Raw genomic sequence first — 72,089 nt, 5'->3', positions numbered from 1 at the left:
GTAAATTTCATTGAATTGAGTTTACTTGCTAAATATTTGTGTTTGCAAATTTTGTTAAATTTGAGAGCACATTATATATATGACAATAACTTTTTTTCATGATCTTACTCAACATTGCAACAGGGTTTTAATAAGAAAAGAAAAGCAAAAAACATGAAGAAGATGGATCACACAAAGAAGAGAAAAACCGAGAGTACCTGCAACACAGTCATAAATGGGGTAACTATTGTCACCAGTTCCCAACCCCTCTGCAGTGTTTTACCGACTTCAGACGTATCAAAAAATAACATTCCCACAAGCTGCAGCAAAACCAGAGAAGAAAAGATAACTGAAGTAGAACACTATTCCCACAAGAAGGAGGAGAAAGGTGCATTGAGTTCATATGCAGCTTTTGAACAAAGTAATTTCTTTAATAAAAAATATACTGAAGATATTTTCCCAGTGACACCACCAGAATTAGAAGAAACCGTCCGAGATGAAAAAATAAGAAGACTTAAACAAGTGCTAAGAGAGAAAGAAGCAGCTCTTGAAGAAATGCGTAAGAAGATGCACCAAAAATAATAAAAATGTTATGTACTGAAAGACTTTAATATGAAATAACTGTGTTTTTTAAATAGAATTTTGTATTAGTATGTTATTCCACCCTTATCTACCAGGAATGCTTTTCAAATGGAAGGTTCAAAAGTGGAGATAGTACTGAACCCTGTATACAAGCACTGTAATACTGTTGACAGTCACTCTGATAACAGTTACATAAGTGAATAATGGTCAAGTAGCAGATATAGAGTGGATACCCTGGACAAAGGGAGGATTTATGTCTTGAGCCAGGGGAGTGTAAGATTTCCTCACACTACTCAAAATGACAGAATTTTTTAAAAAGTTATAAATTATTTCTTTCTGGAATGTTCTGCTTTAATATTTCTGGATAGCAGTTGATGGTGGATAGCTAAAATCACAGAAAGCAAAACTGCAGATAAACAGCGGGACTATTGTTTTTTTTTTTTGATTGATTTTCTAATTTATTTTTTTTTTAATTTTTTATTGTTGGTTGTTCAAAACATTACATAGTTCTTGATAAATCATATTTCACACTTTGATTCAAGTGGGTTATGAACTCCCATTTTTACCCCATATACAGATTGCAGAATCACATCAGTTACACATCCAATATTGTTAAATTATAGATGTATTCTGAAAATGAAACCTGTTCATATTCTTTGACAATGAAACCTGTTTTTTTATCAGTTGGTTATAGAATTTAAGAAATACAGAAGAGGGTGATTCATGTATGACTTGTGAATAATATACATGAGTTGTCTGAACCATTTTCTTAGATACCTTTTTCTGGAAGGAAAAAAATTATATTTTTCTATTATTTTAACTGAAAACTTCCCAAGTTTGAATATTTGTATATAAGGTTTTTGTTATTGTTGTATCTTTAGCTAAATTGCTCAGGTGTTACTCCAACAATAGATAATTAGTGTGTACTATTAAAATTTTACAGTCCAAGAGAGGAAATTAGCAGTAAACCTAAATTTACCTTTGACTTTAAAAGTACTCTTGGTCTCTTTACCCGTAAAATAACGATAACTTCTACCTACCATTGTTGATTTTTAAAATTTCATTAAAAATGTAGTATAGCAGCATCATTTAAGTATTTAACCATTTTTCAAGAGGGAAGGACACCTGTTTTGTAATTTGTCAGTTATTTTATATAATCCAAAATAATATTTGGAATTCAGGCTATTTGATATATTGTTGGCTTAAAGTGATGTGTCTTTAGACAGCAGCACCCCCTTCTCCCTTTATTCCTCCTTTCCCCCCTTTGGTAATATGTACATATGTTATATAGATGGTGTAAAAAGTATCAATACTTTTTACACTGTGAAATGTAGTTTTTCTTAATAGAGGAATACATTTTTCTTTCTTTTTTTTTAATTTTGGAGAGTTTGAACGTAGTGTGGGGATAGAGATTAAGAAGAGAGAAGAATTAGAAAATGATTAGCAAATATGGGGGGATAAGATTTTTAAAAATGTGTCGTGGCAACAACAGAGAAAATAGTAAATCAAAAAATACTGAATAGGATTGAAATAAGTACATCAACTAGACTCTGCTGCCTTTTTATTTTTACAAATAGCTTTATTGAGATATATTTCACATAGCATTAAATTCTCCCTTTTTAAAGTGGTTTTTATTCTATTCAGAGGTGTGCAACCATCAATACACTCTGAACACAACAGGAACAAGTCCTATACCATAGCCATCACCCCATTCATTATCCCTTCCTGTCTAAGTACCACTGTTTCTGTAAAACTGTCTGTTGCAAACATTTCATCTGCATGGAGTCATACAATATATTTTAGTTTAGTTTAGTTTTGTTTTTACTTGGCCTAATATTTTCAAGTTTCATCCATGTGGTAGGATGCAACAGCACTTCATTAATTTTTGCTGAATATATTTTCTTGTATGAATATATAGTCATCCCTCAATATCTGTGACAGATTGGTTCCAGAACCCTTCCCAGGGATATCAGAATCTTTGAATAATTAAGTTCTTTTATAATATGGCATAGCATTTGCTAATAGGCTACTTATCTCCACCTGTATATTTTAAATGATTTCTATATTACTTGTAATGCCTAGTACAATGTAAATTCTATGTAGATAGTTGTCCTTATTGTTTAGGAAATATTGAAAAAAATAAAGTCTGTATGTGTTCAGTACAGACAAAAAAAAAAATCCAAATTTTTGATGCATGGTTTGTTGTGGAACCTGCAGACAAAGAGGGCCAATTGTATCACACTTTGTTTTTCCATTCATCTGTTATGGATATTTGGATTATTTCCACTTTGGGCTACTAAAAATGTTGCTATGAATGTTTGTGTGCAAATTTTTGTATGAACATATTTTCAGTTACCTTGAGTATGTACCTAGGCATGTAATTGCTGGGTTATACAGTAACTCTGTGTTTAACATTATGTGGAACTGCTAAACAGTTCCATTCAGTTTTGCTCCCTCTACTTAAATAGATCTTGTCAAGGTCCTCAGTGATTTCCATGTTATTTAATCTTAAGGTCACCTGTCAGTCTTCTTAATAATTTCATAAATCATTAATAACTTTGATAAATATTTAAAACATTTATTACAGAGTAATGCATGTTCGTTGTGGAAAAAATTAGAAAATATAGCAAGCTAAAAATCAAATCTTCACAGTCCCATCATTGAGCATTCATCACTAAAGTTATACATTCACCTTAATGTATATGCTTTCCAATCTTCTCTGTGCTCCTATATGCATGTATGTTTTTTACCAAAATAAGGTTTTTATTTTTTTATCCTGCTTTTAAAGTTAACAGTTTTCAGCCTTTCAATAAACTTTCATTTCTTACAATATTCACACCACATTCACCTATTTGACCGCAGGATATCATTTTCAACTGTTTTTTTCCAAAGCAGAATCAAAGTTAGGACTATGTGTTTTATTTAGCCGTTGTATCAATTTCTTTTTATGATATTGATTTGTTGCAAAGAACAGCGAAGTGTCCTGTTTCCTTTTACCTTGATATACATTGATTTCACTTCCAGTAGATCACACTTCTGTGTCAGTGTGTGGCTCATTTTCAGTCTCCTTTCTGGTTCCTTCTCCCCAATTTCTTGATATTTAAGTGCTCTAGGTTTCATTCCTTTGGTTTGCTTCTCTGCTTTTGCTCACTTTCTCATCCAGTTCGTGGCTTTAAACACTAAATATTAACAACCAACAGATTTTCTTTCCTTTGAAATCTCTGTCTTGGATCCAGACTTTTATAGCCAAATGCTTATTTAAATCTCTATTAGATATCTAAATAAACACCTCAGACTTTTGGCCAAAATAGGACTTGTGTTCTTTCCCCAAACCAACTTCACCCACAATTTTTTCCATTTTAGCTGATAACAATATCCTACCTGTTTCTAAAGCCAAAAAAACTTGTCATTCTTTACTTCTTTCTCTCACCCTGCCTTTACTTCAAATTGGTTTGGTTTTGCTTTCAGAATACTTCAAATCTGACCACTTTTCATCTTCCATGCGCTAGGCCCTGGAGTGGATTATTAGTAGCCTCTTAAGCCCTCTCCCTCTTTTCTGCCCCTACAGCCTTGTCTCAGTACAACAACCAGTGATCCTTTTGAAACAAGTCATTCTTTATTACATGTCAGTGACTCCTATCACATGGAGTAAAAGTGATGAGGGCTAGAGATCCAACAGGAGCAAATTGAATTAAAGTACAGCTCTTTGAACATCCTTTGTACACAATTGCAGTCTCATGTCCTGCTTTTGTCTAGGTAGAGAAGTTAACTTTTCCTTAAAAATTATGAACTGAGATTTGAAAGGAAACAGGATTTAAATTATTGAAGGGATAAGAAGTAGATACGGAAGAACTTTCCCATCAAAGGGAGACAGTGAACCCAAAGGTAGGAGAGAGTATGGTCTATGTGAAGAGTAAAAGAATACCAGTGTAGCTGAAAGCTGAGTGAAATGTTGTTGTGAAAACTGGAAGGACAAATTTAATTCCCAAAGAGTAGCTTGAGCCAATTGATCTTTGGTCCTTTGAAGACAATTTGGTTTTACTACCCAGATAATTATAGTATTTTCTCTTTATAATTTAAGTACTTTGTTACATTATTTTTCTGCTCAGCTATTTATAGAACACTTAGCTTCCTACAGTTCCAAACTTTCATTGAATTCCTTCCTCAACACTGAATCTTTTCATAGGCCTTTCTTCAGTTCAGAAGTTTCAAGATAGAAGTTTCTATCTTGTTGCTTCAGATGCACTTATTATGGACTCTTTGGGAAAAGGCATTGTCCATATCTCAAGTGCCATCTCAATTTTTTCTAATTCTTAATTATCAAAAACAATATCAACTCATTCTATTTTTATGACATTCTGTTTTTAATTTCCTCCATTGCTAACTTCCTGTACTGTATTTAGTTTCATTGTATTCTTATTTGTGTACATTTATGGGGCTTATTTTTCCTTCTGATTTGTCTAAGCCAAAGGCTCCCAGGCTTTCTTGATTTAAGGCACTTTTAGTGTCTCAGACGTTTATTTATGGTACCAGTAGGTCAAAACAACTCATTAAGTGTTTGTTTTGGATTTTTTTTTCTATTATTGCATAACACATTAACAACTTGGCAGCTTAAAACAACATTATTTCTCAGTTCTATAGGTCAGAAGTCCAAGTGGGCTTGGTTGGGTTCTCTGTACAAAGTCTCACAAAACCAAAATTAAGGTGTCAACCAGGAAAGCTTTTTATCTGGAGGCTCTGGAAAAGAATACTTTCAGTCTCATTCTGATTTTTGACAGAATATAGTTCCCTGTGGTTATGGGACTGAAGTTCTAATTGTTTTTCAAGTACTGGTGGGGGAACACTTAATTAAACTCTTATCCTGTTACTTCCTGAACCTTCAAAGTCAGCAATGGTACATCCAATCTTCTCACGCTTCAAATCTTTCTGATTAATGCCACCACCCATATAAAATGATGATTTTTAAAGGGTTTGTGTCATCACATCAGGCCCACCCCAATGATCTCTGTGCTATACAATTTAACATAAAAATGATTCATGTTCTAGGCCTCAACCACAAAGGAATCATGGATGAGAATTATCTTAGAATTCTGTCTTCTGCATGTCATAACATCATAGTAGCCATTTGAAGAAATAACATAGAAATTGAAGAAAAAATACTTAATCTTTAAAAACAAAACCTTAGTATTGAAATGGTATGACAATTGGGCACTGCACAACTTAGACTTCAGATGCTACTTCTGCCCTTAATTCTTATTACATATTAATTGTAATAACAGTGCTTGCTTTTTGTCACAGCAGTTTCCAAAAACATCAGTCTCAATTTGAAATATAGCACGATATGCTGAAGTTTTGAACTACTTAAACTAACAGCTAATACAAAGTCAAATAGCTATTACCACCCTCAAAAAATTAAGATAATGTACTGCATGTGTTAGTCATTTTTCTGTCACTATAATAAATTTATTAAAATTTAATAAGTTTTAATAAATTTATTAATTTATTAAAATTAATAAATTTATTAAAATTTTGGAGTTAATAAATTTATTAAAATTTTGGAGATTTGGCTTATGATTTTAGAGATTTCAACCCATGTTAGGTTGGCACTATTGCTCTTGGGCCTGTGGCAAGGCAGCATGTCAGGGTGGGGAGTGCATAGTGGAGCTGATCTCACTTCATGGCTTGGGTCCTTTTCGAGGTGATCTGAAGACTTCCTGATAGGGTCCTCCACCTCCAATTGCCACCACATTCCAATATTGCCACATTGGAGACCCAAGTGTCTCCTTATGGACCTATGAGGGACCCTTAAGATCCAAGTTATAGCATTACATCTCTATAAGTTTGTCTTGGTGACTAGTTTGTGAGCTACTAATTAATGTAGTCCTTTAAAGAACTGTTGTAGTTCCTGGTATTCTTGCACCAGGGATCAACCAATTGAGGGACAGGTTTTCTTTTTTAGGCACTTACCTCCTGGGTTCCAAAAAAGGACTGTTGTAGCTATTTTGCCATTCGGAGGGGAGTCAACACAAATATGAAACCAATAGCATGGGAGAGGGCAAGGCCAGTAGAATCATAAAGAACATAAAGCTAGAATCCTGATTGAATCGACTGAAGTGATAATGATTCCCACATCTGCCACTGATTTTTTAATTATTCAGGATCGATATTGTACTAAGAATACAATGGTAAATAAAGCATGGATTAAGGAAGAAAGGGATCATAGGCAAATAATTATGGAGAATGAGAGTGGTGTAAAGAAAATAAAATCAGGATAAAGGACAGGAGAGTGACAGGTAATTATTTTAGATAAGTAGAGAAACCTCTGAAGGGATGACACTTGAGACCTAATCATGGGTGATTTGTACAGGGTTGTCAGGGAAGAACATTGCAAGTAGAAGGAACAGGAAACTATGGTTCTGTTGGAGGAAGGAGTTTGCCTTCTAATAGTAAGCAAAGGGAAATGTAGTGAGATAAATTTTGAAAGGCAGGTGATTACAGGGATTTATAGAAGCATTTGGATTTTATTATAATAGTGAGAAGGAGCCATTGGAGGATTTTAAGCAGGAGGGTTACATAAGCTGATTTATGTATTTAAAGTAAAACAGAATGAAAATAAAACAATAATTTGAATATTTAATAATTCACTTTTTTCCCAGACACTTTTTTTTTTTTGGTATTTTGCCTATAGTAATTCACTAATCTTATAGATAAGGAAGAGAAGACAACTGGTCCAAGGTCATTGTCTGCTGTAAGGTAAATGGATAAGTAGGCTAAAAATAAGTCAGTGGGCCATTTCAGTGGTTGAGGTAAAAGCAACCCACTTTGAGAGTGGTAAAAAATTTATATTTTTAATTTAATGGCTACTGGATTTATGACCATATTGAATGTGGGTAAAGGGACAAAAGAATTAAGCATGACTAACAGATATGTTTACTTGAGGAATTGGATGGGTAGTAATACCATTAACAGAGAAGACTGAAGAGGAGCTGATTTATAGGAAATAGTGAACTCAACTTTGGACAGTTGGTATTAAAGAAGATAAAAGAAGATAACAAAATTGTGGGCTCCTTTTTGAGTATTTTTAAAGTTTGGAAAAGAATAATCTTAAATTTTTTTTTAAAGACTGGAAAGTGATAACTTCCATTTGAGTTGATTTATAGATTCTTGGAATAGTGTCTTACATATAATAAGCATACTATCAGTGTTTGTTAAATAAATGCAATTTATTTAATAGGCACCATTTTATTTCATCTTCATACCTGTTTTATTTTTCTGCTCATTTATTAAGACTTTGCAACTCATGAAAGTAATCAAGCACCAATGTTTCTTCTGATATTGTATTCCATGATACTGAAATGTGGCTTGACTCCTTTTTCATGATTTTCCATAATCCATATTTCTGATCTCAAATGTTAACACTCTCAATCTGAAATTCACCCTAACTAGAATTTTTTCTTTCTCTTTTTCCTTTTTTGGGAAGGTGAGGCATACTGGGGATTGAGCCTGGGGGTACTCTACTACTGAGCAATAGCCCTAGCCCTTTAAAAAAAAAATTTTTTTTGAGACAGTCTCACTAAGTTGCTGAGGCTGGCCTTGAAGTTGTGATCTCCTGCTTTGGCCTTCTGAGTCACGGGAATATTTATTGAATAGATGTATGCCATCATACCAAGCCCTAACGTTGCTTTTGTCAAGAATCTTCAATATCTATCATATTGCTAAATCTAGTAGTCAATTTGTCCTAGTCAATAACATTTGACGCCTTTGATCATTCTGTCCTTAATGAAATGTATTCTTCACTTTGCTTCCAGGACACATTATTCTGTTTTCCTAATACCCCATTGACTCTTCTCAATCTCTTTAGCTGTTTCCTCCCCTTCTCAGATTTTCTCAATGTTGAAATTACTTAGAGCTCAATCCTTTTATGCCTTTGTTTTATATCTATACTCATGTGATGGTCTCATCTAGTTCTTGAGGATCAAAATATCTACTCCTCTCTGGACCCTAAACTTCTGGGTTTTTTTCTTTCTTTTTTTTAATTTGTTTTAATTAGTTACACATGACGGTACAATGACCTTGACATATCATACATTTGAATCAGATGGGATATAAGTTCTCATTTTTCTGAGTGTACAGGTTGCAGAATCACATTGGTTATACAGTCACATATATACATACAGCAATAATAATGTCTGTTTTATTCTGCTGACCTTTCTTTGCCCCCTTCCCCTCCCTTCCCCTCCCATCACTTCTCTCTACCCAATCTAATGTGACACAATTCCTTTTTTTTCCCCACTCTATAGGTTCTTTTTTATTTTTTTAGCTTAGTTCCTCGCTTTTTTTTATTGGTTATTCAAAACATTACAAAGCCCTTGACATATCATATTTTATCCATTTGATTCAAGGGGGTTATGAACTCCCATTTTTACCCCGTATACAGATTGCAGAATCACATCGGTTACATTTACTTTCCTTTTTCCATTTTTCTTGGTGTATTTATACATTCCAGTTGGCCTTGGTGCTACATATTCCTACACGCACAGGACATAATTTGACCACTTTACATTTTGTCTTTTTCTCTCCTCTTTTCCTGGTCCTTCCTCTTTTCTACTGGTCTCTCCTCTATTTTCATGAGATGCCCCACTTTCCCCTTTTTCTCTTTAGTTTCCACATATTGGTTACTATTTTAATGGTGCCATATGAGCAGAATTTGAATGGGGTCCATTTTATCAATGTTTTTAGTTTATAGTTAGTATGCTTTGGCTTGCTTCCTTCCTTCTTTTCTTTCTTTCCTTTTTTTTTTATCTTATACACGAGAGTGTATCTAAGGATGCTCTATCGGTGAGCTACATCCCCTTTATATTTTGAGACATGGTCTTGCTAAGTTGCTGAGGCTGGCCTTGAACCTGCCATCCTCATGTTGCAGCCTCCTGAGTCACTAGAATTATATGCATGTGCCACCGTGTCCACTCAACTTCTGCTTTCTTTTTTTTCTCTTTTTTAAAAATTATTAGTTGTTCAAAACATTACAAAGTTCTTGACATATCATATTTTATACTTTTGATTCAAGCGGATTATGAACTCCCATTTTTACCCTATATACATATTGCAGATTCACATCGGTTACACATCCACTTTTTTACCTACTGCCATACTAGTGTATGTTGTATTCTGTTGCCTTTCCTATTCTCTACTATCCCCCCTCCCCTCCTCTTCCCTCCCCTCTCCTCCCCTCCCTTCCCATCTTCTCTCCCTACCCCATCTACTGTAATTCATTTCTCTCTCTTGTTTTTCCCCCCTTTCCCCTTACTTCCTCTTATATGTAATTTGTATAACAATGAGGGTCTCCTTCCTTTACTATGCAATTTCCCTTCTCTCTCTGTTTCCCTCCCCTCTCTCTGTTTCCCTCCCTGTTTAGTGGTGATCTTCTTCTCATGCTCTTCCTCTCTATTCCGTTCTTAGTTGCTCTCCTTATATCAAAGAAGACATTTGGCATTTATTTTTAAGGGATTGGCTAGCTTCACTTAGCATAATCTGCTCTAGTGCCATCCATTTCCCTGCAAATTCCATGATTTTGTCATTTTTTAGTGCAGAGTAATACTCCATTGTGTTTAAATGCCACATTTTTTTTTATCCATTCATCTATTGAAGGGCATCTAGGTTGGTTCCACAGTCTAGCTATTGTGAATTGTGCTGCTATGAACATTGTTGTAGCAGTGTCCCTATAGTACGCTCTTTTAAGGTCTTTAAGGAATAGTCCAAGAAGGGCAATAGCTGGGTCAAATGGTGGTTCCATTCCCAGCTTTCCAAGGAATCTCCATACTGCTTTCCAAATTGGCCGCACCAATTTGCAGTCCCACCAGCAATGTACAAGTGTACCCTTTTCCCCACATCCTCTCCAGCACTTGTTGTTGTTTGACTTCATAATGGCTGCCAATCTTACTGGAGTGAGATGGTATCTTTGGGTGGTTTTGATTTGCATTTCTCTGACTGCTAGAGATGGTGAGCATTTTTTCATGTACTTGTTGATTGATTGTATGTCCTCCTCTGAGAAGTGTCTGTTCAGGTCCTTGGCCCATTTGTTGATTGGGTTATTTGTTTTCTTGTTGTTTAATTTTTTGAGTTCTTTGTATACTCTGGATATTAGGGCTCTATCTGAAGTGTGAGGAGTAAAAATTTGTTCCCAGGATGTAGGCTCCCTATTTACCTCTCTTATTGTTTCTCTTGCTGAGAAAAAACTTTTTAGTTTAAGTAAGTCCCATTGGTTGATTCTTGTTATTAACTCTATACTCATGTGATGGTCTCATCTAGTTCTTGAGGATCAAAATATCTACTCCTCTCTGCACCCTAAACTTCTGTATTTAGTTGCCTCCATGATATTTACACGTGGGAGTCTAATGGACATTTTGAAATAATCTCAAACACAAACCAAATTTTGATTATCATTCATACTACAGTTTTTATTCTGTTTAATTATACATGACAGTAGAGTACATTTTGACCCATTTTTACAAACATGGAGTACATCTTATTTTAATCAAGATCCCCATGTTTTGGTTGTACATGATATAGACCATTCTGGAAAGCAGAAAGCATGGATTGGAACCACTATTTGACCAAATTTTTCCAGTCTTTGGTATATACCAAAAGGCCTTAAAAACAGCCTACCCAAAATTTGCCTCAATAAAGGTCTTCCCTATTTATATTAGTGGCAAATCCAGTCTTCCATTTTAAAATAGAAATATTGGAGTTCACCTAGATTTTTCTCTTTGTTTTATGCCCTACAAACAGTCTTTTAGAAATTCTCTTGATTATTATATTATACCTGGAAGCTCACTAACTCGACTGTGATTATCTTTCTCATCTGGGTTTCTGAAATAACTACCTTTCAACTTCCGCCAGTGTTGTCCTACAACTTGGCATCAGCACAATAGCCAAATGATTTTATTAAAATGTAAATTAGGAAGAAGAAAGGGCAAAACCCAATAAAAAATGGAGAAAACGTATGAGCAGAAAATTCACCATAAAAGTGAGCAGGTCATACAATTATAATCTCAGTGACCTGGGAGGCTGGGGCAGGAGGATTGCAAGTTCAAAGGCAGCCTAAGCAACAGAAAGAGATCCTTAGCAACTGTTTCAATAGTCTGTCTCAAAAAAAGTAAAAAGGACTGGGGATATATAGCTAAGAGGTAAGGCATCCATGAAATTTAATCCCCAGTACCAAAAATGGAAATATGAGGAAGGGAAAGGAACAAGAAGAAGGAGAAGAAGATGGGGGCTTATAAGAGAAAACAGGAATCAACCTGAAAGAGCTCCTAATGACCCAGGTTGAAATAATTTGCACAAAAAAAGTAAATATAGTATTTGACTTTAACTCTTAGAATTAAATATACTACGGATATATACCAATATGAAAATCAAGTACATAAATGGTGGGGGGCAGGGGAAGACTTTTAACTTGTGGTAATCTTGGACTAAACATTTGTGTTCCCCTCCACCTCCCCCATTCAGATGTTGAAACTTTAATCCCTAGTGTGGGTATCCATTCATTCACATCTACTTTAATTTCTCTCAATAAAATGTTGTGGACTTCTCTATATTATTCTCTTTCTAGAAGCAATTTATTTTTGATTTGTTTGATTTAAAAATATTTTGACACCTTATTTCAGTTTTACTTTTTGTACTTTTTCTTTTTAGAAAGAAAATAAAAGAAAAACATAAAGACACATAGACAACATGAAAAAACAAGAGAAGAAAGTGTCTCAAACAAACCAGGATATTATAATAGCAGAAACCATAGACAGTAATGTTAATGAAATGTCTGAGGAGGAGTTCAGAAGGTTCATACTTAAAATGATCTGTGAATTAAAGAATGACCTAAATAAGCATATACAGGCAAAAATTGATCACTCCAACAAAGAGATAAGAGAGCAAATACAGGTAGCAAAAGATTACTTCAAGAAAGAGAGACTCTGAAAAAAAGACCAGTCAGAAATCCTTGAAATGTAGGATATAATAAACCAAATAAAAAACTCAATAGAAAGCATAACTAACAGACTAGATCACTTGAAAGAAAAAACATCAGATAATGAAGACAAAGTATACAATCTGGAAAATAAAGTTGATCACACAGTGAAGAAAGTAAGAAACCATGAACAGAACACCCAAAAATTATGGGACAGCATCAAAAGACTAAATCTAAGAGTTATTGGGATGAAGGAAGGTACAGAGTTTCAAACCAAAGAATGCACAATCTCTTCAATGAGATAATATAAAAATAAAATTACCAAGCATGAAGAACAAATTGTAAAACCAAATACAAGAGGCTTACGGAACACCAAATGTACAGTTACAACATATCTACACCAAGGCACATTGTAATGAAAATGCCTAGCATACAGAATAAGGATAGAATCTTAAAAGCCACAAGAGAGAGGAATCGGATCACATATAGAAGAGACCAATCCATATCTCAGTAGATTTTTCAACCCAGACCCTCAAATGGATGCCAACCAAGAATCTTATATCCAGCAAAACTAAGATTTAGATTTGATGATTAAATAAAAACATTCTATGATAAACAAAAGTTAAAGAATTTTCAACTAGAAAACCTGCACTACAAAATATCCTCAACAAAATATTCCACAAAGAGGAAATGAAAAACAATGATGAAAATCAGCAGAGGGAGGTATTACACCAAAGGAAAATCTAATCAGAGGAGAAATCAAGTCATGTTAACTACCAAAAATAAACAAAAATGGCTGGGAATACAAATCATGCCTCAATAATAACCCTGAAAGTTAATGGCCTAATGGCCTAAACTCGCCAATCACAAGACATAGACTAGCAGATTGGATAAAAAAAAAAAAAAAGACCCAACAATATTCTGCCTCCAATATCTCATAGGAAAAGACATCCACAGACTGAAGGTGAAGGGTTGAGAAAAAGCATACCACTCACATGGACTGCAGGAGCAAGCAGGGGTTTCCGTCCTCATATCAAATAAAGTAGACTTCAAACTAAAGTCAATCAAAAAGGATAAAGAAGGACAATACATATTGCTCATGGGAACCATACACCAACAACACTTAACAATTATAAATATATATGCCCCAAACAGTGGAATGTCTATGTTCATCAAACAAACCCTTCTCAAGTTCAAGAGTCAAATAGACCACAACACTGTAATTTTGGATGACGTTAACACACCTCTTTCTCCACTGGATAGATCTTCCAAACAAAAGATGAACAAATAAACTGTAGAACTCAATAACACAATAAATAACTTAGACTTAACTGACACATAGAGAATATTTCATCCTCCAACAAGCAAATACACTTTATTCTCAGCAGCACATAAGTCCTTCTCAAAAAAGGACCATATATTATTCCACAAAGTGACTTTTAGCAAATGTAAAAAAGTAGAGATACTACCCTGCATTCTATCAGATCATAATGGAATAAAATTAGAAATCAATGATAAAATAAGAAATAAAAGCTACTCCAACACCTGGAGACTAAATATGCTACTGAATGAACAATGCATTGCAAAAGACATCAAGGAAGAGATTTAAAAAAATTAGAGGTGAATGAGAACACAGATACAACCTATCAAAATCTCTGGGACACTATGAAAGCAGTTCTAAGAGGAAAGTTCATTACATGGAGTTCATTCCTTAAAAGAAGAAAAAGTCAACAAATAAATGACTTAACATAACATCTCAAAGCCCTAGAAAAAGAAGAACAAATCAACATCAAAAGCAGTAGAAGAGAGAAAAGAATTAAAATGAGAGCTAAAATCAATAAAATTGAAACAAAAGAAACAATTGAAAAAATTGACAGAACAAAAAGTTGGTTCTTTGAAAAAATAAATAAAATTGACCAACCATTAGCCATGCTAAGAAAGAGAAGGAGACAGAAAACTCAAATTACTAACATACATGATGAGACAGGAAAATCACGACAGACACTACAGAAATACAGAAGATAGTTAGAAATTATTTTGAAAACTTGCACTCCAATAAAATAGAAAGTTTGTCAAAGGCATTGACAAACTTCTAGAGTCATATAATTGGCCCAAATTGAATCAGGATCATATACACAATTTAAACAGATCAATTTCAATTGAAGAAATAGAAGATGACATTAGAAGTCTACCAACCAAGAAAAGCCCAGGACCAAATGTATATACAGCTGAGTTCTATAAGACCTTTAAAGAAGAAGTAACACCAGTGCTCTTCAATTTATTTCAGGAAATAAAAAATGAGGATGCACATCCAAACTCATTCTATGAGGTCAATATCACCCTGATTCCAAAACCAGGCAAAGGCACATCAAAAAAAAAAAAAAAAAGGAAACTTCAGACCAATATCTCTAATGAACATAGATGCAAAAATTCTCAATAAAATTCTGGAAAATCAAATAAAAAACATATCAAAAGGATGATGCACCATGATAAAGTGGGGTTCATCCCAGGGATGCAAGGTTGGTTCAACATGTGGAAATTAATAAATGTAATCTATCACATCAATAGACTTAAAGATGAGAATCATATGATCATCTCAATAGATGCAGTAAAAGCATTTGACAAAATACACAAAAATTAGGGATAACAGGAAAATACCTCAACATTATAAAGGCTATCTGCTAAGCTCCAGGCCAGCATCATTCTAAATGGAGGAAAATTGCATCAAGGAAGAGATTGTCACCAAAACAGCATTCCCTCTTAAAACTGAAACAAGACAGAAATGCCCTCCTTCACCACTTCTATTTAACATAGTTATTGAAACACTGGCTAGAGCAATTAGATGAAAGAAATTAAAGGGATACACATGGGAAAAGAAGAACTCAAATTGGCACTATCTGCTGATAATATGATTCTATACCTAGAAGACCCTAAAAGTTCCACCAGAAAACTTCTAGAAATAGTAAATAAATTCAACAAAATACCAAGGTATAAAATCAAATGGATTTCTATATATCCATGAGAAATCCTCAGAAAGGGAAATGCAGAAAACTACCCCATTTACAGTAGTCTCAGAAAAAAATAAAATACTTGGGAATCAACTTAATAAAAGAGGTGAAAGTTTTATATAATGAAAATTATAGAATCCTAAAGAAAGAAATCAAAGAAGACCTTAGAAGATGAAAAGATCTACCTTGCTCTAGAATAGGCAGAGTTAATATTATCAAAATAACCACACTACCAAAAGCGCTAAACAGACTTAATGTAATTCCAATCAAAATCCAAATGACATGCCTCATAGAAACAGAAAAAGCTATCATGAAATTCAACTGGAAAAATAAGAGACCCAGAATAGCTAAAGCAATCCTTAGTAGGAAGAGTGAAGCAGGTGGGCATCACTATACCAGACCTTAAACTATACTACAGAGCAATAGTAACAAAAACAGCATGGCATTGTCACCAAAACAGACTGATAGACCAATGGTACAGTACAAAGGACACAGAGACTAACCCACAAAACTACATTTATCTTACATTAGACAAAGGCACAAAAAACATGCATTGGAGAAAAGACAGCCTCTTAACAAATTGTGCTGGGATAACCTGAAATCCATATGCAACAAAATTAAACTAAAACCATATCTCTCACCATGCACAAAACTCAACTTAAAATGGATCAAGGACCTAGGAATAAAAGTAGAAATCCTGTGTCTAATAGAAGAAAAAGTAGGCCCTAATCTCCATCATGTGGGATTAGGCCCCAACTTTCTTAATAAGACTCCTGTGGTGCAAGAATTAAAATCAAGAATCAATAAATAGGGATAGACTCAAACTAAAATGTTTATTTTCAGAAAACAACAACAATCTGAGATTAATAGAGAGCAAATCTTTACTCCTCACATATCACATAGAGCACTAATCTCTAGGGTATATAAAGAATTCAAATATCTAAGCACCAAAAAAACCCCAAATAACCCAATAAATAAATATGCCATGGACTTGAACAGACACTTCTCAGAAGAGGATAAACAATTAATCAACAAATATATGAAAAAATGTTCATCATCACTAGCAATTACAGAAATGCAAATCAAATCTACTCTTAAGATTTCATCTCATAACAATAAGTGTTGGCGAGGATGTGGGGGGAAATGTACACTCATACATTGCTGGTGGGGCTGCAAATTGGTGCAGCCAATATGGAAAGCAGTATGCAGATTTCTTGGAAAATTGGGAATGGAACCACCATTTGACCCAGCTATCCCTCTCCTCAGTCCATACTCAAAGGACTTAAAAACAGCTTTCCTTACACAGCCCCATCAATGTTTATAGCAGCACAATTCACAATAGCTAAACTCCATAGTTTAGGAACCAACCTAGATGCCCTTCAATAGATGAATGGGTTAAAAAAATGTGGCATATATGGACAATGGAATATTACCATCAATAAAAGAGAATAAAATCATGGCATTTGCAGGTAAATGGATGAAGTTAGAAAAGATAATGCTAAGTGAATTTAGCCAATCCCAAAAAATCAAATGTCGAATGTTTTCTCTGATATAAGGAGTCTGATTCATAGTGGGTAGGGAGGGGGAGTGTGGGAGGAATAAATGAACTCTAAATAGGGCAGAGGTGTGGGAGGGAAAGAGAGGGGGCAGGGAGTTAGAAATTATGGTGGAATGTGATAGGCATCATTATCCAAAGTATATGTATAAAGACACAAATTGATGTGAATATACTTTGTATACAACCAGATATGAAAAATGGTGCTCTATATGTGTAATAAGAATTGTAATGCATTCTGCTGTCATATATAATTTTAAAAGTAAATAAATAAATTAATTTTTTAAAAAGAATGAAATGGAAAATCAACTATGAGATGCCTAGAGGACCCCAAATGTACAAAATTACAGCAGACCCACACCAAGGCACATTATAATGAGAATAACTAACATATAAAATATTAACAGAATTTTAAAGGCCGTGAAAGAAAAAAAATCAAATTACATACAAACCAATATGGATCTTAGCTGATTTCTCAATCCAGACTCTCAATGCCAGGAAGTCCTGGAATAATGTTTATTAAGCTCTGAAAGAAAAAGTATGCCAACAGAGAATTTTATAGCACCAAAGCTAAGCTTCATATTTGAAGATGAAATAAAAACCTTCCATGATAAACAAAAATTAAAAGAATTCACAGCTAGAAATTCTGCAATACAGAGCATTCTCACAAAATATTCCATAAGGAGCAAATTTTTTTGCAAAGGGAGGAATTAAATTAAGGAAAAGTCAATCAAAGGAGAAACTCGATCAAGTTAAAAACCAAAATGACCAGGGAAACAAATCATGTTTCATTAATAACCCTGACAGTCACACATCAATCAAGAAACAGAATGGCAAGTTAGGTTTTAAAAATAAAAAGACCCAACAATACACTGTCTTTAAGAGACTCATCTCATAGGAAAAGACATCCACAGACTGAAGGTGAAATGATGGGAAAAAATGTATCACTCACATGGACTTTGTAGACAAGCAGGGGTTTCCATTCTCATATCAGATAAAGCAGACTTCAAGCCAACGTTAGTCAGAAGGAATAAAGGAGGACATTTCATACTGCTTAAGTAAATCAAACATAAATAATATATAACTACCATAAAAATTTATGCCCCAAACAATGGAGCATCTACATATATCAAATAAACACTTCTCAATTTCAAGAGTCAAATAGAATACTACACAGTAGTTCTGGGTGATTTTAACACACACCTCTCTCACCAATGGATAGATCTTCCAAATGAAAACTAACAAAAACACTATAGAACTAAATAATAAAATCAATAATTTAGACTTAATGAACATATATAGAATATTTCATCCATCAACAACAAATGTACTTTCTTCCCAGCAGCACAGAGATCCTTCTTTAAAAATATATATGTTATGCCAGAAAGCAACTCTCAGCAAATACAAAAAATAGAAATACTACCTTGCATTTTATCAGATCATAACAGAATAAAACTAGAAATCAATGATAAATAAAAAATAGAAGCTATTTCAACACCGAGACTAAATATCATGCTATTGAATGATGAATGGATGGCAGAAGAAATCAGGAAAGAAATAAAAAAAATTACCTAGAGGTAAATGAGAACACTGATACAACATATCAAAATTTCTGGGTCACTATAAAGGCAGTGCTAAGAAGAAAGTTCATTGCATTGAGCTCATTCATAAAAAGAATAAAAAATCAAAAAACTAAATGACCTAACATTATATCTTGAAGCCTTAGAAAAAGAAGAATAAATATACACCAAAAGTAGAAGACAGAAAATAATTAAAGTCAGAGCTGAAATTAATGAAATTGAAACAAAAGAAACAATTCAAAAAATTGACAAAAGTTGGTTCTTTGAAAAATAAATAAAATTGATAAGCCCTTAGCTACACAAATGAAGAGAGAGAAAGCCCAAATTACTAAAATTCATGGTGAAAAAATAAATATCATGATGAACACTAATGAAATACAGAAGATAATTAGAAATTGTTTTGAAAATTTATACTCCAATAAAATAGAAAATCTTGAAGACATTGACAATTTTCTAGAGACATATGATCTACCCAAAGTGAATCAAGAAGACATTCACAGTTTAAACAGATCAATGTCAAGTAATGAAATAGAAGATACCATCTAAAGCCTAACATCCAAGAAAGTCCAGGACCAGATGAATTCTCAGCCAAGTTCTACAAGACCTTCAAAGAAGAATTAACATCACTACTCCTCAAATTATTCCATGAAAAGGAGGGAACCATTCCAACTCATTCTATGAGGTTAGTATCACCCTGATACCAAAACCAGACAAAGACACATCAAGGAAAGAAAACTTCAGAACAATATCTCTGATTAACATAGACACAAAAACTCTCAATAAGATGCTGACAAATCGCATACAAACACATATTAAAAAGATAAATAGTGCACCATGATCAAGTGGGGTTCATCCCAGCAATGCAAGTTTGTTTCAACATATGGAAATCAAGAAATATAATTCATCCATCAATAGACTTAAAGATAAGAATCACGTGATCATTTCAATAGATGGATAAAAAAAAAAACATTTGACAAAATAACAGCACCCTTTCATGTTCAAACACTAGAAGAACTGGGGATAGTAGGAAAATACCTCAACATTTTAAAAGCTATCTATGCTAAGCCCAAGGCCAACACCATTCTAAATGGGAAAAAATTGAAAGCATTCCCTTTAAAAATTGGAACAAGACAGGGAAGCCCTCTTTCCCAGATAGGAATGCCTTCGATTCAGCATAATTCTTGAAACTCTAGCCAGAGAAATTAGATAGATGAAAGAAATTATAGGGACACAAATAGGAAAAGAATAACTCAAACTAACACTATTTGCTAATGACATAATTCTATATTTAGAGGATCCAAAAAATTCCACCAGACACTCCTCAAGCTAATAAATAAATAATAAATAAATTGAATAAATAAAAATAAATTTAAAAATTGAATAAATAAATTCAATCAAGTAGCAGGATATAATCAACACCCATAAATCAAATACATTTTTATATACCAATGATAAATCCATTGAAAGAGAAATGGGGAAAACTACCTCATTTGCAATAGCCTCAAAAAAGTTAAAAAGCTTGGCGACCAATCTAACAAAAGAAGTGAAAGACCTCTACAATGGAAACTAAAGAACACTAAAGAAAAAAAATTAAAGAACACCTTAGAAGATGGAAAAAATCTCCCATGTTCTTATATAGGCAGAATTAATATTGTCCAAATGGCCATACTACCAAAACTGTTATACAGCTATAATGCAATTCCTATTAAAATGCCAATGACATTCTTCATAAAACTAGAAAAAGCAGTCATGAAATTCATTTGGAAAAATAAGAGATCCAGAATATCCAAAGCAATCCTTAGCAAGAAAAGCGAAGCAGGAAGCATTATTATACCAGACCTTAAACAATACTACAGGGCAACAGTAAGAAAAACAGCATGGTGTTGGCACCAAAATAGACTTGTAGAACAATGGTGCAGAATAGTAGACACAGAGACACACCTACATAAATACAGTTATCTCATACTAGACCAAGGTGCCAAAAACAGACAACAGAGAAAAGATGCCTATTCAACAAATGGTGCTGGGAAAACTGGAAATTCATATTAAGCAAAATGAGATCAAACCTCACTCTCACCCCACACAAAAATCAACTCTAAGTGGATCAAAGACTTAAGCACTAGAATAGAAACCCTGTTCCTAATAGAAGAAAAAGTGGGCCCAAACCTCCACCATGTCAGCTTAGGAACTGACTTACTTAACAAGACTCCTAAAGTGTAAGAATTAAAATAAATCAATAAATGGGATGGAGTCAAACTAAAAATCTTCTTCTCTTCAAAGGAAACAATCAGTAATGTGAAGAGATAGCCTACAGAATGGGAGAAAATCTTTACCACATGCACCTCAGATAGAGCACTAATCTGCAGAATATACAAAGAACTCAAAACTAACACCAAAAAACAAATAATCCAATAAATAAGTGGTCTAAGGAATTGAACAGACACTTCACAGAAGAAATACAATCAATCAATAAATATATGAAAAAATGTTCATAATCTCTTGTAATTAGACAAATGCAAATCAAAACTACTCTAAGGGCTGGGGATGTGGCTCAAGCGGTAGCGCGCTCGACTGGCATGCGTGCAGCCCGGGTTCGATCCTCAGCACCACATACAAACGAAGATGTTGTGTCTGCCAATAACTAAACAATAAATATTTTAAAAAATCTCTCTCTCTCACACTCTCTCTCTCTCACTCTCTCTTAAAAAAAAATTTAAAAAAAAAACTACTCTAAGATTTTATCTCACTCCAGTCAGAATGGCAATTATCATGAATACAAGCAACAATAAGTTTTTGCAAGGATGTGGGGGAAAAGGTACATTCACACATTGCTGGTCAGACTGCAAATTTGTGCAACCACTATGGAAAGTAATACTCTTATTCCTCAGAAAACTTGGAATGAAACCACCATTTGACCCAGTTATCCCACTGTTTGGTTTATACCCAAAGGACTTAAAAAAGAACACTTAAGATGCACCTACATCAATGTATTTAGCAGCTTATTTCACAGTAGCTAAACTATGGAACCAGTCTGGATGCCCTACAATAGATGAATGGATAAAAAAACTGTGATTATATATATATATATATATATATATATATATATATATATATATATATATATATATATATATCTCACACGCACACAATGGAATATTACTCAGCCATAATGAAATTATGGCATTTTCAGGTAAATGGGATGGAGCTGTAGAACATCATGTTAAGTGAAATAAGCTAAACCCCAAAAAACAAAGGCTGACTGTTTTCTTTGATCAGTGGATGCTGATACATAATGGGGGCAAGGGGGTAGGGAAGAATGAAAGAACTTTGGGTTGGGCAGAGGGGAGTGAAGGGGGGTAGTGGTAGTGAGGATGAGGAGGATGGTGGAATGAAATGGACATTATTACTCTATGTATACACTACCAGTGTGACTCTAGACCATGTTCAGCAAAAGGAAGTAGAAGTTGTGCTCCATTTATGTACAATGTGTCAATATGCATTCTACCATCATGTGTAACTACTTAGACTGAATTTAAAAATAAATGAATAAATAAATAATTTCTGCCAGATAAAATAATAAATAATCATTTTTAAATATAAATCTTTTTTAAAAAAGATCACCCTGCTCAATAAACTTGGTAATAAAGTGAAAACTACACAGAAAAGAATTGATGAATTTGAGGAAAGATCAATAGAGTTCACCTAATTTGAAACATGGAGGATAAAATAGACTGATAAAAAAATGAACAGAACCTCAGAGACCTGTGAGACACAATACCAAAGACCCACTATTTCTATTATCAGAGTTATAGAAAGAGGAGAAAAAAGAATGGAAGTGAAAGAGCATACAGATAAAAAATGGCTGAAAACGTCGTGAATTTGTCAGATATAATCTACAGACTTTAGAAACTAAGTGAATCCCTAGTAACATAAACCTCCCCAAAACAAATACATCTCATAATTAAACTTATGAAAACCAGAGACAAAGACTGAAAAACACACTAAGAGTAACAAAAATTTACTCATAAGGGAATATCATTTCAAATGATACCTGAAACCACAAAGGCCCGAGGAGGCAGGGAAAAATCTTTCAAGAATGAAAGTAAACAACTATCAAATTCAAATTCCATATGTAATAAAACTACCCTAGTATGACTGTCAAAAAATTAACAAGAGAGGATATGATCACCCATACCAGGAATGAAACTATCACTTGAGATCACAAAGCCATTACAAGGATACTAAGGAAATAACTTTCTTTGCTGATGTACTTAATAAGTCATTTCCTAACCTAAATATATGAATACATTCTGATCTATATTGTTTCCTCAAAACTTCTTTTTCATATTTTTATTGGTGTGTTATATAATGTGTCAATATGCATTGATGGTGGAATTTCTTGTAACATCTTTATAAATGCACATAATATAACAATATCATTTGGCCACTATCATTCCCCAGAGCTTCCCCCTTTCTCTCCTCCCCTTCCACCCCTAAGTCCCACTATTTCTAATTTTCATGAGATTCACCCTCAACCTTTCTTTTTCCTTTTCCCTCTCTAGTTCTCATATATGAAAGAAAATATATGACCCTTGAATTTCCGAGTTTAGCTTTCTTTTTTAAACATAATGTTATCAAATTTCATCCATTTTCTGGCAAATGACAATTTCATTCTTCTTTATGACTCTATTGTGTGTGTGTGTGTGTGTGTGTGTGTGTTACATTTTAAAAATTTCATTTATTCATTGACAGACACCTAGGACACCTAGGCTGCTTTCACAGTTTGGCTGTTGTGAATTTGCTGCTATAAACATGGGTAGGTGTGTGTCACTACAGTACAAGAACTAATTTTTTTTTCAGATATATTCAGAGGAGTGGTAGAGTTGGGTCATTACAGTCCTAGTTTTTTTTTTTCAGGAATCTCTGTACCAATTTCCACAGTGTTTGTACTAATTTATAATTTCACCAACAGCGAAAAGTGTTCCTTTTCCCCCACATCCTCTCCAACATATATCAGTGTTTGTATTCTTGATGACTGTCGTTCTGACTTGTGTGAGATGACATCTCAGAGTCATTTTGATAAGCATTTCCCTAATTGCTAATAATGTTGGACATTTTTATATGTTTCTTGACCATTGATATTTATACTTTTGAGAAATATCTGTTAGTTCATTTGCCCACTTATTGATTGAGTTATTTGGAGTTTTAGTTTTAAGTCTTTGAGTTCTTTATGTATTCTGGATATTAATCCTGTGTCAGAAGAATAGCTAGAAAGATTATTTCCTTTGCATTTTGCAAAATACAGAAGCATTTTAATTTAAATAGTCCCATTTATTCACTCTTGGCATTATTTTCTATTGGTAAAGTCACTACCTGCACGTATTTGTTGGAGTGTTGATCCTATAATTTCTTTTAGGAGTTTTGCAGTTTGTAGTCTAATTCCTTGGTCTTTGTTAAATTTTGAGTAGATTTTTGAACAGATAAGGTACTAGTAAGGTAATAGATAAGGTACTAGTCTTATTCTTCTACATATGGATGACCAGTTTTCCCAGCACCATTTGTTAAAAAGGTTGTCTTTTCTTCAGTGTATATTTTTGGCTCATTTGTCAAGTATCAGATGATTGTATCTGCATGCATTTGATTCTGTAGCTTCCATTATGTACTAGTGGTCTATGTTTTTGTCAGTGCCGTGCAGTTTTATTACTATAGCTGTGTACTATAATTGAAAGTCAGATATTGGGATGCATTCAGCATCACTCTTCACACTCAAGATTGCTTTGGCTCTTCTGGGGCTTTTATTCTTGCAAATAAATTTTAGGATGGTGTTTTTCCTAGTTCTGTAAAGTATGCCATTGATATTTTGATGAAAATTATATTGAAGTGTATAGAGCTTTCTATCCATGAACGGAGGAGATCTTTCCATTTTGGTGGGGGGGTCTTCTTCAATTTTTGTTCAATAATTTTCATAATGCACCACTTTGGTTAGATTTAGTTCCAAGGGTTATTTTTTAGGTTACTATGAATGGGATTGGTTTCTGATTTTGTTCACAGCAGATTCATTATTGGTGTATAATGAATACACCATTAGAAATAGTGTATAATGAATAATTGGTGTATACTATAGATTTTAGTATGTTGATTTTGTAATCTACTACTTTGTTGAATTTGCTCATTAGCTCTAGCAATCTTCCGGTGGAGCTTTTTGAATCTTTTAAGTGTGGGATCATATCATGTGCAAACATTAATAACTGGATTCCTTCTTTTCCTGTGTTTATCCTTTTTACTTCCTTCCCTTGCCTGATTTCTCTGGCTAGAATTAGTTCTAGTTTCTCTGGCTAGTAATAGAAATTCTATACTGTATTTATTAGGAGTAGGATGAGTAGACAATTTTGTGTTTTTCCAGATTAAAAAAAAATACTTTCAGTTTTTTCTCTTCACTATGATTTTAGTTTTGGATTCATCATATTGAGATGTTGAGGTAGGTCACTTCTATTCCTAATTTCTTCAGTGTTTTATCACGAATATGTGCTGAATTTCACCAAAGGCCTTCTCTGCATCTATTGAGATGACTGTGATTTTGTTCTTAATTCTATTTATGTGGTGAATTACATTTATTGATTTGCATAGGTTTAAACATCATTGCATTCCTGGCATAAAACCAACTTGGTCATAATGTAATTATGAAAAAATATTGTTAAATATGATTTTCTAATATTTTGTTAAGGAATTAGGCAACTAGTTTATCAGGGACTTTGGTCTATAGTTTTCTTTCCTTGATTTTGATATAAGTGTGATACTGGCATCATATAGTGAATTTGGAAGTATTCTATCTCTTTCTATTTTATGAAATAATTTGAGAAACATTAACATTAATTTTTCTTTAAAAATTTAGTATAATTCAGCTGAGAATCCATCTGGTCCTGAGATTTTCTTTGTTGGAAGACATTTTATTACTCCTTTTATCTCATTGCTTGATATTGATCTACTTAGATTTTCTATGTCCTCTTTGTTTAGTTTTGGCAGATCATATGCATCTAGGAATATATACATTTAATCCAGGTTTTTTTATTTGAAGTATAAGTTGTTTCTATTGGGGTGTAAGTTTTCAAAATAGTCCCTAATGATCTACTGTATATCTGTAATGTCTGTGGTGATTTCTCCTTTTACATCACTAATTTTATTAATTTAGATTCTCTCTTTTTCTTTTGGTTAGTTAAACTAAGAACTTATCAATCCTGTTTATCATTTTGAAATAAGAACTCTTTATTTTATTGATCATTTGTATTGTTTTTTATCCTCAATTCCATTGATTTTGACTCTGATCTTAATTGCTTCCTTTCTTCTAGTGGTTATGGAATTGGTTTCTTCTTATTTTTCAAGAGCCTTGAGATGCATCATTAGATTGTTGATTTGGGATCTTTCTGATATTATTATGTGGGCACTTGTAGGTATAAACTTTTCTCTTAGAAACACCTTCACAATATTTTTTCATAGGTTCTGGTATATTATAGTACAATCCTTATTTGGGTCTTATAATTTTAAAAAATTTCCCCTTATTTCTTATATTACCTCATCATTCAAAATTGTACTATTCTATCTCCATGTGTTTATAAATTTCTGTAGGGTTTTTTTGGGGGGTGGGGGTGTTAATTTCTGATTTCATTTCATTATGATCTGATAAGAAGCAAGGAATTATATAAATTTTTTAATTTGCTAAAGGTTTCTTTGTGGCATAAAATATGAGCTACCTTGGGGAATTTCCTTAAGGAGCTGAGAACAAAGTGTATTCTGTTACTGTTGTGTGAAATATTCCATAGATGTCTATTTATTCTACTTGATTTACAATATTTTTCAGGTCCAAATAGTCTTTATTGAGTTTATGTGTGGATGACCTATCTATTGGTGAGAGAGGTATGCTGAAATCACCCAGCATTACTGTACTCAGGTCTATTTGAGTCTTTAATTTGAGTCATGTCTGTTTTATGTAGTTAGGTGTACCAATATTGGGGACATTAATATTTACTGTTGTTATATCTTTTTGTTGAATTGTTATTCTTACAGAGCAAGAAGTTACCTTCTTTGTCTCTTTTGACTAATTTTTGACTTGATGGATGCTTTATCGATACAAGACTACTTCTGCTTGTTTGGGAGCTCCATTTACATTTAATTTATTTATTTTTTAAATACATGACAATAGTGGAATGCATTACACTCATTATTACCCATATAAAGCACAATTTTTCATAACTCTGTATATAAATGTTCATTTTTTTACTTTCAGCCTGTAGGTATCTTTGCCTATGATGTGAATCTCTTGCCAACAAGATAGAGTTCACTCTTATTTTTTAATCCATTCTTTCAGTCTAAATCTTTTAATTGGAAATTGAGGTCATTTACATCCAGTCTTATTATAGAAAGGTGTTTATTAATTTTTGCCATTTTGATATATTGACAATATTTAATTTGGTTCTTTTCTTCATTTGCTTATGTACTCTTCAAATACAATTTTTTCATTTGTAAGCTCCAGGGGTTTTTTTTCTTCTGTGTAAAGTATTTCTTTTTGCATTTTCTCTAAGTGAATTCTTACTAGTTATGAATTCTTTTAGTGTCTTCTCATCTTGGAATTTCAGAGAATGGCAAATAGAGCACACGTGTTATAATTCCTAGAGTAGTCACCACAAGAATTGAAAGAACAGCTAAAAACTTTAGGCTAGGACAGGATGAAACAGAAGGAGTAGAGATAAAACAATATTTAGATTGCTAAAGAAAAATCAAGGGGGGAGGAAAAATAGAGTGAACCTGTGATAAATGTAAAGAACAAAAAAAAAGGCTAGAAAGAACTCCATTAGGAGTTCATAAGTGGACTATATGAGCTAGTCAAAAGAAAAAAATATTATACTAGATCAAATGTTCCAAGTCAGAAGTGACAGATGACTTTTGCTTAGAACTCATTGGCATGAACTAGTCCCATGAGCCCATCCAACCACAAAAAGGTCATGAAATCTACCATGTGTCTAGTAGATGAAAAACACTAGATACATTTTGCAAACATCTCTAATGACTACTGGATAAAATACTATGAATAAATTATGCCAATGTAAATATTTACATAAAATAAATAAATTCTAAAAAGTATACCTGTAAGCAAAAATAACCAAAATTGGAACAATTGAATTGTTGGATAAATTGAATCAATGGATCAGCAAGCTTTCTTTATTAAGCAGTGGTGGAATGGCACATTTTCAGGGTAGAAAATGGCAACTGGTTACAAGAGGGGTCTGTTTTTTATAGTTTTTTATGAAATTAATCATAGCAGAATGTTTAGTGTGACTTAATGATTAGAGAGTTAGAATGAGTTGGTTGGGCAGTCAGGAAACTAGCTGTGCAGGTTCAAAGTCTAAATCAGGAAAATAGTTGCAAAAGCTCAAAATCCATTGTTACTGGGATAAAAGTCCAGAGCCCAGGGCGCATTTTTTGGCCTTCTTTCTCTCTGGGGGTTATTATTCTATATCCTTCCATACATAACAAAAATTAACTCAAGAAAAAATTGAAAACCTAGATATACACATACTCTTACACGTTTATAATTTGTCATGATAAGTGATTCAATGTCCAAAAATTGATTCTTGAACACATGGAGCAAAGACTTCATTGTTAAGTTCAGCCAAGTGTTCAAGTAAGAAATTATCCCAATATTTCACAAACTATCCAGAAAACAAAGAAAGAACATACTTTAACCCAATTTTGAGTTAAGTATAACTATGATACCAACACTAAACAAAGACAACCTTATTAAAAAATAACAACTTAATTTTACTCAGATGCGTAACTACAAAAATCCTAGAAAAGAAAATGGCAAAAAAAATCCAAAAACATATAAAAATGAAAATATATTTTGATCAAAATATATTTTGATGAAAATTTATCTTAATATTGTACATTAATTACCATTAAAAAACCTAAACCTATTAAGGAATAAAAGAAAAAGACTATAATCTTATCTCCATGGTCTCAGAAAGGAAATTCAACATTTGTACATGCTTTTTTCAAAAGTCTCAAGAAAACAGAAAAAAAGAAAAACTTTTCTATTCTGAATTCTTAATTTTAATTAATGTCTTTCACTTAAATAATTTTGATTTATTTCTTTTTCATGGTTTCCAACTATCTGATAAAATCTATGACTTCTTATGTATATTCTCCATTTTTCCTTTATTATAATCAACATAGTATAAAGTTCTTATATGATATACACAATATTGTGATAACCTCTATCTACTTCTATTGGCTATTGGTTTCCTTTGATTTTAGGTAATTTGTTCTTGTGTCTGGCACATCTATAAGTTTTTCTTTGAATGCCACTTTTTTGAAAATAATTCTCCATATGATGTCATTTTTTCCACAGTGGGCTCACATTTTCCTCTAATAGACATTGAAATAAGGATGATATCTATTTAATCATGGTATCAAGATGAGTGCCCTTTGGTAAGGTTTATTTCTTTTTTTATAGGCTTATTTCTCCATTACAATATCATAATCTTCAGGAGTTCACACAAATGAGAGTTATGTGCATTCCAACAAATCCTGAATTGAAATTATTTTCTTTCTAGTGTTACATGTCTGTAGGATATTCTGCTCTGCATTTCCAAGGCTCCCCTCCCACCATCTCTCTCATTTCAAAATTTCATGGAACTCTGCCTTGTACAGTTTTAGAATTTAATATGGTAAAGAAAAAGTTGAATGTAAGACTCAAGTTTTCAATTTGCTCCTTCTTGCTGAGACTCAGTCCCTCAAGGCTTTATTTTTTCCCTCCTACCTCCATACTGCTCTATTTCTCTGCCTTTTGAAAGTGGCTCTCTGAGGGGATGCTTGGCGCTAGTTTGTATCCAAACTGACAAATGCCTAAAGCACAAGACAGCTATGGATTATTAGGTTATCTCCCCACAGTATCCTTGTTCCCAGAATCTTGTGCCTTATGGTGCTCTTATCAGCTCTTTGAAGCCTCTTTAAAGATTCCTTGTTTGTTTTTGTGTTTTTAAAATCCATGTTTATCAGCTATTTTTGGCAAGATTCAAAATCAGTTAAAAGTATCTTCATCATTGTTTAAAAGTAGAAGCCACAAAAGAAACTTTAAAACTAATCAAGTTCAAAGATCCAGGAATTAGATCCAAAATTGTATTACTTCTATAAGAAAACATATTCAACACTCCAGCATATAGGCACAGACAATGACTTTCTCAATAGGACCCCCAAAATTCAGGAAATAATACTAAGAGTTAATAAGTGTGGTGGCATCAAATTGAAGAGCTTCTGCAAGGCAAAGCAATTAGGAATGTGAAGAAAGAACCTAAAAAATGAAAAAAAATCTTAGCTATTCTTTTGACAGAGGATTAATATCTAGAATATATAAAGAACTCAAAAATCTTTTTAAAATTTTTTTTATTAATTAATTAATTTACTTAAATTAGGTATGTATGACAGCAGAATGCATTTTGATTAATTGTGCACAATTGCAGCACAACTTTTCATTTCTCTGGTTGTACATGATGTAGTGCTGCAACATATGTGCAGTCATACATGAACCTAGGGTAATGATGTCCATCTCATTCCACCATCTTTCCTGCCCCCCTCCCCCCTCTCCACTCCTCCCTCCCCTTTGCCCTATCAAAGTTTCTCCATTTTCCCCAGGCCCCCCATTATGGATCAGCATCCACTTACCAGAGAGAACATTCAGACTTTGTTTTTCTGGGATTGGCTTATTTCTCTTAGCATGATATTCTCCAGCTCCATCCATTTACTTGCAAATGCCATAATTTTATTCTCTTTTAATGCTGAGTAATAATCCATTGTGTGTATATTCCACAGTTTCTTTATCCATTCATCTATTGAAGGGCATCTAGGTTGCTTTCACAGTTTATCTATTATGAATTAAGCTGCTATAAAAATTCATGTGGCTGTGTTACTATAGTATGCTGATTTTAAGCCCTTTGGGTATAGACCACTAGGAATGTATGAACGTGCCTTTTCCCCACATCCTTGCCAACATTTATTGTTGTCTGTATTCTTTTTTATTAATTAATTTTTTTATTTATATATGACAACGGAATGCATTACAATTCTTATTACACAATTAGAGCACAATTTTTCATATCTCTAGTTTTATACAAAGTATTTTCACACCAATTTGTGTCTTTATACATGTACTTTGGATAATAATGTCCCTCATATTCCACCATCATTTCTGACCCCATGCCCCTCTTCCTTCCCCTCCCACCAATCTGCTCTATCTAGAGTTGGTCTATTCCTCCCATGCTCCCCCTCCCTACTCCACTATGAATCTATAAATTTTATGTATTATGGACTTGAAAAAAGTTCTACATATTTAATCTTCAGCTTTATGAGTTGAAGATAACTATATATTTGTTTTATTTTGTTTTCTCCAGTGCTTAGAATTGAACCCAGAGATTCTTTGTATAATAGGCAAACACTTTGCCACTAAGCTACAACCCCCTGCCCAACTAAATACCCATGAAAAAAATATGTATATGTGTATCATACACATACACCATATACAAATACAATCTACTGCCTTCAAAAATTTCTTTCTATCCTGTTTAAGAACCTTTATCCTCCTCCGCTGATGCATCTGATGATTGCTATTATTTTGTTGTTGTTGTTGAAAGGCTAAAACCTAGGGCTTAAACTTCTCTCCCTTTCTTTCTCTTTCCTCTTCTTTCTCTTAGTTCTAGGATTGATGAGCAATAAACAATTTTTCCCTTTTTGCAAACACTCTTTCATGTATTGGTAATGCTTAATACTTCATTGAAATCAGCCCAATTTTAATTTGTAGTTAATTTGTGCTTTTTTTCTTGTTTCTAACTTGAACAAACTGATGATTAGTAAAGACGAATTGGCAATCAAATGTGATGTATTAAGATCTATAAATGAGATAAGATCTGTGAATTTTCTATGACTATTACATAGGTATATACAAGACATATTTTGTCAAAATTTAAATGGGAAAATGTATGTAATGGTATTAGTATGGCATCTTATACTTGGAAGACCTCGATAATAATTTAACTTTGTGAGGTTAGAAAAAAATGTTTCTTCTTCTGTGGAGTGTCTGTTCAGTTCCTTAGCTTATACATTGCTGGTGGGACTGCAAATTGGTGCAACCACTATGGAAAGCAATATGGAGATTCCTCTGAAAATTGGAAATAGAACTACCATTTGACCCAGCTATCTCACTACTTGGTTTATACCCAAAGGACTTAAAATCAGCATACTATAGTGACGCAGCCACAATAATGCTTATAGCAGCTCAATTAACAGTAGCTAGACTATGATAGCAACCTAGGTGTCCCTAAATAGATGAATGGATAAAGAAAATGTGGTATATATACTCAATGGAATATTACTCAGCTTTAAAGAAGAGTAAAATTATGGCATTTGCCAAGAAATGGTTGGAGTTGGAAAATACCATGCTAAGCAAAATAAACCAATCCCACAAAACCAAAGGTCAAATTTTTTCTCTAATATGCAGATGCTAATTCACATTAAGGCAGGGGGCACTAGGGAAGAATAGCATTATCTTAGATTAGGTAGAGGGAAGTGATGGGAGTGGGGGGAGGGGATATGGGGATAGGAAAGACAGTAGATTGGAACAGACATTATTACTGTATGTATATATGTGACTACATGACCAATATGATTCTGCAATATTTACACTCAGAAAAATGAGAAATTATATCCCATCTATGTAGGAAATATCAGAGTGCATAAATGCATTCTACTTTCATGTATAACTAATTAAAACAAAAAATAAAAATGTTTCTTATAGGAAGGAAAGGATAGGAAGTATCCAGACAAAGGTGTGTGTGGTAAATAGGAAAAGTTAATTAGCATAGATAAAGCTTAGAGAAATTAAATAAACATTGATATAACTAAAGCATAAAATGTACAAGTGAGAATAACAGGAGGTGAGGCCCAAGAGCTAAGAATGGAATAGATCATGTAGGGCCTGATAGTTAGAACTTTATCCTAAGAACAAAAGTCATTGAAGAGTTTCAAGCATAAATATGTCCTGGTTATGTTTTTTTTTTAATTTTTGTGGTTGTAGATGGACATAATGCCTTTATTTTATTTGTTAATTTTTATGTGGTGCTGAGGATTGAAGCCAGCACCTCACACATGCTAGGCAAGCACTTTGCCACTGAGCTACAGTCCCAACCCTGTCCTGGTTAGGTTTTATACACATTTGGGGGCTGCTATACGGAGAACAGTTCAGACAGAGCCAATGGTGAATACTAGGAGAGCAGATAATAGACTTTTGAAGGAATGTGGGCAAGAAATAAGATGAGATGAATAGATGAATTTGATAATGCTTGACTCAATCCTTATACAATCTTTATAACTTTGTGACTGAATGTATGTTGGGAGTAAAGCACAGACTAGAGTTAAAGAGAAGGCCCAGGTTATGGCTAGGAACCTGGTGTTATCACTCACTGATATGGGTAACAAAGAAGATATAATGGTAAATTTCATTTAAATGTTTGGAAGATATAATGGTGAGTTGTGTTTTGTACACGTGAATTACTTTTGGTAATTATGACACTCAAGAGAATGTCTCTTCTGCTTCTTCTATGCCTCAGGGAAAAAAAATGCAAAAGATTGTTGGTTTGTCTACAGACTACCACTGAGATGGGACATGCTACATAAACCTTCAAGAGCAGAAACTGATTTCTTTTTCATACTCTTCTTTGAGTTCTCTACATTTTTCTTTGTATTAGATATATTCTAATTTTCTGATTTACAAACCATAGTTGTCAAAAAGAATTCAGTCTACCTTTTTTTTTTCTAACCCAATGAACACAGTATGGTTGTCAACTTCTTAGATGGGCAAAATGGTATCAATCCCTGGTATTCACACTCTTCTGTAATCTGCCCCCCCACCCCGCCTTGAGTGTGGGCTGAACTTTTTGACTCACTTCTAAGGAATAGAATACAACAGAACTGATGTGCTGGCACTTCTGAGTTAGGTGATACAAGGACCGTGCCTTCTGTTTTAGATGCTCTACCTCATGCTCTCTCCTGGACGTCTCACTGTAGAGAAAAGTAACTGCCATGTCATAAGGTAACCCCATGGAAAGCAGGCATGGTAGCGATCTGAGGCCTGCCAGTAGCCACATGAGAGCTTGGCAGTGGATTCCCTTCTAATTGACCCTGGAGATAACTGCAGCCAAATGTTTGTTTTTCTTGGCCACTAAATTTTGGACTAACTTATTATGCAGCAATAATAGCTAATAATCTTGTCTTGCTGACAGGGCTATTGAGTTGAGTCATGGAAAAAGAGTGAAGTATAGGAATGAGAAACTTGAGGTTGAGACCATAAGGTATTTTATTTATTGAAGAGTTAAAATAATACATTAACAAAACTCATCGGATAGAAAAATAACACTGGAACGTTTCTGAAAGTGATTATCAGCTAACCTACCAGAGATACTAGTACTGCTGAGTTTCTCCATGGCTGTGTGACTCAAAGGCTAAGAGACTGGCTGAAGTAAAAATAGGAATCACTGTACTTTTTTTTTTTCTGGAAAGGCTTACAATAAATCAACAAGGCACTTTTGAATAAGAAAATGAAATGAAACTTTGCCTTTGAAGAGAGTACTTTGTCTTTCTTATAGCCAAGGCCCCTGGTCAAAAGAAAACAGTTACATTGTGACAGACAATAATCTAGTGAGCCTGACTCCAGAACTCTCTTCAGTCTGTCTCTCGTGTGACTTTGTAGAGCGGACAGCATAACTTAGAGGCCGGGGAGGGATTTGACATTGAGGAACATGCAAACATTCAAATCCTGAAACTGCCCTTTGATCTTGAGCCACCAGGACCACAGATCCTCTTGGCCCCTCATGTCTAAAAATCACCTGGGTATGTATCACCACCTTGAGGGACAGGGCTGTTGCCATCAGTAGGTGCAGGGTTGTCTGGCTGTCTGAGATGTGAAGCTCCTGGTCTGTACCCTCTTCTCTGGTTGTTTAAGACAGGGACCCCAACAGGGAAGAGATGAGAGGAGGACAAAGATGCCGGTCCAGAAGGTGATCATTCAGGGCTTCATGCTATAAGTGGTTTTGTATTTTCAGAGATGAAACAAGTCTCTTCAGCATAGCTCAGTGGCAGGTCACAGCCCTAAGGCCTGGCTGGTTTTGTCAATCTGGCAGTTCAGGGTTAATGCAAAGGACATCCCCAGTACCTGAGAAGAGAGTTGGGAAAGTGTGAGACCTTCGTAAGAGAAGCCATTTCCACCACAACACCCGGGATTGACTCCACAGGAAAAGAGTGTATCGATGACAGCCACCCCTCTTCCCTCAACCCTTCTCGATTCCCTCTCGGGAGCTCTTTCTTTTAGCTTAAGAATACAAGTGGGCAGAGGAACGGGGACAATGATGACGAGGCACTAGATTATAAAGTATTGGGACATCTTCATACGCTGCTACTGGCAGAGTCACATTCTGCTTAACTGAACATCATGCAGTGAGTCATCTCTACCCATGCCCTGTGACTTTTTGGTTTCCGGGCAGAGAAAGGTCATTTTTCTCTGAGCTTCTTTATTATGTCTTAAATAATCTGTCATGTACCCAATAGTTCGATAGAAACATGTGAAAAGTATCACACAAAACCAAAAATGACCCCCCCCAATTCACCCTTCATTGGTCAAACTAAGCCTAGAGAGAAAGAGGAAAATGATTATGATTTTCATCAAGTGTCTTAGCATATAAGGCCAATTTATCAGGTGGATTCTTTTATTGATCAGTCTTTTCCACACCAGCTGAGTTAGGGAGCAAAATAGTGTTCTGCTTGGCAGTTTTCAATGACTATGAATCATTCATATCTCGAAGGGACCCGCTGAAAGATAGATGTTTTATGGCATACATTCTGTATGCCTTAAATCAAATCGATAATAACGTCATTTGCTACTTGACTAGGGAAATTTATATTCTAATTAAAATAGATAGCATTTATTGTACATATACTGTGTACCCAGTACTGTTCTAAAACTTTATGTGACTTAACTCATTTAATCCTCATAGTTATTCCGGAATTAAGTTCTTACCTGAATCACACATACACAGATGGTGATGATTCCGATATACAAGAAATTGGAGTGGAACCACAGTTGTGCTTTTGTATAGCAACCCTAGAAAAAAAATTACAGGTACAGATAATACTATTTTATGATTCAAATTTATCAGGAGGATTATTTGGGAAAATAGTTTGTGTTTTGCCTTATGACATCAAAGAGAATTAGGTACTATATTTTTATTTTCTTTGCATGGATAAAGAAACATGCAAAACGTAAAGAGTATTAAAATACATATTTTTCTGTTGGCATTATCATTACAGTGGCACCTAATGTCGAAGTCCTAGGTTCTTACCCACTGAGTTAAACTAGCTTCCAAGAGGAGAGTCAGAAGTAAATGTCTTCATGTTCTTTGAACACTCAGTGCTGATTTAAGATCAACAAATGGGGATATAGACTATGTAATCCTAAAATTAGTTTGCATTTTAATTTCTGCTTCAACAACCAATAAATCTATCATGGCCCTACCAAGCTCCAGAGTGTTGGTTGGTAAGTACTCTACTTTTTCCTCCACAGACCTAAAAAGTTTTGTAGATCTCCAAACAACCTCAGGAGTGGGTAATGTGGAGTGAGGACAGGATCTTAGGAAATTGGTGTAGTTAGAGAATGACTTTGGCTTCTTCTTTGAGCGTATTCTGGAGGTTCAAATTAAGAGGAGGTTTTTAGCAATTCCATGGACTCTTTCTCTCTACTCATCATTCCTTCACTTTTCATTCATTTCACTAAGGGGCCAGGTCCTGCCATCTCCAAGGAAGGAATAGAGAAACAGGTGAAGGGACTAGTTCTTCTACCTCAATCCTATACATTTTACTTTCAACCTTATGGAGATATACCTCTTGCTCGAGAAATATCTCAACAACCCTCTGCTACTTTCACACAAACTCTCACTATTTATACAGTTCAGTGTAGCAAGATTTTTCACAGTGTCTCTAGTTAATAAGCTTAATCCCCCCCCCTTTTTTTTCCTCTTGTTACCTGGCATTGTCATCTGCTCTATCCTTTGTTCTAAGTTCCTTAATTTCCTGGTGGAAGTTCTAGTTAATTTATAACTGCAGTCCCCAAGGTAATTAAACATTTAAACAAAGAAGCCAATAACAGGAAAGTTGCTAGCAAAATTACCTGAATTTGTTGACCTTGGGGGCAAGATGCTGGTGGGCCATGGATCCAATCATTCGTGCCATTTACACCACAGCAATGAAGCTAAAAACCAAATCCCCCAAAAGGTATGGTTAGAAAGCCAATAGGAGGAAGACTGGACATTAGAGGAAATGGTGGGCCATTCAGATCTGGCTCAATAGCAAAAAGTCCAGAATTTGTCTACGACTCCTTGGAACAAAATACTTTCAAACCTGTTATATCATTTTAGTCACATAAGACCTCCATGAAATAGAAAGGGTATGTTTAATTTATTTGCATTCTAGAGATCAAGAATTACCTGCCCAGGAGACTCTATAATGGCGCGATCAGACTGATCACATCTTGACCCACTGGCCAGTCTTTACATCACAGAAAGCAGGACAATTGGACATTAGGCACCTGCTTACATCAGGCAGAGGAAAGTACCGGCTGTGATAGTCTTTCCATGACCTAGTACCTCATCCAGCTTCGAGAAAATCACAGGTCTTATGGGAAACAAAGACTCCCTGCCACCAAACTACCTTGAGGAAACAAGCTAGAAAATGAGGAACCCTACAGAACAAATAATTTAATTTCTTTTCATAGCACACAATGTGAACAAGAAAGGATACTATTTTCAAAGAAAATTAGACAATATCATCCACCTGTAACATATGGATCTGGTTTAGATCTCAATTTGAATAAATCAATTAGAATTTTTTTGAGAAAATTCGGATAATCTGATTATAGACTATTTATTAATTATATTTAATGAGTGAAATGATATGAGATCTAGTACTTGTTTAAAAGTGTTCTGGCAGAGAAGTATAGGAGATTAGTTGAGAAGACACTGAAAAAAAAATGTCATGGTAATGACATGGATCCAGAGATGCGTTTTGCTGATATTGTCTTTACCTTTGTATAATCTCTGAAAATTATATGCTAAAAAAGTTTCAAAACTAAATTGAAAAAAAAGCAAAGAATTGGGGATCTAGAGAGGTTACATGAAAATACAAAGGCCACCCAGTTCTGGTCTCTATGCTCTAATTCCTGTGTCATATCTTCTAGACTACATAGAGCCAGCATGTGGTCATAGTAGTGTTGTTTGAGGCACAGACTATGCCTGCATAAGCCTTCCTAAATTTTCCTGTCCCTCAACATACCAAGGAAGGAATATAGAGTTAATTTATGTTTGTGGATGGACTGGGAATATGTGGAATGGTATCCTGAGAAGTTAGGTAACCAGCCTAATTTGGGTGCATAGGGAATTCAACATAGATTTCTTGTGTTTATACTATTGCTGTTTTCAGCAAAATATTGAAAAAAATACCTAAATTAATTCAATACAGTATATTTGCATATTCTCCCCCATTCTCTTAGGGCTTAAACAATGATCCTGAGTTTGGACAGTAAAAGATGAAAGAGATGGTAGATGACTTAGTACCAATCAGACCTATTCCTGATAGCCAGGCATTATTCCTCAGGGATAAGGATCTTAGATTCTGAAACTTCCAGGAAAGGAAAGCTAGGACCAAGGCTGAAAAAATGAAGTCTGGGTTGATCTGAGGAGGATTCCTTCTGTACTCACAAATGATTGAATGGAGTCCCACGCCGCCCTGGTGCTGTTGTCTGAATAGTAACGTTGGATGCTTTCAGTCAGGCCGTCAGCCACATAGTTATGCAGCTGGGAACAGCACGTTCCAGAAAAGGAGACATTGTGAAAAACAGGTGAATTCAAGGAATAAGAAGTTTCTAGTATGGATAGTGGATCCACTTGTTCCTCCCTCCCAAGTGGTCTCCTCAGGACTAGAGAAGTGATCGGAGAGAATGTATATATAGGAAAAAATACTAATGGTGAGAAGGCATTAAAGAAAAAAGAATACATTGGACTTTTGTCCTTCTAGCACAAGGTTTTATGAAGGAGGAAAAGCGGTGATTAAAGCAAGGACTACACTGAGACAGATTTTCTCTGCTGTAAAATACACAGAGGAAAGAAAGTCAGAGGGAGAAAAAACCCATTTTGTTCTTTCCAGTAATCATTCATGGAACTTCTCAAAATACAATCGCCTTCATATTTTTCTATCCCAAATTACGATTAATCTCTTTCCTCCAACCTTCCATTTCATTTCCATCTCCATTGTAGGACTGACTGTGTGCCAACTTCTTCTCCATGGGACACCCCCCACTTTCAACAGTGAGACAACAAGTCACATTCTTTATAACTTACCTTTTGCTCATACAGGAAGAGCAGAATGGCCAAGGTCACTTCAGCAAGGAGGATAATCAGCAGAAGAACAAAGAACTGGGACAAAGCAGGCACATGCTTACAACACTGATCCCAGTTTTTGATCCACCCTTTGCCACCCTAGAAGCATCCAGGCAGGTCTCTGCACACCTGCAGGATATTCCTCTTCTCCAACACCTCAGATCTCCAAGCCTTCTATTGCTTTCTGAGGAATATATGTTCTTTTCCTACAACTGCACTCTAGAGGGTCAGGTCAACTGTCTTCTGTCTTTATTCTCTCCTATACCTTGTGCCTACTAGAATACTATGCACATAGTACATATTCAACATCTTCTCTTGAATAAAGGAAGCAATTTAAGTATTAGTCTATTTCACACTAGAGAATTGTGGAGTTCTTTTTTTTTTTCATAATGCTTGAAGGCAAAACTTAAGCCTGAAAGGGCTCCTCAGTATGGTTACCAGATGGGGGGGGGAGGGGGCAACTGTAAAGCTTCACATTCTCTTAGGGCTTAAACATCTCTCACATTAGACCTCATGGCTGTAGCCAAGATCCTCACCTAACCTGGGCCACTCTCTCTATAGTGTATGTTGTGCAGATAAGAGTTAAAGAAGCATCTTCTGCTATTTGAGGAGGGCCACCATTCTCAGATCATTTTTCCATCAGTTAATGACTGTAAGTCAGGTCCTGAAGTACATTCCAACATGAGAATTTAAGCAGATGGATGACACTTGATTTCAACCAGATATGAAGCTAAATTTAAATGATATGAAGGGGAATTAGAATGAAAAGGGTCATTATTAACAATGTAAAATGGATGCCAAGGAAGATAGTAATAATGCCCTTGGGATCCCAGTCAGAAACAAAATACTATGGGTCTGAACAGACCTGGCTGACCTGAGGTGCTAACCCCATAATTCCCCTGTATCGATAGGTGATCTATCAAGAAACATATTATTTGGGACCTGAGGCATCATCCCCCCAGACTTAGGGCACCACATCTGCTATAAGGACTCACCGACATAAGCAGGCACTTATTCTCCTTGATGGAGCCCATGCAGCCCAAGAAGGCAACCACCATGATAATGGTACCCACGATGATGAGCACATTGCCCAGCGTGAGGAAGGGGAGTTTATGGAAGAGCACTCCAAGGTTGTTGTGGACCAAGAGGTAGATCCCAAAGCCCAAAATGCAGCAGCCACAGAACTGAAAGGAAAAATCCCACATTCTAAGGCAAAATGTAGTTTTTGAGTATTTCCTCATTCATATTCTCACACTCTTGAGATCAGAATCACATGTTTGCTTTTGTCCAATCAAGACTCTCAGGAACAATCTCTTTACCTAGCTTCCTCATGCTCTTAGAAAACAGGAAATCCCCGCTTCCTCATAATGAAATTCCACTCATATGTCTTTCTACTCCATTTCAGATAGCAAAGAAAGGTCACCCCTATGAGTCACACATTGCCTTCATGGTGTACATGCTCGGATTCATGCTTACGATATCTTAGTCCTTGTCTCCTCAATTGCTCATACATCATCTTCCCTTTGGAAACTGACCATGAAGAGCATGCGCCCTGCTTGAGGAAGTTCATCTTGCCAGGTATAAAGCTAGAGAAGTCCAACTTATAAGAACCTTCTCATAGCCAACCCATTCTGTATCTGAAATTCAGTTGCTGAATTTGGTACAGTGAAATCTGCCCCCAAAAGATGACTTCTCTTTCAATCACCTATTCTTTCAAGGGATTTAAAAAAAAAAAAAAAAGTACTGAATACTTAAATTGCAGTCTGTTTCTCACCTATAGATGGCAGCTGTGAGCAGCAAGAGTTTAAAGCCTCTAGAGACAAATGATACCTCCATTAATAACTGCATTTTTTTTTTTCCAGTACTGTAGGTTTATAGAAGGAAGAGATGGACAAATAAAAGGAAAAACAAAAAGGTATGAGATAGGTGTGGATATTTGGTGGCAGGATGGGAAGAAGAGAGCAAATTATTTCTCCTTTGCTCCTAGGCTTTGTGTGCTGGGCGTGACCCAGGTACACTGAGGTTGAAGACTCCTTAGTACAGGAGAGAGAGGGACAGTTTAACTGGGGGTGTGGAGGTGTGTTAACTCAGCCATGCTCAAAAGAAACACACTTACCCAAAAGAGCAAGTTGAAGAAAAACAAGACATATTTCAACAATTTCAAAGTACTCATGCCCATGCTGGGAAAATCTTGGCCTAAAAAGTAGAAGGAAAAAAGGATGTGAGTAAGTGACCTGGTTTTGCAAGGGGGAACTGTGGACTCAAAAACACAAATGTTCAAGGTTCAAGGGTCACCAGCATCATCTTGGGTTTGAGCTATGACTGTTCTCTGGAAAGTTCCCTCATAGTCTTTGCTCTCTTAGTTTCTGAACCGGGTGCCAATTGGCTCATCTTCAATGTTCCAATCCAGCAAGGAATTCTTAATACTGAATTCAGCACTGTAGGAGGAAACAATGGAGCCATTCTTTGAAGAGGATGAGTCACACTGATACAGACCAGATCAGTGTTTTCAATCCATGGGCAGCATTAATGACTAGTGCCTGGGCACTTGCTTAAAAAGGCAGCTCCTGGGGTAGGGATTAATTGACTGGTCAGTAAGCCACCAAGAATGCCAGAGGCTTGATCATTTGGTTTCATAAATGCCCTGAGATTCATATGCATTTCAAGTTTGGTCTGCAAACCTCTCCATATGAAATGGGAGGCAACATACCTATGCCTCATTCATTGTTTTATTGCAGAAACATTTACAGTGTTTTCTGTTCTTAGATGTTGTGGGAGATGTGACTAAACAGTAGACGTCAGTTCCTCTAGAAGATGTCAATCTTACAGCAGAGATGAAACAATCCAATAAGTATGCAATGGAGAAGTGAAAAGAGAGAGCAGTGTGAACCTGATTTTAAAAAAGAATAGAATATCATTTTCTCAGTGAGGACATTAATGCCCAGACACTGGTTCTTGATTCTAGAATCAGATAGAAATTTTTGAATTTTCTCTCAGAGATAACAAGATCTTAAAAAGTGACACATGTTTTAAAACTGTGCAGAAAACTTACATAAAGCAAAATGTCAATTTATTGGGGTTTTTTCCTTATTAAAACTGCCTTTTCCAGTGTATGAGTTTCCTGTACCATCCACAGTGCTGTCTCTGCATTGCCAAGGTAACCAAGAATCACATGGGCATCATAAATAAGCCATAAAGAAGATATTTCTATTGCATAGAAGTAGAGTAAATGTCTCTACTGAAAACACCAAATATCCATCTCTATCTCATATCTTTTAATTTTTCCTTTCTTGCTTTGAACCTCAGGATTATTCCCAAATTTATATCATTACCTTAATCAAGTAGAATAAAATTAATTCAGTTACAAATGCATATGAATATGCTGAGGAGGCTTAAAAATATGTATGATGATTTACTGTTCAGGTTTTCAGATCAAACTTGAATTCACCTCTCATGTATGCCATCAAACAACTTTGTGTAAGTTGGAAACAAAATTAACATTTCTAATTACAAATTTTTTCCTATGTAAAATGGGATCAGAACTTATACCTCATGAGGTGATGTGAAGATTGAGTGAGGTTATCAGAGAGACCAGCATACGACATGACCAATACACAATAAATGGAACCTGTATTATTTAGTCTTAAAGGACCACTCTGTTATTAGAAGTGGATGATGGATTTATATAAATCCCAGACCTTTATCAGTATCATGCTGGCCAAATATCTGATGGGCTTAAACACATTTATGGGTGAACAATCTTATTCTTTTTATCTAGAATATTTTTATTAATTTAATTCTTAGAATGTGACATATAGCAGCCCTCATTCCCAGATTCTTGCAGATCCTTACTGTCACCCTTTGCACAAGATGTATCAAGAGATAAAATACATCAAGTCTCAAAGTGATGAAAGAGAATTTCATGGAGGTAACATTCAAGTTGACACATTCACATGGGTGCATCCCCTTGAGCAACCAAACATAGACTGTCATGATTCTCTATATCCTAGAGTTGCACTGTGGCTCCTGAACACTTGAAATCTGGCTAACTTAAATTAAGATGTGCTTTGTAAGCATAAAATATACACTTAGTACAAAAAGACTATATTAACTTTATATGTGGTACCTGTTAAAATGCTAATATTTGGCATATGTTGAGATAACTAAGCTGTATTATTAAAATGAACTTTACCTTTTCCACTTGAATTTTCTTAATGTGAAAATATGAAATCATTTGTGGATAAAATGAGGGAATTATTAAAATCATCTTTAAAAATATGGTGAAGAGAAGGATTGACAGAGGATGAGGAATCCAGCTGGAGCCTCAATTTTCAAAATATCAGTAAAGAATTTAAAGAACATATTTTTGCTTTTGTAATTTTTAAAAGCTCTAGCATTATTTTAATGTTTCACAGTTTATGAATCTCTTCTTAGACAATCTCCCATTCTTTTGGAATTCTCTCAAGAAAGTTTATTGCAGATTGTGTTTTCAAAAAGAAAGAAAGAAAATATAAAATCACATATTTGAGATGTTTGTCTCTTGTCAAAATTGATTAACATGGACCAGATTTATCCTCTCTCCTGAAAAAAAAAAATGTACAGATTATAAAATGATGGCTTCCAAGACACTGGACATAAAAAAGTGAAGGACAGTACTATTCAAAGATGGGAAGTAAACGATGTGTGTGTTTGGTTGCCCCAGCATAGTGTATTGCTGGTTTTCAGTCCATAGGTCAGAGAGGGAGATCCTGCAAGATTCCCTGAGGATACCAGGGCAGCTGAGATTCCCAGGACAGAGTGATATAGAAGAGAAAGCTGCTCAGAGAACAGACACCAGAGATCTGCAGAGGAGGCCTGTATTAGCTGCCTATCACTACAGAAACAAATTACCACAAAATCCATGCTTAAACACCACCAATTTGTTCTCTGAAAATTGGAATTCTGATTGGAGTTGCTAGCAGGACTGCAGTCCTTCTGAAGTGTTCAGGGAAAGAATCCATTTCTGTGCCTTTGTCAGTTTCTAGAAGTCACCTGCATACCTTGATCCCTTCCTTACATCACTCCAGCCCCTGTTTTTATCATCACATTTGCTCTTTTCCACTCTTAATATCCTGCTTCTTTCTCATAAGGACCCATTTATCTAGTCAGAGCCCCCTGGATAATCCAGATCTTGCCTCTGTAGTAGAGACCATGTAGCTCAACTCTTATCACTGCTTCAGTTCCATCCAACCAATTTTATAAGTTCATCCCAAAAGAATCGAACATTTTCCCAGGTAACTTAAGCACCTAGAACAAAGTGCAACAGGATTTATAAAAACACTAAAATATCCAGTACCCAGCAAGGTAAAATGAACAAAGTCTGGATTTGCTAAAAATACCAGGCATGCCAGAAATATGAAAGTACAACCCATAATGCTGAGATCAATTGATCAGTTAAAGTTGATCCAGATATTAGATTAGTAGGTAATGTCATTAAGCCAGATTTTTAAAAAAAAATTATATAGAGGTCTAGAAAATATTTTTTAAAGGCTCAAACCAAACTTCTAAAGATGAAAGTGCAATGTGTGAGATGAAAAATACACTGGGTTGGATTAATGAAAATTTAACATCACAAAAGAAAAGATTATGAACTTGAGGACAATAAAAGCATCCCTAGTGAAACAGAAAACATATACATATATTTAAGTGAACAGAGAATCATGAGAATCATGACCATTTTTAGTGTCATATGTATAATTGGAGTCCCCAAAGGAGGAAAGAGAAAAGAGTAGAGAGAGAAAAATATTTGAAGTAATAGTAACTTAAACAAACCCTGAATTTGATGAAAATAATTTACCCACATTACCAAGAAGCTCAATGAATTCCAAGTACAAGAAACAAAGAAATCAACGCCAAGTCACTTTATAATCAAATTGCTGAAAACCCATGATAAAAGTAAAATCTTAAAATGGCCATAGAACAAAAGATATGTTAGGTACACAGGAACAAGTATAAGGATAAGGGCAGATCTGGAAAAAAATGTTAATCCAGAAGATGGTGGCATAATATATTTAAAATACTAAGAGCGAAATGTTTTTGTCTGAGAATTCTTTTTTTAAAAAAATATTTTTTACTTATAGATGGACACAATAACTTTATTTTATTTATTTATTTTTATGTGGTGCTGAGGTTCAAACCCAGAACCTCACATGTGCTAGACAAGTGCTCTGTCACTGAGCTACAACCCCAGCCCCTGTCTGAGAATTATATACCAAATAAAAATATATTTCAAAAATAAAGAAGAAGCAAAGACTGTAACATATATAAAAGCTAAAAAAGAAAATGTCATCACTAGATCCATGCTGCAAGAAATATTAAAGGAAATTCTCCAGGAGGAAGAAAAATGAGACCAGAAGAACAGATCTATGCAAAGGAATGAAAGGCATTAGAAATCATAACTGTATGGATAAATATATTTTATCATCATTTAAATATCTTTAAAGGTTACTGGTTGGGTGCAGAGACTGAGGCAGGAGGATTGCAAGTTCAAGGCCAGCCTGGGCAAATTGGTGAGATCTTGTCTCAAAATAAAAAATAGAAAAGGGATGGAAGTGTAGATCAGTGGTAAAGTATCTCTGGGCTTAATCCCCATGCCACAAAAAAAAAGAGGGTGGGAGAAAGGAAGAAACAGATAATCTATTGTCTGATATCTAATTTGAAATTAATTTGCAGTGGTGTACAACAGTAATCCCAACCACTCTGAAGGCTGAGGTATGAGAATTGCAAGTTCAAGACTCACCTCAGCAACTCAGTGAGATCCTCAATAACTTAACAAGACTCTGTCTTAAAATTAAAAGGGCTGAGGATTGTAGTTCAGTGTAAAGTATCCTGGGGTTCAATCCCAAGTAATGCAAAACGAAATTAAAAAATTATAAATAAATAAGTAAAACTCATTTGGGTCTTCAAAGGACTTAGAATAGTAAAAAAATAATTTGATACAAAACAGAGTTAGAAGTGAAATACTATTTAATTTTATTGCTTTCTGTCAAGCCACAGCATTAAAGACAACATAGTATTAATGTTAATCAATGGAACAGAATAGAGAACCCAGGCATATAAAGATAACTGATTTTTTGGGGGGCCGGGTTTTACTGGGGATTGAACTGAGGGGCACTTGACAACTGAGCCACATTCCCAGACCTTTTTTTTGTATTTTATTTAGAGACAGGGTCTCACTGAGTTGTTTAGTCCCTCGCTGTTGCTTTGAACTTATAACCCTATTGCTTCAACCTCCCGAGGATTACAGGTGTGCACCACCATGCCCTGTTTGAACAACTGATTTTTGACAAAGATGTAAAGTCAGTACATTAGAGAATAAAAGATACTCTTCTCAACAAATATTACAGATATCTATCTCTCTATCTATCTGTCTATATATACATATATATACACACATATATATGTAAATATATATGTACATATATTCATATATATGTACATATATATTCATACACATATATATGAAGAAGGAGGAGGAGGAGGAGAATTTGGTCATAAAGTCTCTCAGTAGATCAAAAAGTATCTGAAAATGAATCACAGCTCTGAATATAAAACCTAAACTACAAAATTTCAGACAAAAATAGAAAACATTTGTAACCTCGGTTAGCCAAAAAGCTTTCAGATAAGACACAAAAAGCACAATCCACAAAGGAACTGACAAATTGGACTTTTTCAAAACCAAAATACATCTGCTTTTTAGAAGATACTGTTTGGGGAATGGAAAGACAAGTCATAGAGGGGAGAAAGTATTTCCAAATCACACATGAGAGAAAAAGCTTGTACTCAGGCCAGGCACACTTACATACGTCTGTAATTCCAGTTACTTGCTTTGGTTAAGGCAAGAGAAAGTCTTAAGCCAAGGAATTAAAGGTCAGTTTGGGCCACAGAGAACCCCTTCTCAAGAAAAACAAACGTGTATCTTGGATAAAAAATTCTCAAAACTCAGTGGTAAGAAAATAAACTTTAAAATGGGCAAAAAATCTGAACAGACACCTCACTGAAGAAGACATATGTATGGCAGATAAGTAAATGAACAAATTTTCTACTAGTCATTAGGTAAATGTAAATTAAAGCCACAGTGAGATGCTACAGCACACCTCCTAGAATGGGTATAATGTTGTTAAAAACAAAACAAGTGTCAGAGAAGATATGGTGGAAGTGGAACTCTAAATACAACATTGGGTCTCCTTCCATTTCCATAGTTTCCCTTCTCTCTCCCTTTCTCTCCCCCCACTCGTCTCTGTTTAATGTTAATCTTTTCCTCATGCTCTTCTTCCCTGTTCTGATCTTAGTTGCTCTCTTTATATCAAAGAAGACATTTGGCATTTGTTTTTTAAGGATTGGCTAGCTTCACTTAGCATAATCTGCTCTAATGCCATCCATTTCCCTGCAAAATCCATGATTTTGTCATTTTTTAGTGCTGCGTAATACTCCATTGTGTATAGATGCCAGGAAATGGAAGGAGACCCTCATTGTTACACAAAATTGCATATAAGAGTTTGTGAGGGGAAAGGGGAAAAAAAACAAGGGAGAGAATTAAACAACAGCAGATGGGGTAGAGAGGGAAGATGAGAGGGAAGGGGAGGGGGGATAGTGGGGGATAGGAAAGGTAGCAGAATACAACAGTCATTAATACGGTATTATGTAAAAATGTGGATGAGTAACCGATGTGATTCTGCAACTTGTATTTGGGGTAAAAAATGGGAGTTCATAACCCACTTGAATCAAATGTATGGAAGATGATATGTCATGAGCTTTGTAATGTTTTGAACAACCAATAAAAAATAAATAAATAAATACAACATTGGGGATGTACAATGGTAAATCCTGTTGAAAAACAGTTTGCTGGTTTTGTAAAAAGTTAAACATATATAGTGATATGATCCAGCCACTCTACTTCTATGTATTTGCCCAAGAGAAATGAGAGCATATGCTCACACCAGGATTTGTATAGGGGTGCTCATGGCACCATCATTTGTAATAGTCAAAAACTAGAAGCAACCCAACGTCCATCAACAGGTGGGTGAACTGTGGTAACTATACAATGGAATTCTATTACTCTGCAATAAAATAGAATGAACTATGCATAACTCAGCACAGAATAGGTGACTCTCTATTATGGTAAGTGAAAAAAAAACTAGACAAGAAAGTATATAGTGTTTGGTTCCAGTTACACAATATTTTAGAAAATAAAAACTAATAAATAGCAACTAAAGCAGATGAAGGATTGCCTGGAGACAGGAGAGGGAGGGTTAGGAGGTGAGTAGAGGGGAAAAGGGGAAAGGTGGGTGGGTGAAAGGAATTACAAAAGGCCATGAGGAATCTTTTGAGAATTAGGACTATGTTGTTTGTCTTGACTGAGGTGATGAACTTATGCAAGGTATAAATGCCAAAAAGCCCCTCCTCATTTGCTCTTGCCTATGGCTTCAAACTCATGGCCATACTGCCTGTCTTATCCGTATTTAAAAACTTAGCAGTAGACCTTGAATACTTATTCCAGTGTCTCCTTCCTTACATATACTGGGGTGTGTTCTCTGGGAAATTTATACTTTTCTCTCCCTCTGACCTCTTGATCTATTTAATTAGTAATCATCCTGATGACTCAGCTGTGTCACTTTCTCTTGGAGACTTCTCTGATTGTGTCTAATTCTTCACACCCAGCCCTCACTCCCTCCGAGGAATGCTGGTAACACCTTTTTTTTTTGTTTTTTTTTTACAAGCATCTCCTCCTTCACTAGAACAAGAGCTCCTTGAGGAGAGGAGTCACTCTTCGCCTTTGAATTCCTGAAGCCTAGAATTGTACCTATTTATGCTAAGTAATACTAATAAGATTCTTCAATGAACAAATAAAATGACCTTGGTTCATTATCTACAATTAATCTCACGGAGTAGAAAGAACGTACCATAGGGTTCAGAAGCCTTGAACTTGATTTTTTGTGTGTGTGCTGATAAATTGATTTAGACAGGCAAATAACTTACTCATCAGCAACAGAAAGAGATTGAGCCAGATGCCTGCTACAGCCACATTATCCCCAGCATCCTAGGATCCTGTGTTTCAGGCGCACAGAACCTCATTTGTTCACAGACCAGCAAGGTGCCAGCAAAACTGGGGTATCCCCTCTGATTCTCTCCTTCTCATAAAGAAGAACCTCTTCTTCCACCTTTTCTGATTTTCCCTTACTCAGACTCTCATTGAATGGAAGGAGATCGGCCAACTTGATAAAGATGTGACTACTTTTAATACATGCAACAATGGCCCCGTGTTCATATAAACCCAGAGAGAATGCTCTTTTATTTACCCTGCCCTAACCTTCACTGTTACTGGCCAGTTATAGATCCTCCCACCCCTTTCAACCATTTTCAGAGGAACTGACACCAACCCACAGTTAAAATCTACCACTCCTAAAACTGTGACTCACGGCTCTATGCAAAAAGTCCCTGACATCAGTTTCCAGGAAACCTCCCCGGTAGCCACTTCTCAGGACCCAACAGCAGGTCATCCTTCAGTTTCCTTACAGAGTAAAGACCTAGAGGTGACAAACCGTCTTGTGGGTTTCTATTCTTTTTTTTAATTCATAAAACATTTCATTTCCCAAAAAATTAAATGAAGAAATATATGGTATCTCACATATATGTATGAGTGTAATTTAAAGAAAAAAATTTTATTGATTTAAAAAAAATGACAGTGGAATGCATTACAATTCTTATTACACATATATACCACAATTTTTCATATCTCTGTTTGTATATAAAGTATGTTGACACCCAATTCGTGTCTTCATACATGTACTTTGGATAATGGTGTCCATCACATTCCACCATCCTTGCTAATCCCCTGCCCCCTCCCTTTCCCTCCCTCCCCTCTTCCCTATCTAGAATTCATCTATTCCTCCCATGTGTGGGTTTCTATTCTATCCTCCTCTTTTCTTTGACATGGACTTGTAATACCAGCTAATCTAGTCCTAAGCTTCAGTTTAGAAGTAGCTACAGATGGATAGAAACTTCAAGAACCTCTGTCAGTTCTTGCACTCCATTCATTGAATTCAATTTCAGAAGCCAATCTGCAGCTATGGCACACAGCTTTGGTTTTACACAGACCATTATATTTATGTGCCATTAATATGTTTTTTTCATTCAAAAGTCAACAAAGCAATAGGGAATGAAAAGAATCCATGGTCAAATAATTTGGGAAATAAACAAGATTAAGCAGAAGTAAAACATAAAATGGGGTTTTTATTCTGAGTAACTTCCTGTATGCTAATGTACATTCTCCAATAAGAGAAAAGCATGCTTGTTTAACTACAACTTATTCTTACATTAAAGATTACTTTTTCCTAACCCTGTGACCTTACAGAGATGCCTACTCATGTAAGTAGATTGCCATCTCTTCCAGCCTTTGCAGGTATTCTTTGGTGATGATAAAATTCAAGCATTTAATCTGGTCTGGGATTCTGCATGGGCCAGCATGTAGCAAACCCAGGCAGGCAGACTCTGGTGCAGGGTTCTCTAGTTGGGCTGGGCCACTTTCTTTGCCCTAAGGTTGAGCGGTATCAACAGCTGGCTGTGTTCTATAGTTTGGTGAGACCATGGGCTGGATTTTGTTGTCAAGTATGGCTGCTGGCTTCATGCCATAATCATCTTGGGCAGAACTGCAGATCGTCTTCCCTAGCTGGACAGTACTGTTTGGAATCTGCAGTTGGGCAGAGCCATGTGGTGCAGTTTGAAGGATGGGTGGGATTTCTGGAGTCACCATTCACCCAGGTGGGGTGAACAGGGATGGAGGTCACATTGTACAAATACATGAGGATTTGTGCCTGCCTCTCAGCCTAGGGTAAGTTTCCATAAATCACTGAGGTTTGGGGTAGGGCAGAGTTAGTTGCTCCCTCTGCAGGTAACTGCTGACCTGATGTCGCTTCCTGATCTGCAGAAGACTTAATGTGAGCATCATTGTAACTTATTTGGTGAAGATTACTTATTAATAGGCCAAAGAACATATATTTCATGGATCCCCCTAGCATTGGAATCCAATATATTTAGTTTTTAGTTCTAGTACTGCCATTTATCAGAAAGCTGGCATTGGACAACTTGATTAAAATATCTTACACAGCCTCTTCATCTTTAAAATGGAAATATTACCAAATCTCCTGCCTGATACATGGTTTTGAGGGATAAATGAGGTGGCTCACTACCTCAGTACCTGGTTTAGTAAATACTGACTACAAGATCAAGTTCAGCTGGGCATGGTGGTGCACACCTGTAATCCCAGTGGCTCAGGAGGCTAAGGCAGGAGGATCTCGAGTTCAAAGCCAGCCTCAGCAACTTAGCAAGGCTCTAAGCAACTCAGTGAGACACTGCCTCTAAATAAAATATTAAAAAGGGCTGGGGATGTGGCTCAGTGGCTAAGTATCTCTGGGCTCAATCCCTGGTACCAAAAAAAAAAAAAATCAAATTCAGCACTTACCTACCAGTCTATTCCTAAGGATGGTCCTGAGCATTCATTTTTAGGAATGAATCAGGGGTCCAAAAGATCTTTAAAAAATACTTTGCTTATTTTGTTTCTTGGAAATATCTTTTTAAAAATTTTGTTTGCCTTTTGTAAAAACAAAATCAAGACAAGGAAAATAAGAACGAATAAAGGAGAAAAGTGAGGAAAGACAAATCCAGATGATCTTGGAGGCTCACTTCTTCCTGTTTGGGAGCTTCGCAAGATGTTACCAGCAGCTGGGCTGGTACAGCAATCATTAGAATAAGGCCACTCCCTGTGTCAGGAACGACTACCCGGAACACCACACAGCCAATTGAGTAGAGGCTCCCTGCCCTTCTTAACCTAAAAATAAATAGACGTTTGCATTAGAAGGTCTCTATTATGTAGGCCTATCCAGGATTTCCTCAGGTAAGAATGCCCAGCTTAAGCAAGACTCCTGCGAGAAAGAAATGCCCTTTTTGTAGTAATTCTATCAAAAATTTGATGAACCCAAATCTAATCAAGAGGAAACATCAGAAAAATCCAAACAGAGGGACATACCAGAAAGTAACTGGCCTTTACTCTTCAGGACTATCAATGTCATGAAACATGAAGACAAGCTCAGGGACTGTTTAAGAGACGCTGTTAAAGCACCGCACCATCAGGAAGTTCTGTACTATAAGGAATATTGACAGGGTAATTGGTGGAATCAGAACAAACTCTATAGATTGTTAATGTATTATATTGGTGTTAGTATCCCAATTTAGATCACTGTAGAGCCGTTATGTGACAGAATGTTTTGTTTGTAGAAATACATACTAAAATACCTAGAAGATGGGCCATCATGCTAGCAATTACCCTCAAATGAGACAGCCAGCGAAGGGTACTGGTGAAGGGGGTTCAGGGAGTCTTCATTCTATTTTTTACAACAAATTTCCTGTAAATCTGAACATTTGTTCAAATAAAAGTTTAAAAAGAGAAAAACAGCATGATGGTGCATACCTGTAATCCCAGTGACTCGGGAGGCTGAGGCAGGAGAATCTCAAATTCAAGGCCAGACTCAGCAATTTAGACCCTGTCTCAAAAATTAAAGGGGCCTGGCACAGGGCCACACACCTGTATGTGGCTCGAAAGGCTGAGGCAGGAGGATTGTGAGTTCAAAGCCAGCCTCAGCAAAAGTGAGGCTCTAAGCACTTCAGTGAGACCCTGTCTCTAAGTAAAATACAAAATAAGGCTGGAGATGTGGCTCAATGTCAAGTGCCCCTGAGTTTAATCCCTGGTACCAAAAAAAAAAATTAAAAAGGGCTGGAAATGTGGCTCAGAGGTACAGCACCTCTGAGTTCAATCTCAAGTCTTACACACACACACACACACACACACACACAGTAGGAGTTAAAAAAAGATTACCTAAGGGATTCTGATCTCAAAATCATTACTCTGTGAGTCCCTAATTGTATAAATGCTGCAAATGCATAATAGCTATTTTTAGAAGAATGAACCATAGAAAGACTTTAATGCCTCTATTTGCTCCTGATGTGGAATCAATAATAAGTCATGAATTCAAGTTTTAAAAGATGTGAGGCATCAAAAACATTTGTCATTCTTATTCCTCCATTTAGTTCTTCTGAAATAGAAAAGGTCAAACAAAATTTTGGCAAAGTAAATACATATTAAATATTTTATTTGCTAACATATTAGTTTCAGATTAGATTTTATGATTAAGTTGTATAGTTATGTTGGTTTGTGTTAACGTGTACTGAACTCTTCTTTATGTAAACAAAGAACACAATCAAATAATGCTTGTTTAGGGAGAAATCCCTAAGAAAAGGGAATCTAATACCATATGGAAGAAAGAACATTCCATGGAGACAAAAAGACATTTTTAAAAGTTAATTAAATAATTTCAACTGAAAAATAAAAGTCAGTCAGAATATCACAAAAGTTAACATTTATTGGGTTCTCACTATAAGTTAGTTTATTTGAAATTAAATAATCTCTAAATTCCTTGCAAGCACATTCTATCACTTGGAACACAGTACTCTCACCATTTAAAGTGAACGTAGAAATGTGGCATCTTTTCTTTTACGACAATTCTTGGCCACAGTTATCATGATCCTGATGTGACAACTTGGGGAAGAACTCCACCATGTGCCCACGAAGTGGATGAGTATAGAGGAATTGCCTCCGCATCCCAACATAGAGATTTGTGGCCTCCGCTGTCAGCACTCACCCACTGACTTTGAAAATGCATTATCTTATTCTTTCCAGAAACTCACTTCCCAACAGCCTTCCCAAACCGACAGACAAACCTCCGGCTGCAGTCCTTCCCTCCTCCGCTCCCTAGAGGCCAGCTCTGCACAGATGCCTGGTTTCTCTGGGTTACTTTGCCTCAGCACTCTGCACCTACAGTGGCAGCTGGTCCTGTGAATTCCCCCCAAAAAGGTGCCCCGTCCATAGGGCCCAGGGCCATCTATACAAAATGGACTCTTGCTGAGTATAAAGTGCTGTGGGTTGACTCATCTAGGAACACACATCAAACCACTGTGATCAAATCAACACCGATTCTGGAATGGAAGCTGACAGAAAGAGAATGGTTGTAACCTCACAAAAACCCCACCCTTCCTTCTGATTGTAGGAGAAAATCTAGATTGAAGAGGAAAACACTTGCCTCTTCACACTCATGTAAAACCACATCCCATCAATACTAGCAGGTGGATGTCTCAGGCATCGGTGTGCCCCAGGCTGACTCAGGGTCAGTGCTCGGTGATTTTGTAATCCACTTTCAAGGGCCAAGTAGGAGAAAGGGCTTCACATTTCCTGTGGTCCTGTGACTTATTAGACTGCTCTTTTTCTTGCTTAAGTTCATTTCTTACATGTATGGGGGTCCAACTTCTTTGACTTTGCAGATACAGTGCCTTGGGTCTGTAATGCCATTTTCTCCAGTCTACATAGCAGACCCATACTTCTTTGAAAGTGAACCCCAACAATCACCTCCTCTCTCAGGGAGTCTTTGGCTCACTCTCAAACTCTTCCTATACTTTGTGCACATTCTTCATCCCTTTTAGAAAACAGCACATACTGTTGTGTTTGTGTATTGCTGTGTCTGTCCTCCGTGGTACACTCTTTAAGACTGAACCACATCAATTTTCCTTTTGTGTCCACCAGTGAGCACATGCCAGGCCACTGGTACATTGCAGGATGGGAGGGAATAGGGAGGAAGAAGAGGAGTTGACCAGAGGGCACAAGAAACCAACCACAACCAAGTTTTCCCTTTCTACTTTGTGCCTCTTTGTCAATGGTCAAAGATGGGGTCACTCAGGTGGTAGTAGTGGTATCTGTGATTGGATGAGTTTTGAAACATTTTCTCTGGGTATAAAGGTACCTTCAGTTTAAAAGATAAACACTCTTAACTGACCCACACAGGAAACACCACAGGAAATCATGCTTCAGTTCAGCCTCTGCTCCCTTTCAACCGCAGTTTCAAAACAGTACAGATTCCGCTCAAGAGTGAGAAAGCAAAACTTTGTTCATCCAGAGGCTAAGACCTCTTTGGGCCCAGCTCCTTACACAGTATGATATATTCTATCTCTCAGGAGAGTTCCTTAAGGACAGGGCTGTTGCCAGGCAAATTTGAAATATGCCCCTCCTACCTTGTTCCCTCCTCTGCTCCACCCATACTTTTCAAAGTACAGTGTTGAAATGCCTAATCCCTTATTATTAAGTGAATTAATTTGAAAGCATGGTTTAAAAAAAAAATCAAGGCTTTGTAGCCCCTGAAGTACTTTGGGACTTTAACCCTCTGCCCCATCCCAACCCCTTGTTCTTAGATACGTGGATGTGGTCACAAGGGACTTTCCTCTCTCTCCTCCAGGGCATAATCAAATGAGATTCTCACAGGTGTTGGAGGAAGAAAGATCTGATGTAGATTTTTCTGTGGTGACCAGCAGCTGCTATGGTGGTGGTCACAGAAAGTTAGGGCCAAAACTTTGCTGTGTCTTTGAAACTGCATGGGCCCATGAATTGGAAATCAATTGCTATATCAAGTTTTGCAGGTTGCCTTTCATAAGTTTATTTCATGTTATATTTACTAGCATTCATTTTTTATACACTAAGGATAAATTAATGTGGGGGAGCCCTGTAGATCACTATGTTCTTCCCACTCTTTGAAAGCCAACAAAGTGGCCTTTACCTCCTCCCATACAGTTACCGAGCACTTTCTGTGTCATAATTTTTAGATATGCTTCTATTTAGTGGCTCTGAGAAATCACAGTGGGAGTCACAGACTTTGAAAATTTCTCAAGTGGAGAAGGTCCACCTCTCCCCGCTGCCTTTCTGAATGGCTCTGGCTATGAATTCTCTCATTTAAAAATAAAAAAAAATTCAAAGACCTACGCACACAGGAAATCTCCCCTAACTTCCTCTCACACAGAAAGCTCCAGGCATTAGAAATCACCACTCAGAATAAGTCATTCAAGTTCTGTAGTAGTTTAATCTAAGGAATGCGCAGGCCCAAATAGATACCAGATGATAGGAACCCAGGTAAGCTGAAGTACTTTTGACCTGATTGCTTTTGAGCTTGCTACTAGGATATTACCCTTCTTTTTTCTTTACTTTCAGTACTAAATATCTGTGAAACCGGAGATTTTAAAGTTAGTAGAGAGGTACGTGGAGCCTCCTAAGGTGATATCCTGACCCGCATAATATGGTTCAGAGCTTTGCTCTCAAACTGGGCTAAAAAGTCATCAGTCTTACCTTTACAAGCTCCGTGCCTCAGTCCTTTATGTCGAGTGTGGAGATTCTCTTTGAGATGGCCACGACAAAGCTGATAACACAGATGTCTGGGGCTATTTGTGTAAAAGGGGAAGTGAAGGGAGAAAAAAAATATGACCATGCTGTGACGACAGGAAACCCAGATGAGGAGAGGGAGGAAGTGAGGCTGAGTCCGCCCACCCTCTTAGCCTCAGAGGTTCAACCCTTCCCCGGTGGCTTCTTAGAAGCTTCCTCCCACAGCCCACCCTAAAATGGTTTCTGTGAAACAAAGGAGAACCTGAAGGCCAAATTGGTTCAGGCATTAATCTGTGAGTTGTGGATGGTTCTAGAGTGATTGGGGTGATGATTTTTGTCTAGAGAAGAAGAGTGCTTCTCAATCGAGGTGGAACCTCAGGATGACCTGTGTATCGACTCAAGAATCCCTGTTCTTAGACCCACTGGAATTTCCCATCCAGGTGAACTGTGAGCGGAGTGAAACACGAGAAATAATGTTAAGAAAAAAAACTTAGGTCTGAGACTTAGTAAGGTCTCTCTGAAGTTACTCTGTTTTCTCCCCCACGGCACCTCCAGTTGGCTTCAGTCCCTAGGCTCCACTTAGATTGGGCACCGTCTTCAGACTTCTCTGTCTCAAAAGCGGATCATCCTTATGTGAGGATATTTTCAGGGGCAGTCCCTAGAGCATAATCCGAGGGGCACCAGTAAAAATGATTTGCTTAGCAGAGGGAGCACCAGATTCAGAGCCCAAAGATCTAGGTTTCAGTTCCAGGTTTATCTCTACTAGCCATGAACGAATCTCAACTTCTGGGTCTCAGTTTATTAATAGTAATGTCTAATAATAGTCCTATTAGTTAGTGTTATATCCCCATTTATCGACGAGAAAACACAACTAATAAGACTATTCGACTAAGAAATGGTAAAGCTAAGACTCAAATCCAAGGTTACGGAGAAGGTTGTTTAGGAAACACCTTGGCCAGGAGATTTTGAAATATGTGTTACCAATTGTCACTCTGATGGATATGTGAACATGACAACTCTTAGGAAGAAAGGAGGACAGTATAACCTGGGTCCTGAAGGGAGGAGGCAAATACTGAGGCTGGGCTCTGGACTTTCACCCTTTCCCCAGTGACAATGAGTCCCAGTAGGAAAAAAGCAAACAGTGAGTTCTGGGTAACAGTGGGTCCCAGAGCCAGAAGATGAACAGTGAGCTCCAGCTGGCTGGGCTCTGGATTTTCATCCCTTCCCAGTAGCAGTGAGTTTCGGAGTTTTGCAACTTTTTTCCTGACTGCCCAAACCCGCACATTCTGCTGAAGTCTCCAATGACTAATTCACCCTTGTTGTAACCTACAAAACACCGACCCCTTCTGTAACCGGTGGCCATTTTCTACCCCCAAAATGAGCCCCTCTGATACCTGACTCTGTGGATTAATAAACAGCATCGTTGAATCCGTTGAAGTCTGCTCCCATCTCAGTTACTTGGGCTTACCCATTCTGCTGCACCAACTGGAATTCTCTTAGATTGAAAAGGCCAAGGGATTTAGCAACAACTCAAGTGTGGGACTCACCAGTTGTGAAACTTAGGACCAATCATCCAGTGCCAATTTCTTCATCTGATAAATGAACAGACAGATGACACTCTCCCCGTGCTTGACTTGGAAGACTTCCTCTGACTCTGTCTTTCAGATTCTGAAGTAGCTGGTTCCTGGGGAAAAACTGAGATAAACAAAGATGAAAAGGTTCTTTACTGCAGAGCTTGACAGTCCCTGGTATTCTGCAAGCAGGGAATATAATAAATGGTTGGTCTGTATGTGTACAACTCAATCTTTTTAGTTAAGCTCCACATACATGTACTTAATGTCTCCGAGGCACTTTAAATCCAGTGTCCGAATACAGTTCAGTAAACTCAGCCTCTACCCTCCAGCCTGCTCCTACCTGAGGGGCTACCACCTCAGAAAAGCCCAACTAGCCTTTCAGATGCTCAAGCCAGAAAACAGGTGTCCTTTTAAGTCACTCTGTCTCTCACCATCTTCTATCAACCATCAAGTTCTATAAATTATGTCTTTGACTAATTATTTCTTGGAGCAGGCCCCTTTCTCTCCAAACCCACAGACATTACAGTGGCCTTCATCTGTCACCTGGGTTACAGGGTCCCAGCCTCCTTTGAGACAGTGTGGGTATTTTCTCACTCTGCCCCTAGGAGACGAGGCTTCTAAAAGTAAATTTAATTGTGTCCTTCACCAGCTTCAAACTCTTAGCTATCCATCTGGCACATGCCAGTCATCCTAGGAGCTTGGGAAGCTGAGGCAGGAGGATCACAAGTTCAAAGCCAGCCTCAGAACCTTAGGGAGACCCCATCTCAAAACAAAGAATAAAAAGGGCTGAGGATGTGGCTCAGTGGTGAAGATCCACTGGGTTCAATCCCTGGTACCAAAAGAAAAAGAAAAAGAAAAAAATTCTCCCAGTTGACCATTCCTTTCCCATCTTACCCCAAGTCCTGCCACACTGGATAACACTGGACCCTCATTCCTTTGAGTTGCTTGAACCAATCAGCCTAGTACTTCTCTTTCTCCACCTCTCCCTTTCTTCCTGCCTATTTCTCTCTGGCTACAAAATATCCTCTCACCTCTTCACCCAAATGATTCCTGCTCATCCACCTTAGTTCCTCTAGAAAGCCCTCCAGAGAGGACCAGGCACTCCTGCTTGCTACATGTCCACATTGCCCACCTTCATTGTTCCGTTGTCCATTTCCCTGCTAAGTCCTGTGTTGCTGTGCCTGTTGAATGCTCTTGCTCATCATTGTACTTTCACTAACCATCATTGTGTCTGGCTCATAGGAGATGCTCTAAAATATTTTAATATCTCCAGGAGATAGAAGTTAGGGTCCAGAGATTTAAGCAGGAGAAGACAGAGGGAGAAAAACAAGTGGAAGGGGCATCCTATGAAGGGGAACTTGATGCTGAAGGGGCATATTAGGAATATAAAGAAGAATATCTTTTTTTAAAATTTTTTATTTGTTCTACTTAGTTGTACATGACAGCAGAATGCATTTCAATTCATTGTACAAAAATGGAGGGCAACAGTTCAATTCTCTGGTTTTATAGTGTAGACACACACCATTCGGGCAATCATACATGTACCTAGGGTAATGATGTCCATCTCATTCCACCATCTTTCCTATCCACATAACCCCTCCCCACCCTCCCCTTTGCCCAATCCAAAGTTTCTCCATTCTTCCCATGCCACCCCACCATCATAGATCAGCATCCACTCAGAGAGAACATTCAGCCTTTAGTTTTTTGGGATTGGCTTACTTTGCTTAGCATAATATTCTCCAACTCTATCCATTTACCTGCAAATGCCATAATTTTATTCTTTTTAATGCTGAGTAATATTCCACTGTGTATAAATACCAGAGTTTCTTTATCCATGCATCTATTGATGGACATCTAGGTTGGTTCCACAGTTTAGCTATTGTGAATTCAGCTTCCATAAACACTGGTGTGGCTATGCCACTATAGTATGCTGATTTTAAGTCCTTTGGGTATATGCTGAGGAGTGGGATAGCTAGTCAAGTGGGATAGATAGTCAAATGGTGGTTCCATTCCAAGTTTTCTAAGGAATCTCCACACTGCCTTCCAAAGTAGTTGCACCAATTTGTAGTCCCACCAGCAACGTATGAGTGTAACTTTTCCCTCACGTCCTCTCCAACACTTATAATTGCTTATATTATTGATAACTGCCATGTTGACTGGAGTGAGATGAAATCTCGGAGTAGCTTTTTTTTTTAAATTTTTTATTGTTGGCTGTTCAAAACATTACATAGTTCTTGATATATCATATTTCACACTTTGATTCAAGTGGGTTATGAGCTCCCATTTTTACCCCATAGAAGAGGGGAGGGGAGGGGAGGGGAGGGGGGATAGTAGAGGATAGGAAAGGCAGCAGAACACAACAGACACTAGTATGGCAATATGTGTAACTGATGTGATTCGGAGTAGCTTTGATTTGCATTTTTATAATTACTAAAGATGTCGAACACTTTTTCATATATCTGTTGATCACTTGTGTATCTTCTTCTAAGAAGTGTCTGTTCAGTTCCTTGGCCCATTTATTGATTGGGTTATTTGATTTTTGGTGTTAAGTTTTGTTTTTTTTTGGTGTTAAATTTTTTGAGTTTTTTATATATCCTGAAGATTAGTGCTCTATCTGATGTACGTATGGTAAAAATTTGCTCCCATACTATAGGCTCTCTCTTCACCTCAATGATTGTCTCTTTTGCTGAGAAGAAGCTTTTTAGTTTGAATCCATTTCATTTATTGATTCTTGATTTTATTTCTTGCACTTTAGGATTCAGATAAGAGTTGCTTATAGTAAAAATGGATTAACATTTTAACAGAGAGATTTTCCTTTGATGTGCCTCTCTTCTTCACCCAATGGGGCTTGATGACCAGAGGTGGCCTGGAGTTGGGGGTGGGGTGGAAAACTATAAACCCACTAATACCCAAACTTATGAGATTTGATTGACAGCTGATGTTATTCTCACCATCAGTGTTTACAATCTGTTTGGAGGAATAAGAACAAAAACAAATGGAGAATAAGACAATGTTTGTTTTTGGATGATCTAGAATAATACTTAAAACTTTGAAAAACTTAGAGTGTGCCTATCATCCCAACCTATCAGAAGGCTAACGGAGGACTGCCTGAGCAGGTTGGAGATGAGCCTGGACAACAAAGTGAGACCCCGTCTCAAAAAAATAAACTAAATTAGAACAAGGATTTGTCAGATTCATGGTTTGGTCCTCTCAATGAATGTTATGTTGATCATAGGTGATCATGGAACCTGGGAGTTGAGAAGCCTTGAACTTGGTCAAAGAGGGGACCTATAAATTATTCATCCTTCATTATTACCAATAGTACCTGCAAAAATATGTCCTGAATGGACAAAGCCTCCTGTGGTCATGTTGAAATCATTAGCTTTTTTCTTTTTTTTTAGTCTTCTAGGTGGATGAGTCGAACTGCTTTTACTGAAAAATAGTCAGTATGAAAATATGAGAACACAGATAGATCTCCCAAGCTTATTTTAGCAAGTCACACAGCCAAGGAAAGATACTAAAATTTAGAATACATAGGTACCTGTGAGAATTGCAAGATTAGAAGCTTCAAACAGGAAAATAAATTCAATTTATAGCACATTGGATTTTGCTTAAGGATCCTAAAAAGTTAAAGTTTTGAAGAGAATACAATAGAACATCATTTTTAAAAGGAAAATTATGCATATAATTTGATTGCTATATTGTTACATCTTATACAACATAAGTTTTAAAAATTCTAATGTTTCATCTTTACATCATCTGAATATGTCCATAGTTTTTTTAAAAAATCATATTGAGAAATGAATTAAAATCTGGGTTTCAGAAATTGAGTATATATATTGTCAAAACCCCTTAGCATCCATTGGGCCTAAATCAAGTGGGTATAATGTATCACAGATATTATTACATAAAAAGTGTGGCCGTATGCATCTGGGACAATAGTGCCAGCAGAAGGCCACTGCAAATACAAGCTTGCTTCCATGTCACATTGGATCAAGTCCCAAAGGCAAGACAGTTGCTTGTTAGTTGTTATAGTCAAAATTTTTTTTTAAAAAAAATAACCTACAGAAGAGAAACACTGAATTATGGAATCTCAGAACTAGGAATATGATGTATTGGAAATAACAGAGGGCTGGACACCTAGAAGGCATTCACAAAAATACTTTGAGAAAGACTTTTAGCATCCTCGAGCCTTAGTTTCTTCATCTGTACTTGTATCATGAAGATATTTCTACTTTACAGACAAAATGAGGACCAAATGAAGATATATGTAGAAAAGTTTTGCAAAGTTCAAAATATAGTATGACATTAGTTATTTTTTCCTCAGTATATTCCTTGGAAAACAACTGCCCTGTCTTCCGGATTTTTCCATTTTGGAGCTTGAGACCTAAAGTGGTTAAGAGATTGGCCCCTGATCTCAGGTATGTAGGAGATAAGCAGGTATCACAACCCTCCACTCACTCAGTGTTTAGGGGAACATGCAGAACCCCAAAAGATGCACAAGAAATGATCCTCTTGTGCCGTGGACTCTGAATTTCAGCATGAAAGTTATGACCCCTTCTTATGAAGATCCGGTCTTTTTTGACCTCAAGTGAGTGTAGATTGTAAGAAACCACCAAGCCTGAATGACAGTGTAGCCCAGGTGGGATGGGGTTTCATGCTTTCTTGCCTAAACTCAATGAAAGTAGTGACAGGCCTTTCAGAAAACAGCTACTCCCTGTGATAACAGCAGTGGCTATATGATCTCTCCCCACCAACACCACCACCATTCAGCAGTGACTGTACATCTATATCTCCACACATTGATCACCAAAGGACTTCACAGCACTGGAATAATAATCAGGGATCATCAAGTAGCATTCTCTTTCCTTGTCATTAGAAGGGATCTGACTGTCTGTGGATGCAAAGAAGCTTCTTTTGCAGGACAACCCATGCCTGAGCCTTAAAGCCCACTTTAAGTGCTAATTGCGGGTATTCAGTGCCCCCACAAAGACAGGCATCCTTGACAAACTAGGTCAAGTCACTGGCAAATGTTGCCTTGAAACTCAACTTGTATAAGATAAGTCAATCAAAGAATTCAGAAATCTTAAAAATTGCAGTCCTGATTTCATACTTTGGCTATTGTGAATAATGCTGCACCAAACAAGGGAGTGCAGGTATCTCTTTAGAATGTTGATTTCATTTCCTTTGGATATACACCCAGAGGTGGAATAGCTAGATCACATGTTCATTCTAATTTTAGTTTCTTGAGAAACCCTCCTCCACACTGCTTTCCATAATGGCTGTAGTAATTTACATTTACTCCGACATGTTTAAGAGTTCCTCTTTCTCTGCATCCTCTCTAAAATTTATTTGTTTTTTTTTAAACAGTCATTCTAACTAAAGTGAGATAATATCTCATTATGGCTTTGATTTGCATTTCCTTGATGATTAGTGATATTGAACATTTTTTCATATTTGAAAAAATCTGAATATCTTATGTTGAATATCTTATGTTGAGAAATGTCTATTCAGATCCTCTGACCACTTTTAAAATCATATTTTTAAAAACATTTTGGAGTTCCCTACATGTCTTGCATATCAACCCCTTGTCAGATAGTTTGCAAACATTTTCTCCCAGTCTACAGGTTATCTCTTAGCTCTGTTGATTGTTTCCTTTGGTGTGCAGAATCTTCTTACTTTGTTATAGTTCTATTTGCCTATTTTTAAATTTTGTTGCCTATGTTTTAGGGTTTTATCCTCCCCAAAAGCATCATAGCCTATACCAATGTCTTGAAGTGTTTCCCCTATATTTTCTTTAGTAGTTGCATAGTCTACACTTAGGTATTTGATCCATTTTGAATTGATTTTTGTATATGGTTTATTCCTCTGCATATGGATATCTAGTTTTTCCAACACCATTTATTGAAAAGATTGTCCTTTTTTCCAATCAACTCATTTACTGATGGAGATTTTCTGATCTTCATCTGTAGATGAATGGATAAATAATGATACATACACAATATGGCATTATTCACTCATAAAAGGATAATTAAATCCTATCATTTGCAGCAACATGGATGATGGTGCTGGGAACATTATGTGATGTGAAATAAGCCAAGCACAGGAAGGCAAGGACTGCATCTTTTCAGTCATGTGTGGAAATTTTAAAAGTTGATCTCATAGAAGAAAAGAGTAGAATAGTGACTATCAGAGGCAAAGGAGGGTTGGTGGAATAGAGACAAGTTGGATACTGGGTCCCAAAACACAGATAGGACAGAAAAGTTCTAGTGTTGTACAGCAGAATAGGGTGACTATAGTTTATGAGGACCTCTTTTATATTTTGCAAAGAATAGAATGGAGGTGCTTGTGAGCTTCCAAAACAAAGCGTGGTAAGTGTTTAAGGAGACAGAAATGCTAAGTACCCTTATTTGATAATGTGTATACATGTATCTAATTATCACCCTATGCCCTGTAAATGTATATGATTATTATATGTTAACTAAAAGTAAGTTTTTAAAATGACAGTGTGGCAGCTGTGACACAGCACCATCTACAGAGGGTGGCCATCCCAGCCAGCCTTCTCCAAATACTCTCTCCCAACATTCTAGCATTCTCTTTCCTGGTCATTAGAAGGAATCTGACTGTCTGTGGATGAAAAGAAGCTTCTTTTGCAGGCCAACCCATGCCTGAGCGGAGTACACCTACTGTCCTTGACCTTAAATGGTATAAATTAAACCACATATGAATCCCATGTTTTGTATATTTTTTCCAGCAAAGAAATAGGAAAGCAATAAAGAAAGAAAGGTCTGGGAAAAACATATGTGTGTGTACAAACATATTTATACACATACATACACACTTAAGAGCAGAAGTCTTTATTCAAATACAGTTTTAAATGGAAGAGTGATAAATAAGACAGAACTGCTTAGGAAACACAGGGATGGGGCTCAGGGACTGCTTACCCTTCTTCATTTTTTGATGCCTTCTTAGACATCTTTTGCACAACTCCAAGGATAGAAACTCACAACTACAGAAACTCACATGTCCTATCCTTATACAGATAAGGATAGAAACCACAGAATTCTGGGTTCTTTTGCTAGGGTTTGGGGTTTATTTCCAGTTATGGAGCCAAGGACATGGCTCATTTAGTCCCACGGTCCTCAGTGACTTCGGAGGAGCTCCCATGTTTCATTTTCATGTTCCTGTGGAAATAGAAAGCCAGTTCTAACCCAGCGTCATCCTTTCCCTATTTGAAAGGCTGGGAGTTGTGGCTTCCTGCAGAAGGAATAATGGGGAAATCTTTCTCCCAGATGACAGTGGTTTGCTGACCACAAAACCCCTGAGGCTTTGTGACCTGATACCAGGCTGTGGCCTTGTAGGAAGTACACAGTGAGGTTCAGGGTTCATGGGGCCATTAAAGGATGTGATACACTACTGTTATGGTGTGTATATGAGGTGTAGCCCAAAAGCTCCTATTAATTCTGGAATATTCAAAGGTGAAGTGATTGGATTGTGAGAGCTTACCCTAATTAGTCCATCCTGGTTTGAATAATGGGGTCGTAACTGCGGGCAGAGCATAGCTGGAGGAGGGTCACTCAAGATGTGCCCTGAAAGGCTGGTTTTCCCTGCAGCCCCTTCCTCCTCTCTCTTTCTCTCCCCTTCTCTCTCCCCCTCTTTCCTTGCTGCTATGAGGGGAGCAGCTTCCTTCCTCCTCTGCATCCTTACCCCATGATGTGCTGCCTAGCAACCCTGAGCCCTGAGGAATGCAACTGCCCATCTATGAACTAGGACCTCTGAAACTGTGAGCCCCAAATAAGTGTTTCCTCCTCTGAGTTTTCCTTGTCAGATATTTCAGTCACAGCCATGCAAAAGCTGACTAAAACAACTACACGTTTTCCTTCCAAGTGTCTCAAAAAGGTGATCCTAGAGGCAGTTTTGGTCTAATCGAAAGGACCTCCTTGTGTGTCCCTGAGCTGAAAGCCAGTAACGTTCGCTTTCACTCTAAGATAATCTCAACAGTACTCTCCCCCCCGTTTCCAAGAGGTACAAGAAGAGGATGTAAAGCCAGAGTATGTTTTCAGCAGTACCATAGGTGCTGCTTCCCAGCGAGGGTTTTGACTAACTTCCATGAAGGCTGAACATAATCTCTTTGTGTGATTCAAAAGAAGAGAGAAGTTTAGTTGAGGGATAATCCTGTCCTCCGCAGCAGGGGAACCTAACTTGCAGAAACCAGACGAGGGGGCAGACAGCCACCGACTGCAACGCTGACCTCGGCTTTTCTACTCTGAAGTCAGTTCAGCTCTCTGGAATTCAAGATCTAAGAACGAACTCCTGCCACCCACCTTCTGTCTTTCTGAAAACAATCAGCAGGAAGTGAGCACAGAGAGCCTGGCAGAAGCCCAGCAAGAGGAGATGGCACTCAGTAAACAAGAAGCCCTAACTTCCAATTGAGTTTGCCACTGTGGTGACAGGAGATGGTGCTGCCACGATCCATTTTCTCATCTGTCATTTCTTTATTTTCCCACTTCAAAGTCCTAGAGCAGAAAGGATTAGATGATACTTTTCCTCGGCCAAATCTACTCCAGAAAAAAAAGGGACTATAGCTCTACCTTCTTTATTTAAAATTAAATATTTTATAAATTTTTTTTAAAAAGATTTTTTTTCTCTTTTTAAAATTTATTTTAGTTAGGTCTATATGACAGAAAATGCATTTTGATTTATTGTACACCATTGCAGCACAACTTTGCATTTCTCTGGTTGTACAAGATGTAGCGTCACACCCTAAGTGCAGTCTTGCATATATGTACCTGGGGTAATGATGCAAATTTATTTTTTAGAGAAGTTTTAGGTTCACAGCAAAATTGAACAGAAAGTACAGAGTTCCCACATATCCCCTTCTCCTACACACACACATAGCCTTCCCATTATCAAGATCCCACACCTGAGTGAGGCAATTGCTATGACCAGTGAACCTGCAGTCATATAAATTTATCAGCCAATGTTCAAGTAGCCAATGTTCAATGTTCAATAATACCCTTATTATTGTATGTTCTGTAGACTTGGAAAAAAATGTATAATGACACATGTTCACCCTCATTATATCTTATAGAGTAGTTTCACTGCCCTAAAATTTCTCTGTGTTCTGCTTATTCATCCCTCTGCCCACTAACGCATGGTAAAGATTGTTTTATGGTCTCCACAGTTTTTCCTTTTCTAGAATGTCATATATTTGGACTCATAGAGTATGGAACCATTTCAGCTTGACTGCTTTTGCTTAGTGATTTGTTTTTAAGGGTTTTTTCTGTGTTTTTTTTTTCATGGCTTGGTAATTCATTTCTTTTTAGCTCTAAATAATATTCCATTGTCTGGATAACCACAGTTTATCCATTCACCTACTGAAGGACATCTTGTTTGCTTTCAAGATTTGACAACTATGAATAATGTATAAATATTTGTGTACATTTTTAATAGACATGTTTTTAGCTAATTTGGATAAATACCAAACAGCATGTTTGCTAAATAATATTGTAAAAGTGTGTTTGGTTTTGTGAGAAACTGCAAGACTACCTTTCAAAGTGGATGTACTCTCTTACATTCTCATCGGCAGTGAATTAGAATTCCTGTTGTTCTGCTTCCTCACCAGCATTTACTACTGTAAGTGTTTTGGATTCGGGCCATTCTAATGGGTACATAGTAGTCATCTTATTATTTTCAATTTTGAATCCCAAGAGTACTTTTATATTTGTAATTTTATACTAGTTAATTAATATTGGACTTCCTCCAAGATTGTGAGTTCAATGAAAACAAGGAATTCCTCTGTTCTTGCCTATCATTTTATAATTTATGTCCATCCAGCACAGTGTCTTGGACAGAGCAGCCTTCATATATTTGAGTGAATGGAGCACCTTACCAGTTCATTTTGAGTATAAACTTTTGTAAAAAAGAAAAATAAAGAAAAGAAAGCTAAGACTACTGAAGATGATGAAGCAGAGTCCGATCTGCTTAGACCATTCATCCAAATACTGTCGGAACTCAGCAGTGTCCACAGCCATCCTCAGAGGTATCCGGTCATTTGATATAGCTCTGCATCATCCTTTCTGCATCATCTGAGTGAACCGGATTTCTTTCTCAAACACTTCTTCAGAGCTTCATGGATGTCTCTATTCCTCAGGCTGTAGATGATGGGGTTGGACATGGGTGTCAGGATGGTGTAAAGCAGAGAGAACCCTTTGCGCAAGAGTTGGGAAGAGTTGGCTGAGGGTACGAGGTAAGTGGCAATCAGTGTCCCATAAAACACCATGACCACAATGATGTGGGAAGAGCAGGTAGAGAAGGCCTTCCTCCGGCCTATGCCCGAGGGGATTCTTAGGATAGAGACAAGGATGCAGGAGTAGGAGGCTGTGATGAGGAGAAATGGGACCAGAGTCACTGCAGAAGAGGTGGCAAAGGCAACGGTCTCAGTCAGTGAGGCATCCATGCAGGAAAGATGGACCAGAGGGGTGAAGTCACAAAAGAAGTGATCAATTTCATTAGGTCCACAGAAGGCTAGTCTACACAGCAGGACCATGGTGATTGATGTGAGAAGGAAGCAGGAGAGCCAAGAACCAGCAGCCAACCTGATGCAGACAGGGCCAGTCATGAGGAGGGGGTAGCGGAGAGGTTGGCAGATGGCCAGGTAGCGGTCATAGGACATCACAGCAAGCAAGAGGCACTCGGTTGCAGCCAAAGATCCAAAGAAGTAGAACTGTGCCAGGCAGCCAGCCACAGAAATGGTCTTCTGTTCGGCTATGATAATCAGCAACATCTTGGGGACGATGTTGGAGGTGTACCAGATCTCCAGAAAGGACAAGTTCACCAGGAAGAAGTACATGGGGGTGTGGAGGGGGTGGTTGAACAAAACTAGAAGGACAATGAGGATGTTTCCAGAAAGAGTTAAGATGTAGAAAACTAAAAACATCACAAAGAGGAAAATATTTAGGTGTAGGATGGAAGAGAATCCTCGAAGCACAAATTCTACTATCACTGTCTGGTTTTCCCAAGATGGGATCACCATACCTTGGCCTCCCTAGGAGCAGAACACCCGGCAGTGAAACAAAACATGGAAGGTTCTTTCTTAGCTTACACAGAGAACATGGACAAAGAATGAGACTCTGTGATGGTCCAGCGTCCAGAAAGGGAGGAAGATCTAAATGGAGGTGAGACAGACAGAAAGATGAGGAGCATATCCAGAGGGTTTGCCAACTCTCTAAGAGAGAATCTAGAGAGTCAAAGACCCAAGGCACTATTGACCTTTAGGGAAAATCAATGCTTGTCAAATCAATTTAATTTTCCTCTCCTTTAAGCCTCTTAATGGGTTGGGAGGGAAGTTTCTTACTTCTGTCTTGGTTTCCATGGCACTATCAAAAGAAAGTCCTGCTAGTGTGAGGCTTGAGACTCTCTTGATGCTAAGGTCAGTGTAGATACAGGTGTGACCCAGGGCAGAAATGCTTTCTCTCATCTTTCACTTGCTTCTTTTTTGTGGTACTGGAGATTGAACCCAGGGCCACTCTACCACTGAGTTACATCGGCAACACCACCCCCTATTTTTTATTTTGAGACAGGGTCTTGCTAGGTTGCCCAGCCCCCTTGAACTTGTGATCCTCCTGCTGGGTCTCCTCAGAGGCTGGAATTACAAGCCTGGATCTCACAGTTTTAAACAGACAAAATCAGCCTCATTAAAAAGACTTTAAGGCTGCAGCAAATGGGAAACAAAGATTCAGAACCAGGTGGCCTAAAGCAGTATTTGCACTCAACCATGATAGCCTTGGATTCTTTTTGAATGAGTTAAGAAAGACCAGTTCTCCTCTTCAGTCTCATCTTGGTGAATGCTCAGGGAAGATAGGAGAATTTGCCTCCAAAATACTGCTGTAGCCACAGGTAGGGTCTGTGGCTGATCCCACTTTATTATTCTTAACCTCCTAGGACTATATTGGCACCTCCTTATAGAGAGACAAGATGGCTGAGAGAAATAAGGTGAGATGAGAAAACCTAAATATAGGCACAAAAAGCCATGCATGAGTGTAACAAAGGAGTATTTACCATGAGTAGTCAGAGAGCCCTAAACAAATCCAGGGATTCTGCTTTATGAGTCAGACTTTGAACCCATTACTTTACCTTCTTTGAGGCAAAGCTTGTCACCTGTAAAATGGGATGCAGGTTTGGATAAGAACATGCAAATGTGCCTAACATCTGCAAAAATTATATAAATGAAGAGTTTGGGATGTCACTGAGTATTCAGGGCTGTAGACATTACTTAATTTACCATGGAATGCCCTTACTTTGAAGGAAACATTAGTACCAAATATCAATATCCTTTGCCCATGGAATTGTGTGAGTATTTAAGCTGTCCCTGACATCTTTTATCACACTGACAGCATTTTGACAATACACTGATCCCATTTTAAAACTGATCCAGGCTGGGCATGCCTATGATCCCAGAGACTCAGGAGGCTGAGGGAGGAGGATTGAGAGTTCAAAGCCAGCCTCAGCAAATTAGCGAGGCTCTAAGCAACTTAACAAGAATTTGTCTCCAAATAAGAATATAAAAACAGGCTGGGAATATGGCACTGATCAAGTGTCCTAGGGACCATGCTGTGGAGTACTAGTTCCAGCTTTCTAAGTGATTTATAGAACTAGTCTAGAATTTGTCCTACTGGCAGTCCAGGTGCCCAGCGGATACCCAGCAACAGTGATTCCAACCCTGACTCACCCAGGTGCCCAGAGGATACCCAGCAACAGTGGTTCCAACCCTGACTCATTGAGGGGTGCACGGAGAAGGTGCAAAGTGAAGACTTCTCTCTACTCCCTGAGAAGCACAAATAATGATCAGAGAACTCAGAGAGAGGGCTCCAGTTATGACAGTTCAGCCAGATGCTTCAATGCTGCTGCTGCTGCTGCTGTTAATAAAGATGCAATGATTACCCTTTCATAGTACTGTTCTAAGTTCCAAAAACACAGATCGTTATGTGGTGAGAACTCTTGTAATCCTCACTTTATAGATGCAGGCACACTTTACATGGAGTCACAGAGACCTTAAATGCTCATCAGCTAGAAAATAACAGAGATGAGATTTAGATTCACTGTGGATCTCATGCATCTCCTAGGGCCTGGCTGCAAAGACTAGTTTGCATCATCTCACAGAAGTGGGAAGAAAAAATTTCATCCCAATCTTATCTGCTACTTTTATATTCTTTACAGTCTTTTTTTTTCGGTATTGGGGTGCTTTACCACTGAGTCACATCCTATCCTATTTATTTATTTATCTATTTGTCTATTTATTTATTTATTTGTTTGTTTTTTGAGGCAGGGTCTTTCTAAGTTGCTGAGGCTGGCCTTGAATTTATAATCCTTCTGCCTCAGCCTCTCAAATTGCTGGGATTACAGGCGTGCAACACCATGTCCAGCTTTCTTCCTGACATTCTTTGAAATCAAGTTAATCTATCATGTTAGACATTATAAAAACTCTTTTGGGGAATGTGCACAGGGAATTGGTCCTTCCTCTTTACTAGGCAATTTCACTGCTGCTGAAGTCTTTGTCACCCCTTGGATGCAGCACAGAGAGCCACTACAGAGGAAGGAAAGTCAGGTGCAAAGTAGGAGAGACTTGAATGGAAAGACAGTGAAGCCTAATGAAGAGCACAGTTTCTAAAGCTAAACAGGCTGGATTCAAATCCCTACTCAACCACAGAGAAGCCTGGGCAAGAGCAAGCTTGCCAACCTTTAAAGGAAGAGATACTGTGTTCTCTCTGGGTCTAGGTAGACATGGCTCTCACAGGCAACAGAGAGGTCTGTAATTCTGACCTCCCTGCCTCAGCAAACAGCCACTATCTTTCCCTATCTCTTTATAGATGTGAAGAAATCATAAAAGGGTATCATTGAAAAGCTAGAGGATGGCTTCTGCCAACCATCTCCTATGTTAACTGTGTTCACATAATGCTGCTTCACTCAAGAGCCGCAAACCCAGCAGATTACACAATATGTCTGTGAATCGTGTTGGCCCAGGGTGTGGAGAACAGAGAA

The 72,089-nt window shown here is 36.8% G+C and overlaps 3 protein-coding genes across 4 annotated transcripts in view; 1 reads left to right on the top strand and 2 right to left on the bottom strand.

Annotated features, from left to right (window-relative positions):
- The window catches only part of Lrif1 (ligand dependent nuclear receptor interacting factor 1), a 17,242-nt gene extending 13,648 nt beyond the window's left edge, over positions 1-3,594 (top strand). For both annotated transcript variants that reach the window (XM_027922078.3, XM_027922077.3), the window contains one exon: positions 124-3,594. In XM_027922078.3, coding sequence (XP_027777879.1) covers positions 124-561 — 438 coding nt within the window. In that variant the 3' untranslated portion in view covers positions 562-3,594. The remainder of the gene's footprint in view (positions 1-123) is intronic.
- Positions 3,595-34,045: 30,451 nt separating this feature from the next.
- Cd53 (CD53 molecule) lies at positions 34,046-56,534 on the bottom strand. The gene is made up of 8 exons (XM_027921994.2): positions 56,443-56,534; positions 41,305-41,384; positions 40,184-40,372; positions 39,150-39,224; positions 38,511-38,606; positions 36,926-37,006; positions 35,780-35,863; positions 34,046-34,918 (listed from the first exon to the last, which is right to left on the bottom strand). The coding sequence occupies exons 2-8, from the start codon at positions 41,365-41,367 to the stop codon at positions 34,847-34,849; spliced, it is 660 nt and encodes a 219-aa protein (XP_027777795.1). The 5' UTR covers positions 41,368-41,384; positions 56,443-56,534; the 3' UTR covers positions 34,046-34,846.
- An 11,545-nt stretch (positions 56,535-68,079) lies between these two features.
- LOC114080393 (olfactory receptor 11A1-like) lies at positions 68,080-69,084 on the bottom strand. Its single transcript, XM_027921993.2, has one exon. The coding sequence runs from the start codon at positions 69,082-69,084 to the stop codon at positions 68,134-68,136; it is 951 nt and encodes a 316-aa protein (XP_027777794.1). The 3' UTR covers positions 68,080-68,133.
- Positions 69,085-72,089: the final 3,005 nt, after the last annotated feature.

This window comes from Marmota flaviventris, chromosome 10 (assembly GCF_047511675.1).
Source record: "Marmota flaviventris isolate mMarFla1 chromosome 10, mMarFla1.hap1, whole genome shotgun sequence".
In the NCBI taxonomy this organism is placed as follows: Eukaryota; Metazoa; Chordata; class Mammalia; order Rodentia; family Sciuridae; genus Marmota; species Marmota flaviventris.
This window is presented reverse-complemented; position numbering and strand designations above follow the sequence as displayed.

Excerpts from the sequence above, each read along its gene's own strand:
- LOC114080393 (XM_027921993.2), bottom strand. The coding sequence starts at position 69,084 with ATGGTGATCCCATCTTGGGAAAACCAGACAGTGATAGTAGAATTTGTG.
- Cd53 (XM_027921994.2), bottom strand. The coding sequence starts at position 41,367 with ATGGGCATGAGTACTTTGAAATTGTTGAAATATGTCTTGTTTTTCTTC. Across the intron at positions 37,007-38,510 it reads GGGACTCCATTCAATCATTT|CTTCATTGCTGTGGTGTAAA; the intron begins GTGAGTACAGAA and ends TTTGGTTTTTAG. Across the intron at positions 34,919-35,779 it reads TCTGTGTATGTGTGATTCAG|GTACTGGGGATGTCCTTTGC; the intron begins GTAAGAACTTAA and ends CTCTCTTCTCAG.